Source organism: Megalops cyprinoides, chromosome 6, assembly GCF_013368585.1.
Source record: "Megalops cyprinoides isolate fMegCyp1 chromosome 6, fMegCyp1.pri, whole genome shotgun sequence".
NCBI classification, from domain to species: domain Eukaryota; kingdom Metazoa; phylum Chordata; class Actinopteri; order Elopiformes; family Megalopidae; genus Megalops; species Megalops cyprinoides.
The window spans coordinates 9,553,537-9,614,484 of record NC_050588.1 but is presented as its reverse complement, the minus strand read 5'-3'; the positions used below and the strand labels follow the sequence as shown (position 1 = coordinate 9,614,484).

General features: G+C 42.8%; 3 protein-coding genes across 5 annotated transcripts; 1 reads left to right on the top strand and 2 right to left on the bottom strand.

Moving 5' to 3' along the window:
• Positions 1-1,008: 1,008 nt before the first annotated feature.
• c6h6orf89 (chromosome 6 C6orf89 homolog) lies at positions 1,009-9,805 on the bottom strand. 2 transcript variants are annotated; one of them, XM_036531428.1, is made up of 8 exons: positions 9,721-9,805; positions 8,718-9,371; positions 7,374-7,539; positions 5,125-5,273; positions 4,389-4,540; positions 3,504-3,636; positions 2,924-3,047; positions 1,009-2,347 (listed from the first exon to the last, which is right to left on the bottom strand). In XM_036531428.1, exons 2-8 carry the CDS (start codon positions 8,904-8,906, stop codon positions 2,265-2,267), a joined length of 996 nt encoding a protein of 331 aa, XP_036387321.1. In that variant the 5' UTR covers positions 8,907-9,371; positions 9,721-9,805; the 3' UTR covers positions 1,009-2,264. The 2 variants fall into 2 exon arrangements, with proteins under 2 accessions (XP_036387321.1, XP_036387322.1); XM_036531429.1 differs by having other exon boundaries at positions 8,718-9,368.
• A 3,206-nt stretch (positions 9,806-13,011) lies between these two features.
• arl8a (ADP-ribosylation factor-like 8A) lies at positions 13,012-31,657 on the top strand. Of its 2 annotated transcripts, XM_036531085.1 has the most exons (7): positions 13,012-13,447; positions 24,451-24,531; positions 26,341-26,414; positions 27,093-27,186; positions 29,143-29,210; positions 30,510-30,580; positions 31,494-31,657. In XM_036531085.1, exons 1-7 carry the CDS (start codon positions 13,325-13,327, stop codon positions 31,541-31,543), a joined length of 561 nt encoding a protein of 186 aa, XP_036386978.1. In that variant the 5' UTR covers positions 13,012-13,324; the 3' UTR covers positions 31,544-31,657. The 2 variants fall into 2 exon arrangements, with proteins under 2 accessions (XP_036386978.1, XP_036386979.1); XM_036531086.1 differs by lacking the exons at positions 29,143-29,210; positions 31,494-31,657 and having other exon boundaries at positions 30,510-30,575.
• Positions 31,658-41,511: 9,854 nt separating this feature from the next.
• gpr37l1a (G protein-coupled receptor 37 like 1a) lies at positions 41,512-46,702 on the bottom strand. Its single transcript, XM_036530309.1, has 2 exons — positions 45,777-46,702; positions 41,512-44,112 (listed from the first exon to the last, which is right to left on the bottom strand). Exons 1-2 carry the CDS (start codon positions 46,536-46,538, stop codon positions 43,213-43,215), a joined length of 1,662 nt encoding a protein of 553 aa, XP_036386202.1. The 5' UTR covers positions 46,539-46,702; the 3' UTR covers positions 41,512-43,212.
• Between the last annotated feature and the right edge of the window lie 14,246 nt (positions 46,703-60,948).

Genomic DNA, 60,948 nt, shown 5'->3' with positions numbered 1-60,948 from the left:
GGGAATTGATCTGATTAAATCTGTGAACATGCAGCTGCACCTATTTACAACAGCAATTCTGCGACAAAAACAATAGCCACCGCCAGAGGGCCCAGGTCGCCCCCATGGGTCTATATTTTAGCGCTGCCAGATTGTGGTGATATTAACACAGTAAATATTTCTTCACAATATTCCAAATTTCCTAGGCTTGTGGGCTTAGGAGTGTCAGTTCAATGGATCGCCAAAAGACAAAGCAATAAAAGACCAATTCTCTTTGTTGTATATCTCATATATGGTGCTTTTGTGTTTCAAAATTCAAAATCAGTCTATCAGAGTCCTGCTGCCCAGCAAATGTGATATCCCAGTTACACACCTGCACCTTTAAAGCTAGGAACCCATTTACACAATAACGTTAAACTACAGATCAGGCTGTAGAAGTCTGCAGGTAAGTAACAGGGGAAATAGACACAGAGCTGCCTCCATCAATAAGACTGGGATTTCAGAGACAGGCATGGGAAAGATCACAGTTTGGCAGCTTGATTACAACCTCAGATCATCTTTTGTAAATAGTTATCTTGTGGCATTTACAGTGCATGTAATTTTTATTTCCATTACATCTTTTAACAAACTGGTCACAAAGGTACTGAATTAATCAGCGACCAAGTGAAAACTAAAATAAACACTGACTTAAGGAAAAGCCTCATGTACAGCAACTTACTTTACAAGCTCATTATTTGTACTCTGTATTCATACTTTTTCTCCTATAAGCTGTTTTTAACCAAAGTGATTTCTTAATACACCTAAAGCAAGCAATTTAACATATCCCACCTGAAAACACGTTTATAGCCAGACAGTAGTTCTAATCACGAGTGACTGATTAAAATCTGTTTGGTGACAAAAACAAACAAAAAATTTGACTTAATTCCTGCATTAAAAAACTACAGTGACTCAATATCAGCCAAAAAAAACAAAAACAAAACAATTACATAAAACATTTTTTATGCAACCTCAACTTAAATATCACGCTGAGAACAGAGATCTTACAGAAAACCCAAAAATAAAGGCAGCCCCACACCACAGACTCCATATGTATGACTTAAGACGCTGGAAAAATGTGTGATAATGGGATTGAACTAAAAACACCTGTATCTCCCGGACACCTGGGTAGCTCGAGACTGGCCCAGGCCAGCTGCGTCCGGATCACGCTAGCTAAAACAAACATGACAGACAAAAGGATTCAAAAGACGTCTCATGCATGCCTTTGGCATCCTGTTTTTCCTTGGGAAAACCAATGAACTAAAATGACAAAGAACGAGTTAAAAAAAAAAAATTGCTCACTGTTGGGCAAGTTTCAATGTCTTTACATTTTGCCCTAAAAAGCAGTTAAAGGAACCAAAAATGCTCTGTAAGAGTTTTGTTTTAAGACAAAGATTCATTGAACACTGCGACGTTGTCGATACGAGCCGTTGGTTAAAGTGCGTTCACAGGCAGCTTGCAAAGAGGCGATAGGAACTGCAACCGAATGTGAACTGCAGTGGTGAACGAAAGTATGGAGTGAAAGCATGTTCAGCAGTGTCAACAGCATGGCAACGGCACCAAGACATCAAAATATCTATACCCTCATATAGTATGAACTAAGACGAGAAGTTAAAGTACTGTCCTCTTCCTGACCTGAGGTCTCTTACCTCCGTAAAATTATATACAGCAGTTACAAATTACTTTTCAAATACACCCCATGTTACTTATTACGACACAATTTGATGGAAACACATTCTCATAGAAAATTAGGCTAAATGGAACAGCTGCTGCAAAATTCTGGCTTCTAATGCTGCTGTAATATTATGACGATTCAATTTGAGCATTACTGTAATTTGAATGAAATCACTGCTGCCATCATGATTGGTCATTTAAAAGTGGACCCAGGATCTTTTAACCCTGCCTTGACAGTATATAGTCCAGTTTTGTTAAGTTTTTTTGCTGCCTTTGCCCTCACTGACTGAATAACATGTGTGATTACTGACAATCCATGACAGACTGGTGATGAAACAAAGCCAGTGGCCACGGTGGTTTGCGAAAACACTAAGGCATGGCAAACTGGTGTAGAGAATGACCCCCTGGCGCCTCCCTGACTCCCATGACCCACACACACACACACACACACACACACACCGCCCCTGTGTTTGAGATCAGCCTGGGTTAGTGTATCCCACTCTTGCATTAGCGGTGGGGCTCTCCTTCTGCCGCGGGAGGGAGTATGGGCTGGGAGGCCGGGCTCCAGCCTGACTTCAGAGAGCCGAGCCGTCACACACAATGTTCTTCCCTCTGCCTGGGAACAGTTCCATCTGCCAGTACCGGGGGTCGGCGTACACTGCGAAGGGACAGGAGGCAGCGGCTTAATGGCTGAAGGGTTCACTAACTGACACTGTTTTTTCAAACCACTTGTACGGCCCCGCTGTGTTTTGGCAGCCAAATATTGCCTACTCCGGCAACACAGACTCATGACAGTGAACAACCTTCCTCATAACAGAGCTGTTTTCATTCTGCTGGTTTGAGTGTTTGAGCTTTAGAAACCTACCACTGTAAAAACCGAATACCTGGCCTTCTGCCTCCCACACACTCTGACTGGCTGGTTTCTGACAAAAGCTGGTATAAAATGCATTTTTGTATATATTCAAATGTGCGTGTGTGTGTGTGCGTGTGTGCGTGTGCGTGAGCGTGCACGTATGTGTCTACGATGTGCATGTGTGGGGGTGTGTGTGTGTGTGTGTGTGTGTGCGTGCGTGTGCGTGCGTGTGCGTGTGCACGTATGTGTCTATGATGTGCATGTGTGGGGGTGTGTGTGTGTGTGTGTGTGTGTGTGCGTGTGTGTGTGCGTTTGCGTGAGCGTGCACGTATGTGTCTATGATGTGCATGTGTGGGCGTGTGCACAGATGTGATTTCTCACCCATATCTCCAGGACTCAGCCACAGGTTGAAGGAGCTGCACTGCTTCTGACAGCGGGGCACAGGCAGAACTCGAACGGAGGGCAGGCCCTCCCCCACCAGCAGCCAGCCCAGGACACGGAGGCCCTGGAAGACACAACACGCACTGCGCATTAACAAACCGAACACACCCCTGCACACACACGCGCACAAAAACACACACGTACACCCACACACATGCGTACAACAGCACCTCTCAGCCAATGAGCCACGTCTGTACAGACCCTTAAAATTACATGCTGCACACTGATACACTGGTAATGCACATTAATACACTGAGTTTCAACACACGGCGTATATGCTACCACTACCTCCCACATAGCACTAAACTGTACGCCAATGCCATACTAACTTACAGCACACAGAATTTAACACTAAAAACACACAAACATTACACTGACCACACCATGCCATATTTTACACTACTGTCTGGCCATTTAAAAGTAAGAGTTTAAGCCTATTCATTTGCATGTAAGCATTAAGGTGTTAGTATATTATTGTATACCTGTAATACAGGCCACCTGTGTAAGTAGGTACACATACCCTGCTCTGGGATCCTGTGCTATGAGAAACCAAGCATCGCTGCAGTGTCATTCCAGCACTGTCCAGCAGGGGGCAGAGTTCAGCTTCAGGGAACAGCCACCGTAATGTTTCTTCCCTGCCAGCGGCGGTCCGCCTGGCAGAGGAGAGAGGCAGATTCACACATGGGAGAAGGAGACACACAAGATCCAAACCCAAACCCCACCCCACCTTCTGATGACTCGTAATAATGTCAAGTGGTTGAGAAAATGACCTCAGTGCTAAGCTCTTGTTCATCTGGGAAAGTGTCATTAAGTATAACAGTATATCTAACACCGCTTCCAGTACGTACTCCACCGGCTTATCTACGGGAAACACTGCATTGTTTAGGGCAGTGTTTCTCAATCCTGCTCCTGGAGGCCCCCTGTCCTGCATACCTTCTATCTATCCTTGCTCCAAACACACCTGATTGAAATTAGTGTGCATGCTCTTGATTAAATCAGGTGTGTTCAGCTAATCAAAAGTGCCACTGATGAGTTCAGTCAGGTAGGTAGAGCAGGGAAAGATGGAAAACGTACGGAGCAGGGGGCCCCCAGGAGCAGGATTGAGAATCAGTGGTATAGGGCTTACTAGTAACCAATCACTACCCCCCAGCGCCTCCCAAATATAAGCCTGAGACACACTGGAGGTATACACACATCACTGTACACTTCAAAACACTTCAATGAGCTCAAGTTCATGAGCTTGCAGTAAGCTGTGGACACACACAACTGATACATAAAACATGAATTCAAACACGACAGAGTCAGCTTCTCCCTGCCTTTGCAGGGTAACGTACAACAGACATGATGTGGCACGGGAGAGAGAGGCAGGACATCCAGCTCGAGACGACCGGGGCAATGGGCTCACCAGAGCAGGGTGAAGTTGGCGGGCTCCTGCGGGAAGCCCTCGCCGCGGGACAGCAGGTGCTCCCGCTCCTCCAGCAGGACGCTCACGCAGTCCGTGTGCGCCGAGTAGAAGCGCTCCAGCCGCTGGTACTGCAGGGACAGGGTCCCGCCCCCCTGGAGCCGCACAGGACAGGAAGTGAGCCTCCCTACATGCTCCAGGCTCCACCCACCGCCAAGCGCAGCCAGATGGCGTCGCCAGCTTCATTCAGAGATTGTGGCTTTATCGGGGAATGGCGTTACGGTTGTTTTACATAGTGCTGGCCTTGTGTTGCTGTGCATGCATAAATTCCCTTCGTTACAATTGTAAACTCAAGATGAAATGTTTATGAACAGCTTTTGTTCATGTTTTCTATGTACTTAATGCAGTACAGCAGTACTTAATACACTATGAAAACTAGCCCAGGGGAGAGGTACGTGCTAAGTACTGCATGGGGGGTATGGTAACTTACATCATATGGACATGACTGTCAGCATGAGTGTACATTACATGTTTATTTAACAGATGACCCTATCCAGAGCAACTTACACAACACAAATTTTCAAGTTATACATTAATGGAGCTGGATCCAATTGGAGCTACTCCAATTTGGATCAAGCGCCTTGCTGAAGTGTACAACAGCACTGCCCCAATTGGGAATCAATCCTGCAGCCTCTGAACAAGACGTTGTTTACAGACGGGACGGTGTGAGGGGCTTCACCTTGAGGAGGACAGGCTGGGGTCCCCGTCTCAGCGCCCCCGAGACACACAGAGGCTCCAGCACCTCCAGGACGGAGGAGACGGAGGCGCAGGCGGAGCAGTTGACCAGTCCCTGCCGCAGGGCCCCTGCGCTCCACCACTCGTGGAACCCTGCGGGAGGAACACGCTGTTACAGACTGCCACCTAGTGGAGCAGACCATTAATGCAGCTGTCGCTAGGCATGCTTCCCTTAATGTGTCTATAAAGGAACTTTATATCGGTGTAGTGATAGAAAAAATACTCAGACAGATTTTCAGGTCAGTTTTCTCAATTGAGATGTGAATGTAGGAAACAACCATGACGACCATGCAAAGTGTAAACTGGTTGTTGGCATCGTAATTCTGAGGAAACAGGAATGAATGTACCCCGACCTCCGAACGCATTGATCTGGGTGCAACAGCTTTTCAACCGAGGTCGAAGTTCTGTTTGAATTTGACCATTGCTGGCTGATCCTGGGGGGGGGTTGCATATGCACATCAAACTCTTTCACAGACCAGAGTTCAGGAAAAATAAGTTCATAAAAGATTTATTTCTACCTTAGGCCTAGATTCAGTCTAACTACAGCGCTCTTTGTCCTTGACTTTGAATGCTGCAGCTAGACAAGAATTACAATTTTTCCTGTACTTACACAGCTATTTTTTTAATCCCAGTGACCGCTGAAAACATGCTGTTGTGCAAGCACCAAAAATGAACACTTGGGTAATTTTGTTATTCAAAATTGAGGACAAAGGGCTTTGCAGCCAGACCTTGCTTGCCTGTATGTGCACCAACCACAGAAAAACCACACCGCACACAGCTGAAGCCAGGTAATTTTCAACCATCAGAGGGATGTCAGTGTAGGAGCTGACTTGGCTTTTACATTTTCATAAAAATCTCACACTACTCATGCGAGTGATAAGACATGGTGAGGTGTGCCTTCCCTTTGGAGAGTGGCACACCAAGGGGCATAACTTCTGAGGTACAAAGCCAGGGCTTTGCCCATGGAATTGGAGCTACCTGTTAACGCTACCTAACGCTACCTGATAACGCATGTCCCTGAGTGTCTTATCAAGCTTAGAATAAAAGGCCAGTTTCAAGAAAATGGTCATTTATGCTGTCCTATTCAGTGAGAATATCAAAACCATTTATTTCCAAAGCTATCAGCGCAGTAGACATAAAATCTGTTGCTGGAGTGGTTTGGTGTTGAAGCTAGCCATCTGAATAGCATACCGTTCACCATCTACAAACACAGATTACTTCCACCACATTTTGACAATCAGTCTAGCCCAAGACAGAACAATATCCAACACAGAGTGACAAACACAGAAGCATTATGACTCTAATAGATCAATTACAACGACTTTTCCTATCGAAGAATTTAACAACCCTGATAACTGAATACTTAGAAGGCCTTTGAGCCAATCAGGACACAGAAAATACACTCTGTTGGCTCATATTACACTACGCCATGCCAATATTACATACAGTGATTACTTATCAGTTTGTGAGGCACATACTGAGCTACTGGAGTTAAAAATATCACACCCATAAGTGGTTCTCCGGAGTTTTGTCAACTTGCTGCCACAACGTCTATAGGCCTACAGAACGCTTCAGACTGTGAAAGAATTTCCAACAGCAAGAGAATTTTCTTATCCAACAGATGTCCCTATGACAACTAAAAGGACATGGAATACAATGTAATACACAGGAAGGAAGATGCTCTTCTAGTATCCCACAGAACAGAACTCACTTTTATTTAGATGATCTTGAGCAACTGCTCTCACGCAAGGCCACAGCTGCTCTGAAGCAAGGGTTGATTAAAACACACAACCCGTTCTGGACGTCTGGAGTGTTCCCTCGGCAATCTCAAGCCGTAATCACGGTAAGTTCACTGATGGAACTGTTCTGTCCTTGAACTGTCTTTTTTGTTACACAGGCTGGGCTTTCATATGAAGTCTGTATTACGTGCCACCTTATGGTCATTATCTAGCATGCAAAGTAGTTCTGTCTTAGCACGCCTACTACTGGCAGGTCAGCAACACTTCCTGGTCACCCACACAAGTTAATACTCACTAGTGTACTGAACAGCAACGACAGTGGTTTTTGCTACCTGCCTCTTATGAAACTGACTACGGCAGCCATCGCTTAGTGTACTGTATGTTACAAGCAGAGAGGGGAGTGTGCACAGTGTGTGAAGGTGCCCTTTGAGTGCTGTCCCTCGCACGCAGTTACCTTGCAGGTTGTACTTCTTGGCGATGGGCAGGGAGAGTAGCCGCACATGACTGAGTGGGGAGGACCAGTTGTGGCCCCCGGTGATGGCCAAGCCCAGCTGGGGAGGACTTTGAGGGTAGGTGAGGGCCAGCAGCACCACCAACAGGAAGCCCACTGCAACTACAAACTGGAGAAAATGCAACATGTGAAAGTGGGGACCATCAGTGCCCTTTTATAGACACCCCCCCATATCCCCATTTCTTTTACTTCCTGTACTGTATGCATGTTTGCTTGTCATACTCCCACCACTGTACTGTACGTGTGAACTTTGCACTTACTATTCCATACAGCACTGGGCACAATGTACAAACTCCAACCTTTTGCATGTTGAAAAGAACAAGTAACCATATGACTGACAGCTATGCCCATATTTTGCAGGGGCAATTTTCATCTTTGTTTTGAGTGCATGTCCAAGGAAAGCTGGAGATCAAAGCGGATTAATGTGCTGTCAAAATAATTTCCAAGAGGGTCACAGCACAATGTTTCCAGCTGACCTAAATATTTTAAGCAGTGAAGCCTACTGCAAGAATGGCACCCTACCGAAACTGACTAGGCTTATTAATTCCCAAAGAGTAACTGGCCTCAACAGTGCCATTACTGAACCTGGAAGTGCCACAATTTATATTCCCTACATAACCAATAATCGGACCTTAGTTATTATGACGGACAACAGAGCAAAGCGACCAGCTTTGATGCAAGACCTACACAGTCAAAATTAACACAGCATACTTTATTCCCAGTCAGGCATCAATGACATCACCTTCCCAGCAACCCCACCCTTCTTCTGAATTTAATCCAAAGACTGACCAAAGCTATTGTCACAAACCACAGTGCACAACAATTTTGCAAGCAGATTGAAATTTTAGCCAAAACGAAATCTTGTTCAAACTACTGGTTTTAACGTTTACATAAAGCCTAGTCACCGAATCCACTCTCCGCTTCAGACTGTGCCAAAGAGCGCTCAACCTGGATCTGCCCTAAGTCTGTTGGTTGGGATGTATTTGTACACGAAGCACTTCAGCCAGCTGATGTAAGTATGACATAAGAGGTAGTCCAGTGATTATGTTTTCAGTTACACAGTGTTGCACTACTTGTTGCACTAAACTTGCTTTTTTAGCTACTGCGTTCTGCCCTTGAACATCCTAATTCTTGGTGAATCCTCCTATAGAAGGACGTGTTCCAACTGAATTAGTAACAATAGTGAAACTACCAATTATTCCCGAAACTGCGCTGTTCTACGGACGTAAGTGCACACCGGAAAATGTGCACGCTGCAGGCAGGAGTCGGGCTCCATAAGTCTCTCACCTTGACGGTTTCTCGAAGAATGTTGAACTGCGGCGGGTCCCTCCGAGGCTCGTTGGTCTCCAGCACCTGCTTGATGAACTTCTCAATCTCCTTCTCCGACATGCCATATCGATATCCCGACTGGCGCAGAATATCGATACTTTCCGAAAGCTTGTCATAGATGCAAGGTTCACTGAGTGTCGTCCCCATCGCGGCCGCGCTTGTTTAAATACAACTGTCTCTTGCTACTGATTTCTTTTTAAAAAATGGAGTTCTGTTGCGTTGTGTTCAAACGAGGGCAAGACACGCATGCCGCGCTTCCCACACTGAATGGCTACATGGACGGGGTTGAGTCATAATGCGAGGTGCCTCTTACCAAAACGTGCAGTAGACAGTCTTTGACATATTAATAAGAGGGCGTCCACACAAGATCTAGCTGGCGACCGAGCTAGCTACTGTGACAAGAAAAGATACGTCATCTAGTCCATTGTGAAAATTCAGACCTCGGGACCGTACGTTAGGTTATGACACTGAACAGATGACCGGTACAAAAATCATTATAGACAAATTGAGATGACTACTGCTAAGACTAAACGGAAAACATGAACTTAATTAGCTACTGAGCTATCCCAGATCACGTGAAAATGTTTTTCTTGTCATTGTCGTTTGATTCTGCTGCAAAAAAAAGAAAAAACAATAACCAAAAATTCCATTACAGTTAGCAAGCTAGTGGTGACATTCGAAAATAGCATGCTTAGCTAGGGAGATAGTAGTTAGCTAGCTAACTATACCAGTCGTAACTATCAAAGCTAGGCAGGTATCGCGCTTACTGCTCCAACTTTGCTAACAAGCTACTTCTGCAAGCGAATGAGCTAAGCAGCGGGCTAACTACTAGCTAGCTATCTGACTAGCGTACCTAGCTAGCCAAATATTTTGGGTTAAACCCTTTCCTAGTGTCTACAACATTATCTGTGAGATGTTGTAGCTACTAGAAAATTTAAAACTGCATTATATCAATACGTACCGTTATTTAAAAGTGGCATTACTAATTAAATATCCCTTGTTTATATTTCCATGGCTTGCCTCTTTCCACCTGCTGGCTTTCTATTTCCAAAGTTGTCACTTCACTTCCCCTTTGTTTTTTAATTTTTACCTTTGATTTTATAGACGCAGATTCAATAGTATTATATCCGGCTTGCTATTATGCGCATCATGCAACGTACATTGCTGAAATAGATGTCACTAATTTCTATACGTCGGTAATTGTTTCTACAAAGAATGCTTTATTGTTTTGTGCCGTAACCTTATTATTCAGAGGAATTGCATTTTGTCGAAAATAATTCGGCGATTAACAAGATATATGTGGCAGCACACTCCTCGGTCGTAATATGCGTTGCATATATGCTCCTTACCTACGTCAGAAGTGAAAAAGCAAAGTGACTCCTACAAAATTTCGTGTTTGTGTTCACAGCCTTAGATAAAACGAGTTGTGTGAGATCAGAAAAAAAAATTGGTTACGAATCATATTTCCAACAAGACCAGTTTACACGTAAGTAAGTGGGCCAGAAAATAAAACGTCATGTCATGTCATTTTAAAAGGCAAATAGCAAGTGTACATAACAATGTCATGTACATTGTTTTACTGACATTTTATGTTGATTCCTAAGTTTTTAACTTAATATGAATTTGTAGGTTTAAGTGATTTCAATAACGGTGATTCCCTTTAGTGCTTCATGGGCGTGGCACAGGACCAAGCCTTAATTTGAGTGTGCCAAGATTAAGCACTTGCTTAATTAGTAAATTAGAGAACAACAGTGCTACCAATGTACAGGTGTTTTTCATAATTCTAAAAAATAACTGTAAACATTCTAAAAATGAATTTGCCTCGATTGTCTGGCTGTACACATGGCTGTCTTCTATGACTGGACAAAGTCGGTCATTAATGGCAAAGGTCTTTGAATCCATTGATGGCCCAGGCTCCATATCCAGTGATACAGGGTGGTACTAGAAGCTGGGTGAATGTTAATCTTTGGTGGGCTGTTGTGCAGTGATACTGAACCACAGCTGATTCATTATGCTAATCTATATTAATGGATGATATTATACATGTAAGCAGTATGTATCACCTCAAATAGCTAAATACTGTAAAATACAGTGAAGTTTCCGAGTACAAGAGAAGAAAGCCATAGCCATCATTTACTCCTTCCTTGTATTTATGCCTAAAGGTACATGACTACTGAGAGGAAGCAGACAAAAAGGCTGGTACACAGCACTGTTTGTTACCTACATAAGCACTGTTGACAGTATGGTATGCAGGGTAGCTTGGTAAATTACAGGCTCTAGCAACATTCCCCAGCAAACAATAAGAAGGCCAACTAGACTGTCACCATTCAGAGGCATTTCCCTCTGCTCAACTCTCGAGTTAACATGTTGAAACACTACTGCAATATCAACATCTTACCACTGGAGGCTCTACAGGGCAAAATGTGAGAAATTGAAACACAGCAGCGGTTTTGGTGAACATAAGTATAACACAATTGTTATGCTAAAGCTTGCTGTACGGAAAACATTAATCTAATTGACATATTTATTTTGAGGTGAGATTATTCTGCGATTTGTAACAGATGAAAAATGCCCCACTGCCCCCACCTTTTCAGTCTTGCTTTTCTGATCCTTTTGTTGGACTACTGTGCCTTCAAAAAAGTTAACACCTGAATTTGCCAGGTTGGAGATGATGGGTCATGGTGTTATTTTTCGTTCATTTAAAGACTGGAATTGTAAGTTAAACATGTTGTCACTGGTCACTGCTTATCACCTAGTGAGAATGTGACAGTATTTCAAATATTCTCATTTACTGCCTTGTTTTGCTTGTTGGTCATCAACTACAACAATGCCAGTGCTTTGCCCAGGCGGTGGATTTACAGAACACTGGTCAAAAAATACTCCTGTCAGCTTCTTCTGCCAATGTAATCAGGTGTCACTAAAGACTGCAGCACCCAAATCACTCAGCAATTATGAATTATTTTTTGATGATCATCACAGAACCCTTTCCAGTTCACTATGTCTGCTCAGACTGAAAAACAGTAGTGCTCGATTGGAATTGGAATTGGATTGGGAACTTCTGTTGATTTATATCACGTGCCATTGTCTTTTGTAAACTTCTTAATGTATCATTTGTTTATGCTTACTCTCAACTCAAGCAAATGCGCATTTTTTTTCTAAAACAATGGTTTTATAAGACAAATTGTTTGCATAACAAGGGCAGGATTTTGAATGCAATGGTGGATCCACACCGCATAATATGACAGAAAGTTGTATGCTTTGTAGCTAGTAACTCTGTACTTTCAAGGGCAGTAATGAGCATCTGAAATCACCAAAGAAATCACTTAAGTTACAGCAGCTCATTTTGGTGCAGTGTTTATGTGAATGTGTTCAGGCATTATCTTGTAGGCTATTGCAGCAGATTACATATTGTCATTTAACAAACACTCTTATCCAGAGTGACTTTCATAGGTTGCTATTTTTACAGGCCGTCCATTTAGACTGCTGGACATTTGCTGAGGTAATTTTGGATTAAGTACCTTGCCACGTGGAACAGCAGCAGTGCCTCATCAGGGAATTGAACCAGCAGCCTTTTGGTTACAAGCACTGCTCCTTACCAGCATGGTAACTCTTGCTCTACTAACAATCAGAGCTAAGTGAATCATTCAGATCAGGCAGCAATATTATCATCACCGTGTCTACTGTTAGCATGAATATTCCAACAAACCTGAACACACTACATTACCACTTGAATCATGACACTACTTTGCTTAACCGACAACTTGTATTTCACAGATGAAGTGAGATAATAAACTAGTGGCGAATCAATATAAAAATATGAATTTAATTGAATTTTATTAAAATAACCATTAGTCATATTTACAGGCAGCTAGAAATTATTTGGATAACTTAGCTTTCGTCTACGACAATCCATGCCAAATATGTTTAAAGCTAGCTAACTGTGTGGTTTCCCATACCCTCCAGCTGAGTACATTAAGTTAGCATGCAACATGGACATAGAAAAAGAACTGACTTTTTAACACAGATAACAAACTGTTTAATACGTCTGTACCAGCTGTGCTCGGCAGTGCACCCTGTCCACCTATGTAACTTCGCTTCCAAAGCTTAATGGAGCGAAAGTGGAGCAGTGTTAAGAGCAATGAAATGGAGCGGATCCGAGACGTGGCTCGGCCGTGCGCCTATAAGTATGTCTCCAACAGAGGGCGCCATTTTGAGTCTCAAATGTAAGATCACCCCAGCGTGCCTTCTTTAACCAGGCGCACTTCTCCGTGCATTGTTTCGGATCAGCTGTGCATGGATCCGAAACCCCACCCAACGAGGAAGGGCAAGCCATAGGGAGACAGACGGATAGAGACTAAGGAGAGGGAGTCGTCAGGAGCTGGGTTGGAATTTTAACGCTATCAGAAAAATACTGCGTTTACGCACAAAACGGCGATTCGCGCACAAATAGATTCACCCAGTCAGTATTTCTCGTTCTCTCTGTGCGCGATCTCAGCACGGCGGCGGTGTAGACAGTCAGCTGATATTTTGTTACAACAATATCCTTCACCGAGCCGCTTTCCAAGATGATCGCCTTGATTAACAAGCTCCTGGACTGGTTTAAAGCACTGTTTTGGAAGGAGGAGATGGAATTGACACTGGTCGGTTTGCAGTATTCGGGGAAGACCACCTTTGTGAACGTGATTGCGGTAATTCAGTTTTTATTTTGGTCTGTCACCTAGCCTTTTAGCCAGCAATCATTGTAGACCATAGTTCTAGCGGTCCCGTGATTGACGCGGCGCCGTACAAATTGATACAGCTACGCATTATGCATGATCATGGCCGTATGAAGTTAGCTATCTAGCTAGCGAGGCAGCAGAAGCAGAAATTAGTCCACGCGATTTGTACATGCAGGCAGTGTTCCATTCTTCACTCAATACTGTTATGTGCCATGCCATGTCTAAACAGCTACGGATGCTTTCAGTTATGTGATTCACTGTGAATGGAGGAGGGGGGTACATATCTTACGAACAGGTTAGCAAGCGATGATGACGACAGCGTGAGACGTTCAGTGTACATTACTTCCATTCACGTTAAATTGTGTAGGATGAACTAGCGGTTAATAAAGCATGTAGCCTAGGCTACACGATGTAAGTAGGCTTATTGGTTCGGTTTAACGCGATCATGTCATTCTGAGTATTCGGTGGATTGGTGTGATGCCGTGTGCTATTGTCTCACTAGCTATCTTCAATATGATGCCCCAAACTCATAAACGGAGGTCGCTTGTCTTAAAAAATAAATCAATAATGCAGGCCTCATAGCAGAATATCACAATACGCCGTGCGAGATAGAAATGTAATTATACCCACAGCCATGTGTCCGCTGAGTGATCTATGATCCTTTGCTGTATGTCTATGTGTCTTTGCTGTAGCTACCTTCCATAGGCCCATGAAGCTACATATCCAGTAGTTTTCGGCAGGGATAGTTGTATGTACAGTATCGTAACGGTGTCAGTTCACACGTAGGGTAGTGTGCTCTTGTTACATTTGTCACAGGTATGTGAAAGTGTTGTTTCACTATGACGAAAAGCTCTGTTGTGACAATAGCTTAACACAGTGGTGGTATTTCACAGTTTCCGACCAACTGTCATCGAGGGGTAACTCACAGTGAACATATCTTCCAAGCGATGTGTGATGTAGTCCATGATTGCAAATTCCTATCAAGATCTGTGAAACAATTAGCCTAAAGCGGGATTTCTGAAGAAAAATACATTTGTATGTATGTTGGATTTACTTTGTACTGTGTTGTAATATATATATGTCTTTAATTAGTTAGCAGCAGATGCCGATTCACAGCAGCAGATGACAAATCACTGTGTGACAATATAGATTTTTATACATGTACACTCTTGGTCTAGGCTTTCTGTGTCAGGGAATGAACTGTGGTTGATAAATTAATTATATATGTAAGTCGTTAAGGTTCCCAGACAGAGCTGTTTTTTATTTTTCATTTTCAACGTAAGACAGAATGGTTGGAACATTTACATTTACATTTATTCATTTAGCAGAACCACCTAAAATCTCACCCTATTGAAAACGAACTACATAAGCACCTGGGCAAACAAAGGGCTAAATGTCGTCAAGCTAATGAAGGAAATGAGGACTGGGCCCCTCATATTTGGATGGAATGTTGTGTGAGAATGAACTACAAACTGAAATTCTTGTCATATTTTTGTCCATTGGACCAGAATGGAATCACGGTTTCATTCACGTGCTTCAAAGCCGTCACAAGCTGATGGGCCAGAATCCCAAGTTCAGCCATAACTCAACAAAGGCAGTTTTTTTTCTTTGTTGCATTTACACTATCTTCAGGTGTACTGTGTCCTGGTTCAGGACTGGTCTGTCTGTCTTTCCAATATGGCCCTCAACGTGGCCAAAAGCAAGCTGAGCAGAAGCAGTTGTGCTAATTTGTGTCACACAAATTATAGTTCTAACAATCCTCCTACACGTAAGCAGTGCAATAAAGAAAGCTCTTTGCTTTTGCTGTGTTGCATTTCTTTGAGGTGGATTTCAAAACGTTTGTTGTAATGAATGATGTTTCCCCAGCCACACATGCATGCAAGGTACTGCGTTATCTTGGCGAAGGTGTTGATTTAACCTGTCATTTTTTGCATGTGTTTTTAAGATTGTCTCGACATGGACACGTGCAAGTAGCGTGCACACACACAAAAACGCCCTCTGAAATTTGCAAGCACCACTCTGTCACAATGTCTGCAGGGGTGGGGTGAGGGGCAGCAGGCCTCCAATGTCCTGCAGTGGAGAAGTCAGGGGCACCTGCAGAACTCTGATGAAAATGCAGATGAACTGGCAAAAAGTGCAGTCTATGCCTTTGTCAGTATAGAACATGGCATAAACTTCGACACCAGTGTCGTTCAGCGAGGTTATGCCTGCCCGAGTGATCTTTAGCCTACGCAGAACAGCTGCAAAGTAGATGTCAACCTGGTTATTTACTTTGTGCACATCCCTTTAGTGGAGATTTTGGGATAAAGCCTGTCATTTTAAGGTCAGAGGTCAGTGGAGATGGGTGGTCATTCTGCAAAGTCAGTTCTGTCGAAAATATACCTTTTTATGCTCCACAGTAATTTCTTAGGAGGGTTAAAGACTTTGCAACTGCGATGTCATCATTTTCTCAGGGGGTGTGAACCTTGTGTAAGTTTTGCACCAATAAAGAGCTTATACCGGAGAAGGTTAAGAAGGCCTACACATAGCCCATTAATACTGGAAAGGCTAAAGATTTAAATCTCTGGTCTGACAAAGAAAATGGTAGCCTGTTTGTGCCCAACTACTGCATTTTTTGTTGTCTGAATTGAGATGTTCTACACTGCCATTCCATAAAGTGTTGACAGTGACAGTATTGAACTGAGGTTTTGATTCTGAGTCGGGATCGCTTAGCATTTCAAAATTGTGTGCTCTTGCCTTTGCTCTCTGTAATTTAGGGATTTGAACTTTTTTTTTGTGTGAACATGAATATTTTTCCAGGGGATTATCACACAAATTATGTTGAACATGTTGCATCAAGTATTTCCAAATAGAAATACCTCTTATGAAAAATGTGTGACATGCAAACATGTCCTTGAATTAAACAACTTAATGTTTATTTTGGCAGTATCGTTCAAGCAGTATGATAGATTTTTTTATTTTTGCAAACTTACCAAATATTTTAACATTTTTATACCAAAGAATATGTAGGCTGTGGCATGGTATCGCTGTCAAAGTACTAAACAGATAATGTGTTTGAGTGTGTGCATATGTGTGTAATTTTTGGTATTTTGACCACTGTCTCATTTCTTCAATTAAAAAAACTGTGGGTTAAATCCTGAAATAATATAGTATAATATATGATCTTTAGTATAATATGCACCTTGGTCAGGTACACAGCAGCAAAGCCCCCCTCCTTCACCGGTCCTCTCATTACGAATCTGTCAAAGGTCGGCTGAAGCTGAGCGCGCGCTGGCCGTCACCCAGCCCCATCTGCGTAACACTGAAGACGAGTTCGATTCCGCCTGGCAGCGAGCCACTTCTGCTCAGCACATAAATAACCTGATCAGCATCCTGGAGAAGGCCTCGCGGCCGGACTGGGGTGACTCGCCCTGCTCGCTGTCCCAACACGTGGTCCCGTGGAGCTTTACGACGGTCAAGAGTGTTGAGCAGGGGAGGGGGACAAGTACAGTGTGAAGGGGTTTTTTTTGGGGGGGGCGTGGTGGTGAGGGGCTACGAAGTTTGCTGTCTGTTTCCGGTGACGACGCCCCGCTGAGTAATTCAGGGGACGTTTCGGCCATCTGCTGTTGGCCCTTGATGAGTATTCCTCTTGCGGCCGAGCCGTGCAAAACCTGGGGCCCGCCCGAAGGTCACTCGCGCATAAATTCTCGCCTTGGAAAGTGCATAAATTCAGCCCGAGCCTTCCGAGATGACATGGCAGCGGGCACCGCTCAGCGTCAATGCCACCGCTTTTCGTCCCCGAATCCGGTCTCAGCAGTTGAGATGAACAAATCCCTTTATTGGGATTCCTCGGTGACCCCTAACTCCCCCACCCACCCACCCCACCCTAAAAAGACAAGGATAAAACAGGCTGTGCCTCAAGCCAAATACAAACCGCCACTTGATCTGACTGAATAAAACATAGATAGAAATGACTGTTTAATGGCACCATAGTTGACTCATTCCACATTGTGATGTATGCAGATGGCTGGCTGATCTCACACATGCAGCTCTTAGGCTGGAGCGGATGCTGCTGTTGATTGTAGACGGCGATCCTTGCCTCAGTCACGTACTGTACGATCATGGAACTAACACTGTTAATCAGGACCAGTCTGATGCATGCTGAGATTTACCACCCCAGGGTCTCTATATCATGGAAGACATCAATCACAGTGCTGATGTCCTTGGGTTGCGTAACACTGTGTCTGTAGGTGTGGATAGGCTTGATTCTAAACAGATCTCGGTCAACTTATGTTACATGTTTCATATCAAATTTACCGAACACTCAGGTTTTTTCACCCTCTGTGAAATCCATTTTTGTAACAGCTTGTCAGTTTCTAAAGTCTGTTTGAGGAACAAACTCAGGAAAGCACCTTAGATTTCTTCTGGTCGTATTATAATCCCCTCTTTGTCATCTGAAACCAGATGACCAGTGTGTAGGCTTTAAAACAATCAAGTTGTCAGCATCCACCCGGATCTTGTCCTGGGTTGTCACGTTTCCAGGACCATAAAGTTCCATGCAAAAAATCCTATTGAACCTGAATTTAGCTGACATTTCACTATATAAAAAATACAATGAACAGTTTTGTTTTTTTTTTTCTGAAATGCTTTGTCAAGAGTTCAAGGTTTTGAAACGTTTTACTTTTTTTCTTTATTGTGTTACAGTCTACAGTAGTGTTCCAGTCTTTTTAAGTCTGTATTGTTAGAATGTGCTTGCAATTTTCAAGGTTGTATAGCCTACATACCTCTAACTAGATATCCATCAAACGGATGGTTGTGTGTAGGATGTAGTAAGTTAGCTATTTGTGGTAGCTTCATCGATCACTGAAAAGGTTTGTGCTTGTCGCATGTAACAGTCACCAACACAGCCAGCATTTTGTTTTAAATGGCGTAGTCATGTCTGAGTCAGACTCAAACTGCTGCATTCTGAAATTATGAAAAACAGAATTGCAAAGCAGCACACGGCATTAAAGGAACAAATTGAAGGGGGTTATTCAGATAACGCCCACCTGCGTACTGCGGTAGTCTGATTAGAAGTGCCATATTATTCCCAGACCTTTTCATTTTCGGTATCTGGTGAACAATAGTGGCTCCTGATGAGCCAAGCACAGCTTCCAAAGCCAGTCATTGCTGCTCCTCTGAAAGCAGTCAGCTGGTGGGTTACCACTGTTGAATTAAGTTTTGTGTGGCATATCCACGGCATGTGAAATCCATTATTGGAGACCCTTCAAAGCAAAAATGTCCAGCCCTTTACCTTAATTAGATAGCGATATGTGCTCACAGGCAGGAGTCCTTATAAGAACAGATAAAGGAATGCATATCACCCCTGTTTTTACCTGATCACACTTGTTATCAGCCTCTTGCACTGTTTTAAATTTTAAGAAGCCACTACTCCATTTGAAATGGATTAGACCCTGATTACCCAAGCTGCTTTGTCCCCTTATTTTAGCCTGAGGTTAACAAATGAAGGCATTCACTGTGCCTCAGCAACCAGGTTAAATAGAAGGGTTCCATTTGCAGTTCAGCCTACTAAACTGGAAGTACCTGTCTGTATACATCACATCCTCCCCCGCAATGTCCATATTTAATTCAGAACTATTTACCTGTGTTAAGTAGTCGACTAATATTGCTTTACATTGTTAAATTCTGCTGTCTCGTCTGACTCGTGAACTATTAGTAAACATTGTTAAAGTACTGTTTCTACTTTTGATTTTTAATTCATAAGAATCACAGAGCATTGCAAACACTTACAGAGTATTAAGTTTTATATCATTCATATTGTCTTAAATATATACAGTGTATTTTTTCTCTTTTGGTATTTCACATTGAAGTTTTGAAAAAACCTCAGACAAAAGCCTTTTCATTTCAGCGGCCATGTTGATACATTGATGGTCCTCCCAGCCACAGGTCAGTGTAAAGTGTTCCCTTAGGAGCACGTAGCTTCTACCTATAGTGTGACTACAAAAAATACCCAGTCATTTCACCTGGCAGGCTGTTTTGATATCCTCCTGTTTTGTCTTGTCTGTAACATTTGCGTTCACTTGTAGACACCTCTCCTACACTTGTAAGTGGAAACGGCCTGTATAATGTGGCCATGTTGAAATGCACCTGGATACATGCTAGTGAAACTCTAGTACTCCAATGTTCTCTCTTTCCCCGTCACTGACCATTACTGTGTGTGACATCTGCAGCCTCTCAGTGTCTCAGAGCAAGGTGTGAATGAGTCAGGGTATGTGCTGTACAGGGAAAAGTCTTTTAAATTTCCGGAAAGTTTTGAAAGGTGGCAATTATGCATACCACCTGCACAGCTACTTCCCATTTCCAAATGTCCCGGTTTAACCAGAGGAATTCAAGTGCATCAGTGATTGATGGAGAACTAGAAAACCTGTAATGTAGGTTTGAGACTTTTCTTGACCTGAATGGGGAGTCTCAGAAATATAAAAGGTGAATTCCCCTTCGAAAACACTGCTGCCGCACAAAGAGGCATCACGATGGAGTTGTACTTACTCCCAGAACAATGGCCTCCAAACAAAGGTGCCTTTGTGCCCTGGCTGAGTTTTAGCTCTCCAGGTTAAGAAGGCTCGGGATTCTGGAGTGGTGTGTTGGGGGTGGGGGGTGGGGTGGTGAGAGGGGACATGGGCAATCGGGACAGATGACGTGTGTGGAATTGGTGGCTTGTCATTGGTGGAGACTGGACCAAAGACATTCAACTTCAGCTCCGCTCCTGTAGGGTCCATAGTCCAGCAGGTCTTTCAGTCTCTGCTGCAAGCAACTCTTATAATTGGGATGAAAAGCCTATTTGATGAAATCAGGCAGATTCTGGTAGTTGAGGACTTAGAATCAAAAGCTGCTGGTTGTTAAGCAGTGAGGCTTGTAACCCAGTGGTTGCTGGTTTGGTTCCTGGGGTGGGGGGGCTCAGCTATTGTACACTTGTTCAAGGTAGATAACCTGAATTTCTTCAGTGAATATGTGTAACCCATTCAAGTCTCTCTGATAAAAAGATAAAATATAATATATTATACTATCATAGAAGAGCAGGGGTGAAGCAGAGGGGTTTTCATTCCTTGTCTTGTTTTGCCATGTCGTCTGTAGATTTTCTTATCACCCATGTGCTTAGCCACCACTCTAATCTGGTCATTGCTCGGATGAAACAGATGTAGCTGTTTTTTCCTGTTCTACAAATTTTCACCCTTCCATCTGAAAGGGATGGTGCTTTAGGGAGAGTTCTGGAAAATCTTCTGCACAGTTGCATTTCGGGACCAATATTTTCAGCAGTCAGAGGTGCCCTTAATTCAATGTTTATCCTGGTGCCCTGGAAAACCCAAATTTTTAAACCACAAGGATAGGTTTTTTTGGTCTTTCATCTGAGGATTGGACCATGTCCGACTGGACCACTTAACCCTCTGGTTTGTGTTGTGTTGATTGAATTATTTGTGTAATTTTCATTCCACCTCTGATGTAAATGACGAGTCTCTCCAGGAATAGGGTAAGGACAGAGGCTGTGTTGCTGCAATGTCACAGGCATTAAAGGCCTAAATAGATTGGGTCTCTGAGTGGCTCAGCCAGCAAGCTGTTCATCTCAACTGCAGACTGAGCCCTAAGGACTGGATTTGATCTCAGCCGTGTCCACTGCTGACAGTGACCGGAAGCCTAAATCAGCGGAACAACTTGGTTTTGTTTCGTCCGGATAGGGGGGTGGGGGTGAGTATGTCAACGGGGTATCCTCAGCTCACTGCTTTTGGGTGCCCTGAAAGTTGTCAGATGCCTGTGAGTTGTGAATGACATCTGTGTATTTTTGCTGCTATCCTCCAGTTTCTGCCCACTTCACTGTGGTGCACTGTGGGACTTGTAGTTTGAAAAGTAGCCATTGGGTGCCTGTGAGTGTCTGCAGAGGATTGCATTTGTCTGGTGTCACCGCTCCTGCACGACTGCAGAGGTTGTGGTGGTGAGAGAAGCCTCATGAGCAATTCCCCATTTCAAAGTAACGTTGCATAAAGGGGAAAATAATGTAAAGAAAACATTCTAAACATATTCACAAGTGTCAAATAAATCATGACCTGATTGCCTGATACATGCTGCCAGAAGCTAATTGGAATTAATGTTGAAGCCAGAGAGACTTTGCTGGGCCTGATTTAACACAATTGGGATCACATTGGAGTATAAGATCCCTTTTGATACCGCTGGAATTCTGTGTCATAATCTCAGTTTAACAACACAAAGCAAAAGATGTTAATTAGCTTTAACAGTGTACAGAGATAAGAAGGGCAGCAGTGTCTCCCTTTCCACCTACAGCTCTGCTGATACTAAGCAGTGATAAACGAGTTCAGACCAGAGGAAAACAGCTGTGTTGGCAGATGCCATGCGCTTTGACATGGTTCTCCGGCACATCAGACACCGATAACAATTCAGACATTCCCTAGTAAGCAGTCTGCAGGTTTGACAGAGGTATTATTTTAAGCCCCTCTTTCCATGTGGGCGAGGAGCAAATTGGAAGCCGGGGGGGGGGGGGGGTGGCGAGGGGATTCAAGGCCAGTTGTGCACTTTGTAGCTTTTGAAGCAAATAATCCCACTCAGTAAAATGAAATGTGTGCGGCCAAAGTAGCCGTGTGGCATATCTCATGTTTCAGCCACTCAAAGTGAAGGAGGGCTCTCACGTCACAGTGGCGGGGGTCGGATGCGTGTTGGCAGGGGACGCCGTCGAAATTCGGCATGCAAGAACACAGTGTCTCTCATGGGACCGTTTTGAAACTGGCACTGTGCGAGGGAAACGCAGTCCTCTCTTCCGTTACATACCTGATTTAGGCCTTTTATTTAGTGCTGATCTTGTCACCTTAGCACTTAGTGACCGCCGAAGTTCGACTTAACAGCTGTGGTATTTCAGGCTCTTCTCCAGTGGTGGCCCATAATTGCAAGGAGTCCTGCCTGGGGCTCTGAGTCGGAGGACTTGTCCCGTTAGGTGTGAAAGGTTTTGCTAAATAGATGCACTCTGCATAAGGTAGCAATCTCATCTTGTGAGACAGTGTATCAGTACAGCTTGCACACTGTGCGTACTTTGGGTTCTGAAGCCAGCGGCCATCTTGAGATATGAATCTTTTTTGGCAGGCTAGCCACAAGGAAAAATGTTAATCCATGAATAGACTCCACATTAATTCAAAATCTGATGCGTGATGCCATTAGTCACCACTCAGATCTGTTTGTCAACTATTTTTGTGTTTCTGTAATGTCATTTCACACTTTGTGTGGTTGCTTGGGACAAGAATTGAATGCTTCACGATCTGACCACGCAATCACTAATCGATTACGTGGTTCAGTGTTCCAAGTGTTTGTTAATGAACAACAGGAAAAGAAAGATATGGTTTTATTATTTTGCATCAGTATTCATGAAGGAGAGTGTAGGAATATTGCATAGAATAAAAGATAATTTAGCCATATGAATTTCCCTACTTGAAAGTCTAAATTGATGGACCTCTCTGCAATCAGTCATTGTTTACATAGAAAGAACCGGTCCTTCTTAGTTTCTTTTATATTCACACACACACGCACAAAACGACTTAGAATTTTCCATACGCCCCTGACTTGCACATACACATATACACAGCACATAGAAAAAGTAATGGAAACACCAAACTATACATGAATATTTATTAATGAATAAGGAATTAGGCCAACTTTTGCCTTCAAACCAGCTTCAGTCCTCCTGTTATACAAGTTTTTAACTGTTTCTACTGGGATCTTGGACCATTCTTCAAGATGAAAGCCTCCATCTTTGAGAAATAGGGTGGGAAATCTACTTCACACACTATGTTCCAGCACTTCCCATAAAGGTTCAATGATGTTTAGATCAAGTGATTGGGGAAGCCATGGAAGGTGTTTTTCATGACGGTCCTCTTAAATCAGTATGTATGGTGTCATTATCATCTTACATCATGGGAACATCTTGAGGAAACAATGTTGGCACCACAGAGGACACCTGGTCACCTAAATGTCTTTGTATACCCTGGCCTTAATTCTGACATAGAGGGTAATAATAGGATCCATTGACTCCCACAAGGTGGATTGCCATGCCTATAACAGATCCACCACGCGTAACAATTGAGAATAAGCAACGTAGGTTGAATGCTTCCTTTGGCTCACTCCAAACGTAAAGCTGTCCAGATGTAAAAAAAAAAAAAAAGTAAAAGACGTCTCATCAGACCATATCACTTTTTTTCCACTGCTCAGAAGTCAAGGTTTTGTGTTTATTACAATAGATTATGTGTTGGGCAGCAGCTTTAGTTACAAGCAGTTTCCAAATGGTAGCCCTGCCATTAATATCAGCTTTTCTAAAGCTCGTGAGGTGCAGTGTTGTGAGGTCAGTTTTGACAGAGATATGTCACAGAGGTGTAGATTCAGTTCTGTGGTCCTTGTGAGGATGTTGTTTTGTGGTTTGTAGCAACTGCCTTGTTAAGAGTCCTGTTCCTGTCAGTGTGTTTCAACTTGCGACCACTGTTCCTCTTTCCTGATGCCATTGTAGTTTTAAACACTTGGAGATGGATAGATCCATTATCTTATATATGTAAAATTCTTCATTTCTAGTAACGTGCCATCATTCAAAATTTAATCACATTAGAGCAGACGACCAGAGCCGTAGCTGTATTTCTCTTCTGAAGACTGTGAAATGCAGAATCCTTGGCACCTTTTGTAGAAATTTGGGAAAATTTTCTGAATGTTGAAACATTCTTCTTGTACTGTTATTGTAACAAACTGACCACACCGCTAAATTCCCCACTGAAATTTTTGAGTGGGAATATTCTAAAGCAACCTCTCTTCCTTTCTCCCTCTTTCTCCCTCTCTCCTTGTGCTCTTCTCCCTCACTCTCTTTCCGCCCCTCTGTCTCCTTCATCCCACTCTCCTCCATTCTGCATTTCTCCACCTTCCCTCTCTCTCTCTCTTGCTGCCCCTTTCTCTCTCTGCAGTCTGGCCAGTTCAGTGAAGACATGATTCCCACTGTTGGCTTCAACATGAGGAAGATCACCAAGGGAAACGTCACCATCAAGGTCAGATTCTCACACAGACCCAGGGCTGTCCTTGGAGGGAGGACGAGGGAGGACGAGGGGCGTCTGCCTGTACCACAGCAGAAACACTCTCTTATAGGACCCAACTGAGCCAGAGGACCTGCGCAGAAACGTTAACAATGATTTGGTCCATTAGAACTTATCATGCAAGAAGAGTTTTCAGTTGCATCAGTACATTGTCAGGAGGCGTGCTAACAAAATCACAAGGCTATAAATCATTTCATTTAATTATAATTGGTTGGAAGTGTGCATACTTTAATTTTAATACAACACCTCTCAGCTGTAATAAACTAAATATAGTAATTGGTAGACTAATGGGGATGCAAGCTACCCCTGTACCAAATGTTCATTAGGCATTATAGATTGTAAACTCCACAGCCAAAGTAGAGTATTGGTTACATTGGTAACATTTGTGTTGCTTACCACAGTTACCAGTATCCAGTATTTTTGAGTACAGCCAGTTTTGATGTGCCGAGGAAGGGGCCATTAAGAATTATTCAGTGTTTTAATATCAGCCTTGCCCCTTAATGCAGTAGCAATGATTGAGCACTGTAGCGGTGCTGCATGCTCTAAGGGGATCTTTCAGAGGTTGAGATCCGTCGACTCTTCTCTGGAGGCGTGCACACATCACAGGCTGAACAGAATCCCCAGCTTTAAATCATGTGTCTCCATACAAACACTTTCTGACACGGCAGTAAGAAAATGGTCCTTTAAACGTCTGTTAAAATTAAGTTAATTGCTTTGTTTTACTGAAGTCTGAGGAGAGTCAGAGTGTCTGTGGTGTTCAGTATCTATTGTAAGCAGAGTATTACAGCAGGCTGTCACTAATCGAAGAAAACATTAAAGACAGCAATATTCTGAATACTCAAGGTTTTTAGTTACTGTGCTCATAAGTGTATCACTGGACTTATTCTTTGTCAAATGATCTATGGTGAAGAGGTTTTGACGTCAGGTCTCTCAGAACTTGCTGCCATTGTATGAGATGTTATAAAGTAATGAAAGTTCCCCAACTGTTTTTTGTGAAAAATTTTTAATGGTAGCATAGATTAAAGTAAATGGTTAAAAATATTCACCACAAATTTAGGCTTTTTTAGGCTTTAAAAGTTCATTTGAGGAGTACATCTCCATACTACTTATCAGACATAGAGAAATTACATTGAAGTTCAGTTGCATGCTGTTCTTTTAAATGTTAATCATATATAATTATAGGGTTTGGAGGCTGTTGATTTCGGTTCCTTGGGCCCTGAAATATTACTAGAACTAAGACAAGTCAATTCGAGTCATAGTTCTGGAATAAGTGATTTTTGCTGGATATATCACAAAAGAAATATCCGACTTGGTAAAAATTAGTTTTTGATCTTTGCAACTAATAAAAATATTGATACAAAATGGTTGGTGGACTCCCCTTTGATGAGTTTGCACTCTCTGATAGAGTGGTGGCAAATTCTGAGACGGTGGGTGTCAGGCTCAAATTTTTTGAGATGAAATGACCCACTTTTTTAAAAAGATCGGATAGTGATGGCTGATTCAGGGCCAAAAGTGTCTTTATCTTATCACTGCAGTTTATATTTTGGGCATGCATTGTTTTCTAGTGGTTAGCTAGGAGTATTAATCTGTGTGTGTGTAAGCCATACAGTATGCTGTGAGGAATCAGGGAAACTCTGCAAATGCTAGCTTGTCACCCCCCAGTGGGCCTGTACTGTATTTTGCATGATGTAGCTGGCCATCAGTGGTGTGTGTGTGTTTGCTTGTCTAACCGACGGTGATGTGTGTCTGCCCTGGTCTCCGCAGCTGTGGGACATTGGAGGACAGCCGCGGTTCCGGAGCATGTGGGAGCGGTACTGCCGAGGAGTCAGCGCCATCGTGTGAGTGATTGACGGACATTTGTGCACCGTCACCATTGCCCCCGGCACCCTCGTTAACACCCAACACACAGACGCTCGCTCAATAGCTGTAACTGAGGTTCGGGCATGGCGATAACCTGTATTTCAGAGTTTGTCAACCGTGGTGTGCAACTACACTTGGGTGTACACCCCAAGGCATGTACACTAATCCATTTAGAATGTATTGGTGAACATTTGTTTATTATCATTTATCTGATACTCATTGTTTGTCTTTATTATGGCTAATTTGAAACACTGCCACGAGTTTACATGGAAAGATTTATTCTGGGATGTGTGCATAAAGCCACTCCCAATGATCAGACGATTATCTTTTTTCCCTGCTGTTTTGAGGTCAGAAAATATTTTTGGTGGTGAAATGGGGTCACACTATATGAAATGTGGGGAAGGCCTGCTGTGTGTGTTGGCACTGAGGTGAATCTGACTCACCGAAAACTAATGTTCCTGACCTATTTGGACCACGGGTGTGCTTGGACTGGACTCAGGATTTCCCTGACCTTTTGTAGCATGTTGCGTGCTGTCTCAACCATATGGAACCTGTTTGAAAATAGATAATGAATGTGTGTTTTTTTTCCCCCAGTAAAGGGCATACTTCCTATTAATGTCCTTAAATAGTCACTTGGTGTTTCCCTTCCTTTTAAGGTACATGGTTGATGCTGCTGACCCAGAGAAGATTGAGGCCTCCAAGAATGAACTGCACAACCTGTTGGACAAACCCCAGCTCCAGGGTATCCCTGTGAGTGTTCCCTACATCTACAACTACATCTCCCATGAGCCAGCGCTGGTTTGCAGCAGGAACTAGTTCCACATTCAGTTTTAGAGCTGTGTACTGTGAGCTTGTTACTGAAAGGGGGTGGGGAGGGCAGCAAGTCAAAAGTGGTATGTTATTTTAATACTAATAAGAAAAAAGAAGGCTCTTTCTGTTTAGAAGGCACCAGCAAAACTTAGGCCTATGTTCAGTCTAACCACAGTGTGCTGTTTGCTTAAATCTAAGTAATGTGTCTAAGCATATGTATTTTTCTTTCTTGAATACTGACACAGTGTTGTGACTTTGGTGGTCTTTGCGATGCTGTAAGTTTTAAAAGGTTGTGGACAGAGTTTGTCATGGTTAAATTGAATAGAATCGTGTCTGTCTAGTCGGGCAACCCTGGTCCTAGAGGTCTGCTCTGTAAATAGTAATTTTGGACAAGCATTTGAATCCCCTCATTCACATAATCATCAGCAAGTAGCTTATCATCCATCAAGGTTTTCAACACCTGTCATTACCAGTCCTGCAGCCATCCATGTACTCAAGATGCCAAAGTGTCAATGGTCACCTCAAGCATGATGTTATCAAGGGTGACCAGGCTCCACTATAAACCAAAGTGGCAGACCCTTACTTGGGTGTTAGAATCCATTGACGTAAAGAACGACTCCTGGAAAAAATGCTATGAATTTTATGTGCTGATCGAACCAATTATTCTATAACCAAGGCACGTTCTCAATACATCCACAGTATGTCCACGGAGACAAAGCTTGTAGATTCACTGATCGGTAAATTATCTGGATGCCTCATCTTGGGCTCTGTTCCTGCACTTAGCCCATTCAGATAACATAACCATCAGGGAGTCTGTACAGTGACAGACAGCTGGAGAAAGCGCTCGTAAACATTGATAGCCGCTTCTCAAAATCAAATCCTCCTGTATTTATCTATGTGTGCATTATTTATCGCATTTAATTTTATAAGTGGAACTCCCCACTTGGTGCTGCCCTAACGAATCTGAAAGAGGTGTCCACATTTGGGCAGTGGGGCAGCTGTGACGTCCTAAATTGGGTCGACAATGATTAATAGATGTGCGTTTGTTGAGGAATGACCAGAACGCTTCTGCCTGCCTTAATTTATTGAGAGAGGGGAGCCGGGGGGGTGGGGAGGCCAGACCTTGCAGATGCTATGTCTTTTACTGGAATCATCAAACCCTGCAGACGAGGGGGTGGAGGGGGGAGGTCCGAGGAAGCTTGTCTGTCTAGATGTGTATTGACGGGGTGTGGGGGGGGGGGGGGGGGGGGGGAAGGGAAGGGACAGGCTGCACATAGCAGTGATCTGTAATGGACTGGAGTGGCAGGAGTGCTATTGATTCCAGATAAGGGCCTCAGGTGGGGGTCCCTTTCTCCTGCCTTTAAGGCAGTGCCCTCTTATTTATTGTATTGTTCAATTAAACAACGGGGTGAAATAATACAGTAACTGACACCCCCCTCCAGACTAACACATTTTAAGCCAGGCCTCTGTCCCTGGTAGACTCGCATCAATAACACTCCCAGGCCAATATTGTCAGTATTGTATTGATTTCAGGTGCTTTTTCAGTCTGGTTGAGATACTGTAATAATAGTTTAGCTGGAAAGGATTATTTTTTTAAAACCATATCTCTGATGACCATGACAGATTCCAGGAGTGGTGGGAATGACGCACTGTAGGTATTTTTAGCGGCAGCATCATTTTTCATTTCTAGTAAAAGTGTAAATGTGTGAGTATGCTAATGGGTTTTTAATAATTCCACACTTTGTGGTGTTGCACTGGAGGGACATGGATGGAGATAAAGGCCTTAGAGTTTCGCAGTTTAACCAGAAGAATTTGTACTCTCAGGTGTAGCTGTTATGAGTGAAATGCTTAGCGTGCACAGGCGTGATAATGACACATGTGCATCTCCCCTTTCAGGTCCTCGTTCTGGGAAATAAAAGGGATCTTCCAGGTGCCTTGGATGAGAAGGAGCTGATAGAGAGAATGTGAGTATGCGGTTATCTCTGACACGCAAGCTCCGGTTGCCGTGTCGTTTCAGCACCGCTGCTGTTGAGGACAGAGCTGGAGGTCCGCGTGGCTGAGTGCAGTTCTGAGAGAAACGGCGCTAGCTCTTGTCTGTTTACTCACTCCTTACTTCGTCACCGGCTCCTCCTTAACTTTCTCTCCTCTATCACCGTTCCTGTCCCCCTGTTACTTTCTCTCTGTATCTCTTCCTTTATGTCTCTACCTCCCTCCACAGTGGGTTTGCCCTTCTGACCCCCTAAATTCCCCTCTGTCCTCTCTCCATCCACAGCACTTTCAGTATCTCTCACTTTGTCTGGCTTTCTTTCCCGGTGTAACCCATCCACCTCTCTTTCTTTTTTCCCCTCCCTGTCCCTCTTTCCTCTTCACTCTCTCTCTCTCCCTGTCTCTCTCACACTGTGAGCCTTACCCAGAGGGAGAGGATAATGAAAGCTGTAAATTTGGCAGCTCTGCGGAGAGCTTTGTAGCAGGCGCTAAAGGGGGGAGTGAGCTGCGCCCACCTAATGCCCCCCCCCCCCCACCACCCGTTACCGCTGTCACTCACACCCCTCGATCCAAGGTCCCTTACTTTCGCAGGAGCTCACCCGTTTGAAACGCCGTCTCTTTAAAACGGCAGCAGTGGGGGAAAATGCCAGGAATGCATTGGAGTCTGTGTTTTTTGAAAATGACGAGGACAGTGAGAACGAGGAAAGTTCAGTGCGTTTGTTTTGCTTTCATCTTGCCGTTTTCTCTTTCTGATTGCAAAACCAGGAATGACCTTCTAACCGTGCATGTCATTTGGAGCTCTTGTCTATATTATGATGGGTGACTTGAATGTCCAGTCTCCTGCACTCAATAATATATTGATTATTGTGTTAAAGGTATATATGTTTGAGATAGAGATGTTGGCATCCCTGAAATTATTCTCTTAAATAGCTTCTTAGGCATTATTATCTTTTGAAGGATTTGTGGCTATTTGATACAGTAAAAACTTGCACAAGGGATTCATTAAGTAGGCGGAATCTGTATTAATTTTAATTTACAGCATTGCTTTACATATTGCTATATTCAGTTATACTGAGATTACTTGGCTGCATAGGGGCTTTGAATCTTGTGTCTTGTGGAGGGTTGTTTTTGTCCAATATAAAATAACCCACTGCTACTAAACCACTTGCATATCTGGGTCTCGTACAGAGTGTTAGAACTGCATTTGTTTTCGCTGATTTTTCTCCCCACTCCTCTTAACTGTGTCCTGTGACCTGGCTAATCTGTTATCCCCTCAGGAATCTGTCTGCCATACAGGACAGAGAGATCTGCTGTTACTCCATCTCCTGCAAGGAAAAGGATAACATTGGTGAGAATCTCTCTCAATCAGCCAATCAGATACCTGTGACCAAAGTTCCGATCCCTTCCAGATATTAAAGCTCCTCATTACAGTAGCAAATGAAAGTCTTTGAACAGGCTGTTGTTGGCTGCAGCATTTAATGGGGTGTCCTCTTACATTGTCCTCACATACAAATGATTAACAGCCAACACTGTTCTATCCTGTTTTGTAAGAGAAGCTAACAAGTAGTGATACTATTTTTTTCTATATGAGAATGATTATCATTTCAAAGTTTGGGAAAAGGGAGCTGTTTTTGTTCCTGGTAGAACAAAAACGTAGAAAACGTGATACTCCGGGAAAGCAATTGTGGGCATATCATCAAGAAATAAAATCCAAAGGTGTACTGTAAGATGCAGCGTGCCACACGTTTATAAATCACCTGCCTATGTGCTTGGTATGGCCAACCAAAAACCTTTCCTGTGGTTAATTTGTGAAGTGTTAGTGTTATCTATTGTGGGTTGTGTCACAGAACAGCCCCACAGCTCCTTTCAGTGATGCATTGTCTGTTTTCGTCAGAGCAATAATGAAATGATAACTCTGAGGTGTAGTTATTTATTTATTTAATGGTTTATGGTCCTATGGTATCAGGTCTGGTGTAAAAACCTGGAAGAGTGGAAATGTTCTTTATGTCCTTTTTAAGGTCATCCCTCAAATATGTCAGAAAAGCTCTACAATTTCGTTTTTTTTATATGTCATATGGGGTCGGGGTGTGGTATGTGTAGGGGGCGGGTGTCCATAGGAGGCAGGGTTCATTGACCTTTCAGAGATGCCTCATCAGGGAGATCATCATCAGGGAGATAAAAATATAATCAAATGCGTGGTAAATTGTGATGGGTGTGCTGGTTTTGGCCCTTGTCTCCTTGTTCGCTTGCTGTTTTCACAGATATCACACTACAGTGGTTGATCCAGCACTCCAGAACCAGGCGAAGCTGAGACCTGAGACAAGAACCCAGATGGCGCCATCGTGATACCACCTGTACCGCTCCCCTCCCCCTGTAACTTCTCCCTCTTCTTCACCCAAAATCTTTCTCCCTTTCTGTAAAAAACGAAATACAAAACCCCCCTCCCCACAACCTTTTGCCAAGGTCCCCCTCCCCCCGATACTGTTGTTGTAAAGAGGGTTTGAAGACTATTATTTGCACTTTTACAATATTTTTCATTTTATACTGTATACTTTTGCTTTGACGTATGATTTCAGCCAGATGAAACTGACACTCGACAGTCACCGATCAATGAAGTTTTCATTTTTACATTGTCCTTTCTTTCTCTTGGTGTACATAGACCTGACCGATGAAACCAAGTATTACTCGGGAGGTTAACCTGTTTCGCTCCAGCTAGGCAGAAGCGATAGAGGAGTTTGAGTAGAACTCTGTGAGACGGCCGTCTGTGCTCATAAGGCCATGGCTGTGGAGGATTATGGTGTCGACCGGAGAAGTTGAGATCTAAACTGAGAATTCTTCAGCATTTATCTTTGCCCCTCTGCTATAGGTTGGAGGAGATTGCGTGGCTAACCCGACATGTTAAACACTTTCCAAAGGTTGGGGTAGTGGCAGCCAATCACATGATCGGAAATCTGGCCAATCAGACAGGTTGTTTCTCCAACTCTTCAGTCGCAGAATGAGGATCGAGTTCCGCATTCGAAGCTGAGAAATGACATGGTACGCCTCCAAGTCATGCAGTTACACTGGACGGTATCTCGTTGAAGCTGCCTGGCGTGAACCAAGCTTTCATTTCCACAAAAGCAGGAGTTTTTCAATAGGGAGCGATTTGGTGAGGGAGCCTGAAGCTTTCTTTGTTGAGACACTAAAATGCATTTGCATAGTCCAGTGCAATAGTGTTTTAGAACTCTCAGTTGCCATTATAGAGATGTTGGACAGGTTGTGAGTGTATGGTAAAGTCTCTTTGCTCTTGGTTGCAGGTGTTTGTTATGGTCCTATCATGAATTCAAGAATACCTGAACATAATGCATGACAGAAGAAGGCCAAGTCAGTGTCGCCTTTTTTAAACAATGAGTATGAAGGGTTTTTTTTGTAATTTTTCCCCCTGCACAGACTGACTGTGCTTTTTACTTTTACCCCATGGAGTTTGTTTATATTAATTATAATATCCTTATCAATAACAGACCATGCTTGGTTTACATGAATATAATGTGTTAACTTATAGTCAAAGTGGGAATACATTTTATTTTGTTGTAAGCTAACATTTTTTTTCGCACTCGGTTGCTGTTCCCTTTTGCAGTCTCTCTTTGTTGTCTTGCACAAAGTGTCTTCATTTTTTTTTCTTTTTTTTTTTTAAAAACTGTGTCATATAAAAATCACTGATCGTAACTGGACCCAGATACATACTTAAAGATTGAATAAAGTAATATATGGACTTGGTTAACCCCGCCAAAACTGCTGTGGTCACACTTTCTCTTTCTTTCAAGGGAGATTCACTATTAAAATTAGGGGTGGTGATGTCCCTTATGAATGAGCTGCCCTTTCTTCATCTCATTATGCCATTGTTGGTCTTGACCCATTTGCACAAATCTTGCTACAGTACATGTAAACAGTGTTTAGAGAAACAGTGGAAGTGGATGAATAATGCAAAAAAAAGACAAAGTGGGCCATACTGGTTAGGTCAGAGAATCATAAGCCTGTGTCTTTGTATTCCAAATGGCTAATATAGCAAATACGTGTTGGCCCCTTGAAGTGTTTTAGCACAGCAGAAATTTCTCTTTTGTTTTCCAGAGCATTGGCATACATATTTGCGCTTTCAACAGATGTGTTGAAATGTTGAAGTGTTGAAATACTTCACAAGGATGGATGTATTGGTGGATGATGTTTGTCATGTGATCTCCATTTCCTCCTTGTTCTGCTGCTATTGGCCAGGTTTCTTCTTGGTTTTACAGGTGCAGTACCTGTGCACATTCCCACAATGCACCTGTCAAGGTCTCTCAAGTATGATTTCTTTTTTTTTTTTTTTAATTCATCTGACAGGAGAACCATGGTTTTTACACAGACGGTAGGCTCAAGATAAGTCTGTTCCTCTATAGTGGGTTGGGGTAATGTTGAATCTTTCTGGTCCTTTTTTGTTTGTTGGGAACACTTTTGATGGACAGGATTTAAAAACATGCTCTCCTTTCCATTTAATTCACCATTGCCTTTACTTCTTTCTTTTTTATTTTACATATAACAACTTTTTGTGAAAGCACCAGTTGAATCTTATCACCAAAAAAGAAGTGATCAAAATTTTATTTTAACAGGTATGGTATGTTACTAGAATAAATGTATGTACATTTAACCTTTTTTCGGTTTGTTTTTCAGTACCTTCATAGGTTTTTTTTTTTTCGTTTTTTTTGATGGGATCTTGTACATAGCAACTTTAAACCAAAAGGACTTTGTAAGTGTTCTGCAAATTTATTGTGATTACTGTGTCCAAACAGCATCTTTTTACATTTGCAGGTTGTGGATGGGTCTGCTTGTTGTGTGAAAGCGAGCGTGACTCTTGAGTGCGTGCATGATATAACAGAAAAAATGGATATAAAAACAAAATGACAAAATCCAGTCCTCTCGCTCTCTGACACATGGTGGTTGAAGTGCTGCGTTCCCACCAGGCCCCTGCTACTCATTCCTGACCCTGAAGGGCCACAGGCAGACAGAAAACGTCTTTCAAATTCAAGGGCTTTCTGCTTTGTTGCATTTTACATTAATGAATTATGATCAAAACATATTTTACAAAAAGAAAAATATAATGATTAAGCTTTTCCAACATTCATTTTTATTCCCAATGTATTTTATCATTGGAATCTCTTGTTTTGTCTACGTCTGCTGTTTAGTTGACGTTTTAGTTTAACATTGTAAGGAAAAAAACAAGGATGGAGAAGACGAATGCGTGTTGAAATTAAAGTCTTTAATCCAGTAGGAAACAGTATTGAAGCATGCAAAAAACGCATTTTGAGTTCAGCAGTGTCGGAGTGAACCCCGAACATTCAGACTAATTCTCATATATACAGTTTAGGTTGTTCTTAATGTTAATGAGCCAAACCCATTGCCTGTATGATAATGAAGTCACAGCGTCGGTTTTGAGTGAACCAGGATACCATTGTTTGAATTAACCCGGATACCCCTTCGTCTGAGATAGTTCTTGATTGCCCATTCCCGGTCCCATTCTGTACTTATTTGCCACCTCGCTTGACCAAATTGTTAAGGTGTCAGCAGAGGTGTGGGCCATCCTGTCGGTGGTCTCTATGATCTCAAGCCCTTTGGGATGCCGCGGCTATTCAAATTAGATGATGTCTGCTGGAATACACATTCTGGGGCAGAATGCTGTAATTCCTTACAATACGGATGACAAATTTTTTTTACTGGGGATTGACATGCAGCTTTCATTTAGCAGATTTCACCATCTCCACCTCTGAGTCCTTTGTCTTCTGCTCCAGCAATTGCAGAAGAGCAAGTTCCTGAAAAGGTTATCTACACAAATATAAAATGGACAACTCTTGTATATCTGAACTATTGATTCCCTGTGTATTGCTGTTAATGTTGCTACATGGCAGAAAAAAACTGGGTGCCCTCAGGGTGAAAGACTGAGTAGCTCTGGTTGAGGATTTTCCCACAATGCATTACAGTGTCTCCCTCCTGTGAGGCTTGTGGAGTTACCATGATAAGTGTTTCAAAAACCCTTCTGGTGCACTTGGGAACCCTGAGCATCTCAGAGGACTAGCCGTGTATTATCTTCATCTGTAATTCAAAAAAACAGCACAGTAAGGAAGAATAGCAGTTACTTCTATCATGAACCATGGACCAAGGGAGCCTTCTGATGGGGGCAATGGGTACCATCTGTTGTTTGATGTGACCTTGTTGTGGTACAAAACTTGTGCTGAATGAGCACCAATGCTTGTCTGTAGGATTATTGGAGGGAAATATATCTAATGTTTATTGCTAGCTGACTTATTTCTCTTCAGCTGGGAGTGTCATCTGTAAAGTGTGACTTCACAGTGCAAAAAAAAAAAAACCACCATTCTATAGGACTTAACTTGTATGCCCATGTCAACATTTTTTTGCTCCTCCAACTCATCCCATCATCACTGTCCAGAAGTGTCAAAAAATTGTTTTATGTTGTTTTCTAGGGAGCATGTTATCCTTTCTGTTGAACCGAGGGTCAAGAGTTATCAGGCCCCAGAACAACAGGTGGATTCCCCCAGCATGCACCACTCACGGGTTCAGAAACAGTGCAGAGTCACAGTCACTTCCGGCAGATTTGCTGATATCCGTGTCATCAGTGGCTCAGACCAATATTGCCATTCTCTATCACATGCTAATATCACAGAGCTCTTTCAGACCATGAACTGAAGCATGGAATATCAGTGACAAGCATATTAAACTGTAGTGTCCCTCAAGAAAAAAATGTAATTATTATTTTTCTTAAATATGTATAAGAAATGGCTGTTCCTTGCAGTTTTTTATTTGAATTATTTTGTTTTAAAAAATAACTTTGTAAAAATTGTCAACATGGGTATGATAATAACAAGAGAACTTAGTGTTTCTGTAATACAACTTTGAGGAAAAAAAGAATAAACTATACAGGCCAATTTATTTTAACTCCTGTTTATATTATATTGTCCTGGCAGTGATAACTGTACTGTTGCTGTTGTTATCTTGAGATAATTTAAAATGACGAATAAACGATTTCCCACACAATGAACACAGCCTGTTTCAATTTCAGTCACTCTTCTTCTGTAAGTGTTGCTTTCATTATGAGAATTGAGTCCAGGTCATTACAGCCCACAAGGTTAGGACCTGTTGCACATTTGGAGAACCTTTTAATTGCTGTTACAGCTACAATGAAATTACATCTTTGCATAATGCTCTCTTGGATAGGAATTACATTTGGGGGTCCACAAGCAGAACTGATATGTCCCTAGATATTTCATTATTACATGCATTTCATTGCATATAATATTATGGTTGGTATTTATGGGGGATCTGAAAAATGAAATAAAATTAATGTCTGTATCAACATGGTTTTCCATGGCACCGTGTAGGATTAACCTCATCTAATGAACTCGATCACAGAAATCCAGCACTTCGCTGAATTGTGCAATACAGAATTTCTAATGGGTTGTTACTCTGTGTTTCTCCCAAGAATGTATTTGAGTGATTGTCTCAAATACATCACATATATCCATGTGTAAGATGGGACTGCATAATGGTACTCTGGGGGAAGACAAAAGTCAACGAGTTTCGATGCTCTCTTGTATACAAAATGAAATACAGACATCCAGGCACCCAAGGTCGTGCATTAATGTGGGAGCTCCTATCAATAGTTTATAATTTGTGTGTAAACTGCAACAAGGTGCCCTGCGTAAAATAAAATAACAATCTTCAGCTGTAGCATGTGCTTGCTGAATTGAATATTAGCTCCACTGCTGTTCTATCATTGTAATTCTGTGGAGGAAATTGAAGCATATTATTTTATATAATGAATAATCTCCTATGTCCACACACATGGGCATTTCCAAAATCTGCACACCCTTTTCCCACCTTTGGCTTGTAGTATGAACTACTGTTAATTTATCTGTATGTTTATAACAGGTTTATAAAGAGCATCCTCCAGTGAACATGTTATATGGATGACCTTCTCTCCCACTGCACAAGTAGATAACTTTTCTACAACAAATGCTCCTTTGTCTATGGCCTTTCTGGATACTCACAGCTGTTTAATCAAGGTCTTAAATAGCCGCAGACTGTTCAGGTTTTCTTTAGAATTGAATTTAGAATCATTAAAATTAATTCAGTATAAAAAGCATTGGTGGAGAAGTATTTGGGAGCTGCTGGTCAGATTCACCAAGTGATGATATATCTATTGGTGAATAAATGAGCTTTACTTTAGCTAGCACTTGAGCTCAAAGTTTTATAAACAACCATATTTCAAGGGCTGGCCCACTTTGTGTGGGTTGTTACAGAGCTGCAACTCCCAAGCGGCAACTTCCCTATCCAGATGTGCCTTCACCTTTACGCCAGCAGGGGGCAGTAGCTGCTTTGAGAAGGGGAGCTGAACATATAATTTGTCTGAGATTAAGGTTGGGTTTGTTCAAAAACAAAATGGAAAATAAGATGTTTTTCCTCAGCTTCACTCCATCTCTCCTCCCCCATCCTCATCTGACAACTGCTGCAATGTGTTCAAGTGAAAAAAATGTTTATTAAAGACTGCTGAACCACTGTGACAAGCTATTCCAATGCTGACAGTTTGGCATTATGGAAACAGCACAGCAGGAGGGGCCACATTCAAATAAACTGCAATTCAAGAATTTTGCCAATGTCTTATTATTTGTCTGTATGCTTTTTATGTTGTGGAAAACAATAATCTTAATTCCTCCCATGTTATTATCATTTAAAGATGGGCAAGTGATTTACAAATGACACAAATGCAAATTAAAGTGCTGAAGCAATGACAAGCAGTGTATACTGGTGTAGTAAATTAATTTAATCATGACATGTAGTATACACATGGAGGAAGGCGTAACAGCCAAAACAAATTTTCTTGTGTTTGCATTTTTGTGATATTTAAACAATTTATTAAAAAGCGACACAGAAAACTCCAAAGAAATCTAGTTTAGTTTCGTTTGGTTTGTATTTAAATAAACCTATCTGATCACTGCTGAACTGTAGTATTACGAATGCTGGTTGAACAATGAAGTCAGGACTGCAGTCCAGGCCATATCATGCCACAGAGTGGAAGTGCAGGTTGAGTTGGTGTGGGTCCATTCCTCAGCCCACAGCCCACAAATGGATCATCAAACGGACAATCACAACCTGAAGGAGGCAGCCCATCCAAGTCAGGCTACCCAAGTTCAGTCTGAAGAAGCAAAAATGAAAAGAAGAGGCAAGCATTGTGTTAACTCTTCTACTGGTTGCTCTTTTGGGGGTATGGATATGGTGAGCTATTTATATTCCTTGCAGATGTCAGCTTTGTAGACATCAGTACTAGGCTCACTGTCTGTCACCTTCATAGTAAACACGTTGTAGATGAAGACAATGGAAACACATGACCCTGCAAACTCATGTTTTTCTGCCCAGATGTACTGGATTTAGTTTAATGGAGTTATGCCACAGTAAGAGGCCTGTATGTGGGTCAGATAAAAATCCATCCCTTATCTAAGAGTTGTGTCTCACCCTGACTGAAAAGAGCATTTCATTGAAAAATTCTGTCTTCTCAAGCGTCAAGAACTCTGGTGCTGGGGCAGAGGGAAGGGGGGAATGGGAGAGGTCACTGGGAGTTGGAGGATGACCAGTTGGTGAATGTCCCCTGTGGCAGGGTGTGGGCAGTGAATCACCATGCGGTCAGGACTGGGCTGAAGGGACAGGCTCACCAACGCGCATTTCTCTCCCCAGCACACTGCCTGGGCATGCACTCTTGCCCCCTCACTGGCGGGAGAGAGCTGCCACAGACTGTTGCGCCGCTGTTGTGCACGCTGTTGACGGGGAAAGGGGACAGCGCAGAGGAATGAGGCGAAGGCGGGTCGTCTTGGAACACTTAGGTTCAGGATGGGAGCTGGGTCGTCCCTTTCAGCCCTGGCCCGCACGCTTCAGGGAGCCGGAGCCATCGCGGGTTGCCATGGCAACCATGAAAATTCACTCTGATCCTCGACTTCACCCCAACCCCCCCCCATCATCCCCCTCTCTCCCATATTCCCACCAAACAAGACAAACTTTGTCCTGGTCCCAGGGCCGGAGCCCACACAGAGAGGAAGTAAGCGCTCTATTCATCTAACAGAACAACAGAGCTGAACGGGACATTCAAACAGTCAGGTCAAATTAGCCTGCGCTGACTGAGCCGGCCAATGGGGGCCTGCTTCATGCCACAAACTTTTGCATAACATAAAACACACACACACACATGCGTGCACAAACACTGGAAGGGTGTCAGCCTCTGTCCAGAGAGAAGATAACTGGAAGACGCCGTATCCAATTCCTAGCTCAGACGGACACCCAGCTGAGCTGTGACCATGGACACGCTGGGCTGACACAGAACGGTGTTCTTCTTTTATCAATGTGGTGTCAGTCTGCTGGAGTTAGAGCACAGCCTGTTTCAGCTGGCAGACCCTCTCTGCACCGCAGGCCGAGGCTTACGGAGACCAACAACCACTTTAAAGAGGGAGGAGTGCGTCATTCTCTGAGCGGGGGACAATGCTGCTCAAAGAGGATCCGAGGAAGTTGTCCTGAAACTCCAAACTCTCCCACGTTTTTTCTCATCTACCTCATACCATGCCCAGCGCCGAGTCTGCAGGCTCATGGCCCTTTCCCCTCTATCCTTCACCCAAATACTCAAGAGACACTGCAAAAGGCCAGATGCTGACAGTTGAGTACACCTATCTGTCTGAGAGACCGTGGAACTCATGTGTGGGACCATATATTTTTCAGCACACAAAACACTGTCTTATTTCTGAGCAAGAGTGCTTGTATGCAGAAGCCGGCAATCATCCTCCCATCATGCCAGCAGTGGTTTCATTGTATAGAATGTCACCTTTTGAGGAGGTGCTGAAACAAAAAAAGGAAAAAGATGAGCCATTTACAACATATAGGGGAAGCAAAGAAAAGGCATTGAACCATAACAACTTCTATCCATTACCATATCCTTTGGGTGATGCCATGTTGAAGCCAGACTACTTTTTCTTTTTTCCTGTGAACTCTAAGACAGATCACTATGAAGTATACCGCACCATAATCTTAAGACAATGTCAAAGACAGTGACTCCTGAGAGCCTCAAAAGAAGAGGACAAACCTCTCTTCTTACTCCCCCTCCCTCCATCAACAGAAGCCAGTTTGTTAGAGAGGGATGAGGAATTCCCTTCAGATTCCCCATTCACACTCATGTGAGAGTCTTTGCGCTGCTGCTGCACTCAGCTGCACTCAACACTGTTAAATGGAGCACAAAAGGACTAATTACACTCACTCACTCTCTCTCTCTTTCTCTCTCCATCTCCTATCTATCCATCTTTTATTTGACTGAGTATACAAAAACATTCTGAATACCTTAATTAATTTCCCCAGCTGCAGACAGTAGGCAGCACACCCCCTCCCCAAATGTTGAAGTTCTGCCCATGCAGTCACTCAGCTGAAGTGAAGATCTTCTGCGTTTATTCTGATGACAGCGTATCGTTATGGGTTTATAATCGTCCACTGAGGTACACAGAGCTGTTTCATCGCGAGCGCCGTGGTGTCGAAGTATTGCGCAATGCTTGTTTCAGAAATATTTCTTTTGAATGGTTCATTACGCCCAGCGGGTGGTTTATAAAGACTGCGATTATAAAGAGAAAACGCCGCGCTAGGACTTTACGAGGGGCTACCGCTTTCAGATTAATTGACCTTGTAATTATTTTCAATCTCATTATTAGCCGTTGGTCGCACTTTGAATGCGACGGGTGCACGCAGCAGCTAAGCATTGCGGACAAAGCGCCGGTCGCCGTGGAAACCGGGCCGGGCAGAAAGCGACGCTTGTTTTGCTCGATGAAGTAAACTTGAACGTGACGGTAGCCTGGCAACTCCAGTTCCAGGACATTGATATTCAGAGAGGGGGCTCATGTTGGGGATGGGGGAACAATGGCATCCTTATGAAAATAAGCCCCTTGCTGTCCGCGGCCCTACCGAGTGGGTAGACAAAAATGTCCCTGCCTGGAAATGAGACGCTAAGCACTTACCAGCCACAGAACTTCACAGTCTAAGGAATTCTGCGTTTTGCAATGGGAATACAGACTTCCCAATATAATCTGTGTTTGTAAATGGGAGTTAAACTAGTAACTTTCTCCATGATAACCTCATGTTTAGTAAGAGTCTGTATGCAATCACACGACCATTACTTTACAAACACTTTATTTGGAAGAAATTGGCATAAAAATTACAAAAACATAAGTGCTTGTACATCCACCTTGTTGTTCAGTATTTTCTGGTAAAAAGCACTTTTCATACATGGGAATACCTAACGTGTTAAACACTACAGTATATTCACAACATGTTCGCAAAGGTTCACACAAAGTCTTATGTTCCATTCTCCTCATGCCATCATAAGACCAGCAAAGATCAAAACTACAGTGTGTTATTCTCATTCCTAAAGACTGTTACACAAACATAGCATTGACACGCGAGCTGGTAGGTGCAAAACTGGGTACTTTGAGCACATTTCTGAACAATTTTCTGAAAATGTTTGCCATTTTTTCCCCAGAAGCACAGCCCAGCATCTCAGCACTGTTTCCAGCTAACACAGATTTTCATTTCATCTTCGGTATCACTTCAAATGAACTCCTTAAAGATCTGCTGCTCTTTGGTAGAGACAGTGTCTCTCAGTCCCAATAGAGTATTTCTTAATCAGTGTTTTACTCTTTCAGTATGAAATTCAACAAGTAGAGGGGGAACAGAACGATTTGTATTAACAATGTAGGCAACTTCAATTACATATCATTTCAAAACAAGAACATTACAAAGCACAAAGCTCTTTTTTTTACACCTTGTCTCAATACATAGACCTCTATTCAATCAAACTGCAATGCAGTACATCCTTATGTCTGTGTACCTCTGAAGATTTTTAACAAGACTTTTTATTGATGTAATTTCAGGCTCATTCTGTTGTGTGAAAAATAAAACAGTGATGCATTTAGGTTAATCATTAAAAGTATTGCGCTCATAAATAGGCCTTGTTTATCATTCACAAGAAGTGCTATAGCTGAAGTCTCAAATAACAATGGACTGAACCACACATGTTAATTGCAGGTCACAGTCCAATGACGTTTATTGGCAGGAAAACCCAGAAACTCACTAATACTGAAACTCACCATTTGCATTCAGCAACAAGGCACAGATCAAAAATTAGAAAAAAAAACGCCAGTACATTGATGTTAGCTGTGAAGCTGAATCGTGGTGAAAGCCTGTGATTTTACATGGACTTCCAGAATATTGTTAATGTTGTTACTCGTGGGTGCAATAGTTATATTTATACTAAGGGTCAAACCTACAAACAGCTATACTAAACCAAACTAGTTGTATTCTGTAGCAAATAAAATAATTAACAATACTGTAAGATGGAGAGAGGTGTACTGTGGCAGTGTAGTGTAAAGAGTCAGTGACTCAAAGAGTCTATGTGGTTCACAATGTTGTTCCCTTTCAATTGGCAAATGAAAATGTTAGTGGGAACACTGATACCTCACAACTAAGACAATTGCTAACTTTATTTTCCAGTGAAATAAAATTAAAAAACAGACAAAAAAACAATAAGTAGACAGTTACAATCAAGTAATCATTTTGAGCTCTCTCAGCTCTTTGCCAGACTTTCTTGATTGACTTCTTAATCCCTTCCCAGATAAATCACACTTTCATTAGTCCAAAGACATGGAAGTTGGGTGGAAAGGTGATGTTGTGGAGCCATCACTGATGGTGTTTTGGGTGGTGCTGGTGGTGGGGAGGGCCTGAACCAGTCCAGAGTTTAGAACCAGCCTGAGACCTTGTGCCCCTCCCCATGGTGTTCCACAGTTTAGCCCCTGCTCATGGGAATGGCCGGTTGGGAGACAGGGTGCAGGACCAGAACGCAGAGGGCTCCTGCCTGCTGCGCGGCAACATGCCGGGCGAGCTTCAGCAGGGCGTGCCGATGGCCAAGATGGGGGAGCTGTTCTTGGCCTTGTCGAAGGCGATGGCGGGGGGCACCTCAGTTGGGGGGACAGCGGCTTTGGGTTTGCCCACCGTGGTGCGACTGGCGGAGGACGAGGGGGAGGAGGAGGTGGAGGCGGAGGGGGTGCCGTCCGACAGGCAGCCTTCGCAGCAGCAGCAGCAGCAGTCCATGAAGGACTGGCCCAGCGACTTGCACAGGCAGAGCAGCAGCACGGGCGTCACAGACGACTTGAAGAACAGGAAGAACTGGTTAACGAGCGCCAGCAGGGCCTGGGTGGGCCCGCCGACGGGGGCAGAGGCGTAGGCCAGGATGATGTTGCAGACATTCTCGGGCAGCCCGCAGCCCGCGTACACGGCAGCGAGCGCCACCACGGTGCAGTCGAGCTGCCGGTCCCGCTTCTGCTCCAGCCTCTCCTGCTGAAGCTTCTTAGGCGACGGCGGCGACTTTCGGACCTGCGGCCTGCGGGTGGCGCTCTCCCCTCCGGCGATGCGGCGGGTCACCAGCTGGCAGGAGAGGGTGAAAAGCACTGGCAAGCAGAAGTAGCAGCCGAAGTACCACCACATACGGGCGTCGTGGTACGTCAGCACCAGGGAGTAGATGGACTCTGGGAGGCTGGGGGAGGCCCTCATGGTGCAAGAGTCCACCAGGGCCCCCATGGGGCCCGATGCGTCCTGACTCAGCTGCCACAGCAGCAGCTCTGGCATGGCCAGGATCATGGAACCGATCCAGATGACGGCAAGCTTGGCCAGGATGGACTGGCACTGCTCCACCTGCCAGGCCTTGGGCTGGAGGCTGGTGGCGGCGTGGAAGCGGTCAATACCCAGGGCGCAGAGGCTGAAGGTCGTCACCCCCAGGGAAGTCACCTTTTTGGGGCAGGAGGGGAGAGGGTAAATGACCCTAGATGTTATGAAACATTCCCCTTTAGGTTACGGCGCTATAGCTCTATTGAGATGTCAAATAGTTGGGGTTTAGGTTGTGATGAGGAAGACAGTACTGGCCAATACCGTTCAGCAAAAAGCAATGCAACAGCTTTCGTACTGACAAATCCATTTTTACAGTCACATGATATTGCCAGGTTTTCATGTTTATTCATTTTTTTTATTATCACCATCAGTCTCATGTTGTGAATGTAATATTACTCTTCCTGCTTTAGTTTAAGAATAAAAGTTCTTTTATGTTCAAATTAATCTGAACGGAGCAAATAAATCAGAAATCAAACCAAAGTCAGGAAGACTCCTGAAATGTAGTTGGAATATGGTCAAAGGTCTGTTTGACCGCTGACTGCTAAACAATGAGTCTGCGTCAAACAGCTGAGTGAAATTAGCCACAAAGACGTTTTTGTCACAGCAAAATCACAGCCATAATATCATCTACAAAGGGTCAAACACATCAGAAGCTATTCATACTCTAGCTTTGGAGTGGAGTCCTTTAATCAAGGTTACATAAAAGGAAACCAAAGCTTATATATATATCTATATAATATAATATTATATAAAATATAATATAATCTATATCTGGTGGAATGTTGTATTAACTTATATGCAATGGAACAGGGTTTACACAGCATGTGTAAACGGCACAGTTTTGATTGAAAACCTGCTTTTTATATCATCTGAAGCGACTTGTGTTTGTTCGTTTTTATTATCCGCTTCTTTCCAGCAGCTGATTGTTTATTATAGTCTCCACACAGCAACACAAGTTGATTTGAGACATTTTTTTTAAGAATCCAGAACTCAATCTATTTTCAAACCAGCTACCGATGCGCACAATATGGTCAATATTCAAAATAAGTCGTGCTGTGAAGGAGAAACACTGTTTCAATTAATGTAATTAACTGGAGAAAAGAGTGAAGGGTACACACTAATGGAAAGTAGGGAGGTGGGACCTGAAATAAATATGTCCCTTTTTTACAATGGCAGTAAGAAAGGACATAAAATTAAACCGGTCTCTTACACAGACACTGACTGACCTACATTCCCTTTTGATTTAGTTTTCTTCAGTTGGCGCTACCTTCCAAACAATTAACATGCGCCGCTTATTTGCATAATAATGACTCGACCACAACAACATGTTGAAAGCAAGAAAACCTTGTGTGTGTGAACGGTCAGAGACAAGATCGAGGTCTGTCTACACCAAAAAACTTCAAACACACCAAATGCACATGCCCGTATAGTGAATTATGTAGCACAACCAGCGGATACCATGTACATGTGTGTAATATATAGCTTGTCTGCTTTTGTTTTCTGCCTTTACGCACCATGCAGAACCATGCACCCAGACACGGGTTCATGCCACAAAACGATTTATAATGCATTCCCTGTTTCATTAGTGCCATTCTCCATTTAATACTATTCATTCTCCGCAAATAAATCGTCGTGACCATGACAGAATCCCATAAAATCTAAATTACTGCATATTGGAAAACAAAACCCTTATGTATACTAAGTCGCGCTAAATTATTCAAATGATGCGTTAGTCACGCGCCACCGCCTCGCGCTCTTGGAACACGCACAGAGTTATAGCTCACCTCTAGATAGGGCACGACCCTGCAGGAGATGTCCCCCAACAACCTTATCTTGGTTATCTCGTTGAAGACGACGACGGGTAGGCAGAAGAAGAGCACCAAGAAATCCCAGAACGCCAAGCTGGCAAGGATGCAGTTCCACGCGCTCTTCATGTAGTAATTGTGCCACACGATGCACATCACCGCCAGGTTGCCGGTAATGCCCACGGCGAACACTATCAGCGCCAGGAGCATCACAGCATAGGCGCTGTACGAGCTATCGGTGACTGGGTACAGCGGGTTGTGGATGCCAGGTGCAGTCTTCTCCGTTGAGTTGCTGTTCCCCGCGCCGTCCTCTGCCGGCAAACCCTTCGTGCTCTGACCGTCGGTTCTGTCCAGGGAACGGCTGGAGTTGGAGCGCTGCATAAATCTGGGTGTTGTAAAGGAATCATTTGGGTCGTAAGGCCTGGGGTACCTGTGACTAGAAGGGTGATGATGACCCTGTTGTTTGGTGCTCCCGTCCCCTGCGCCACGCGGGACCCTCCTGTGGTTTGTGTCCGATCTCGATGGTGATGGGTTATCGATTTCCAAGCCTTTGGCATCACGTTGGATCAAATCGATCTCCGTATTGAACCCATTAACCTCCTTGAATGAAACACCTGCACGACCCTTTGGCATCGTTTCCAGAGTTGTTTGTTGTACATCCCGTGGCGCATTTATCGGAATGACATTCCTGGACTCCGAAGCCCCTATTAAAAGCAGCACCAGTGTAAACGGGGGTATCATTTTAAAATTTCTTTAGTTTGATAGGCCTAATTGCTTTAAACCACAAGTCGCCCCGGCGATGAAGAAGGACTGCTAATACAATTTGAAATGCAATTGCCGTTTAGTTCAAAGGAAAGTAAAGAATTAAACTCTCCAGCCAGTGACTGATGCTGAAGTTCTGCGCGTCTCTGAAAGATCTCCTCTGTCCCCTATTGGCTGAGCACTACTGTATCAGAGCGCACAATACCGTTATATCAGTCACGTGCGAGTGGTCCTTGTCTCAAAAGAAAAAAGAGGGAAAACTGAAGCATTTTGCCATCTGCTGGTCAGAATGAAATGTTCACAATTCATAATTTACAATGGAAATATTGTAATTTTATAAGATTTTCTTGGATGATTGGAGACCCAGCTTGAGACGAATATTATCCTACAGCAATTGCTTAACATTTATCCATGATAGCCATTTATAACAGATATTAACTTCCATAAGCAAGAAAACACAATCCAAATATTCCAAATGTTTTATTGCATCTGAACATTGTATCCAGAGTTACTAAGATCTTTTGAGTGTAACCTACATAATAAAAAGACACCAAAAATTATTTAGAGGCTGTACATTTTAAGGACATTTTAAAGTGGTGTAATCATCAGGAATATGTTGACAACTGTAATGTAATGCTGTCCAGCTGAATTATTATCTTTGATGTCCTCTGAGATAGTGGAAGTGACTTGTACAGTGTCGTAACCAGCAAGCCTCTACAGACACGCAACTGAGTATTTGTTCCAGTTAGGTCTTTTATAGGACCAGGACCATAGTCATCAGTAGCACAATTTGTTATAAAATTGCAATAATCTCTCTCTAGAGTACCCTACACCTTAAGTAAGGATTATCTTTATTCATGGTGTTCTCTCACACACATTGAGGGCAAATAATTACCTGCATTATAGTTAATGAAATTTTATGAAAAGTATAATTGGTTAGTATTCTAAAAATACCACCTTAAATATAGGTTCTTGGACTGATTGTAAATTATTGCCTCCATGCTTTCTTGACTTAAAGCATAAGAGGAATGAAGCTCGATTTGAATGGCTCAAAACTGCTACATTAAGTCTGGCTCATAATATGAACAGACATCAATTTTAAAGAGTGCCTAGGGCTGTTTTCAGTAAAAAAAATTACCTAATAGGTATCAATTAATATGGAAGTAAAATTGTTATTTGTGCATTAAATTATTTTAAGTGTTCTCTTAATGAGTTAATAAGTATCTGAAAATGAACCCCTAGGGGAGTGTTTGGTTGAAAGTACTGAGGACACAGGAGCACACTGAATCAACAGCCCCTCTAAAGTTGATTTACAAATGCAAGGAACATCAGATCAGATATTCGGGCTAATATTCCACATCTTCTTGTCCTCCGCTGAATTATTTTAATGTTGGTTTTTTGTCAGAGTGAATGTCTGCCTTTTACTGGCTGCGAGAGTCAACACTGCCCTAAGAGCCTCAGCTGAAAAGTCAACACAGATAAGGCTGATTGGCAGGCTGTAAATATTTGACAGCGTCAGCAGCCAGGGCAATGCCAACATGACAACCAACCCCCAAAGGCCTTTTCAACAGTCAGCGGGTGATAGAGCTCTGTGTCTAACTGCAAACAAACATGCAGCTGATTAAACTCCATGACGTATCCAGACCACAAAGTTTTGCTGTGGCATAAAATCTACATCTGAAAGACTCCTAGATCAACCATTGCTCTCCACTGACTTTTTTCATTTGTTTACTTGTATGCGGATTTCAGAGCATACTATTGCGTGAGCAAGCTTCTTTACTTATCCGTTTCAGAGCTTCCTTTAGTTTCACAGGTTGGCTGCCTCTTTCCAGTCCTCACTTGCTGTGAAATGCCACAGTGTGGTTATGGTGTTTATTGTATTTGCTTTCAGCACACAGTTGGCACCCTGGTCACTCGTACTCCTTGAAAGGATGGCGGTGACTCCTTCACAGGTGCAAGGATGCCACGGTACGCATGAGCACAATGGGAGCAGTTGCACAACACAAAGCAGATTGAGTCACATCCTGTTTCTACGGTGAGCAAGTCCGTGTTCCATATATAGCCTGGGTGTAGGTGTAGGGGGCGGGAAAGCGTCAGTCATGGTGGATTTTCCAAACGCTGCTGAGTCTAGAAACGTGACCTGTGATGTCACAATGGGTGCTATTTTTGGAGGGCTTGCCATTTTTAGATTTCTTTTTTTAGTGATTTTTTTTTCAGCTGCTGTTTTGTTGATAGCACGTAATACATTTGGGGGTTTTTTGTACATTACTTTTGTGCCTTTGGGCCATGGAACTTGTGATAGCCATCCTAAACCATAAAACTGTGACTCAGTGATGTTTTATCTTGTTACTTTATGATATGAGCAAAGGCAAAATTTGATATCATGAATCCAAACAACACAAAACCTAAAATGAAGGGGGTTGGTCTGTTAAACCAAAGCACATCATTCAGAGTGCTAGAAATGTACAATCTGGCTATTAGTAACACTGGAAATAAAGACAGAAATGGTTGCAAATGGAGTCCAGACCCAATGATACGTTCTGGCGAGAAAAAATGTATTTCTCACACTTCTTCCTTTGTTTATGTATAAAATCAAACTTTAACAAGCTCTTTATCTCTACTTTACTTTCTCTTTGAAATAAAAGTATTTAAACTCATAGAGATTTGAACAGTGTCAGAGTGAAATGTTGGTTGAAGTAATGTTCATACTACATGCAGACGCCCTCATGCATAGCACATTCTTCTCTGCTTGAAGGTTCTCACTTTCAAAATTATTACAGCAGGCCAGATACGAAGGAGTTGTGCTGATATCTTTGATTACTGAAAGTGAATAAAGTGATCACAATTTCCATTTTTCGAGTACAGAGACACTCAAACAGATTCAGCCTGGCCGAGTCTTCACAATCAGACACTGCACAGCTATTGCACACTAATGCCATAAGAGGGCAGCATACACCAATCATGCCACCTGCATTTTTTATAGGTTCACTCAAGGACAAATGACCTCTAAGCGCTCTGGCGAAACACAAACATCACTGTGTATTGTACATAAAAACACCCTCTATCATGGTTTACATTGGGCCAGGGCAGTTATCAAAAGGTATCATTACTGCAGCCATATACCACCACAATTACATTGGGAACAGGTGTGTGTGCTCTCATTGTTTTTCCATCACATTGGCAATAATGGCACAGTTATATGTATTCCCAACCATGTCCCCTTTGAGGATAAATATAAAAGCAGAGAAAGGTAGACCCATCACACCTGAGTACCCCTAAGAAGCAGTGAAGGAGAGATCTTGTGAATGGCTGGTAAAAAATAAAAAGGTTAACTTCTCAGAAGTCATTTGCCTACGCGTTTAGTTTTCCTTGTATTGCATGTAGCAATGTTGTTAAGATGTACATCTGGAATATGGTATATGGAAGCTCAAACACCTTGGATTCTGCTTGAATCTTGCACAGCTTTTTTTAATGATTTGCCTGTTGGCCAGACCTTTGCCTGGTCACAACACAAAGTGACAGAATATGCGTGCATCGTTTAAAAAAACGTAAATATTAGTGTGTAATTTTTATATCACTGGGATACAATGCGAATGAGCTGGGGTAGGGTTTGGTGTAGAACAGCGCTGCACTGTGTGCAGGTGTTTTCATAGGTCTATTTCTGTTTCAGATGCGCTGCGTGTGACCGCTGCTTGCCGCCGCGTTCCAAGGAAAAGGGAATTCCAGTGCAGCCGCTTCTTGTTCAGAGGAAGGAGGCTGGACGCAGTCTGTGGGGCTGGTTGTGAAATGGCCCGGCAGGGACTTTTCATTGTTTCTGGAGTGGCATCTCACACACAGAGAATGTTGACGGTCCACTCTGGCTTTGTTTGGAGCCCTGAAGGTTGGCAATATGGGAATGGGGCACCTTTTGTGTTCTGCTCAGGTTCCCGCAGCAGTCCCCCCCCCCCCCCCTCCATCCCGTCATCTCCAGAACTGGCTGGACCAGATCCTCTCCATCATGTGGCCTCCTTATATAACCTTCTTGTGTAGTGTGCATGCCTGTGCCCTGTGCCAATGTAGCAGCAACCAGACACAGCAAGCTGTGTGCAGTCAGTTGAGTAATAGGGGCCTAAGCACCAGGGGCCAAGTTCAACATTCACATGCATAATAAAATAAAATAAAATAATAATAAAGTTAAAAAAAAGAATATATAGAATACATAAAATCAAGTAAAATACAGCATTTTAAAAGAAGTGCAGCAGTGCATAAGTACAAAACAAAGTGCAAAAAAGAATTCCATGCCTGTATCAGGAAAGTCATAGCTAGTTAAAGGCTAAAGTGAAGAGATAAGTTTTTAGCTTTCTTTTAAAAATATTTAGCAAGCTGGCTTCCCTGATATCCATAGGTAATGTGTTCCATAGCTTTGGGGCGTAAATGACAAAGGCTTCATCCCTGATTTTCTTTCAGCAGTTGCTGAAAACTTTCAAAAAACCAGCAGCAGATGATCACAGCATCCTTGAAGGCAAATAGTTAACGAGGGAGTTAGCAATGTAGCTTGGTCCTAGCCCATTAAGGGCTTTGTATATAAGGAGGAGGACCTTAAATCAATTCTAAATGTTACAGGAAGCCAGTACAGAGCAGCTATAACTGGACTAATGTGCTCCCTCCTCTTGGTTATGGGGGGGGTTAAGTAGTTGGTCAATAGTGGTGAGCAATATTCTAGAATTTCCAGCATTCTCTGTAATAGTCTTGGAGAAGTAATCCTTCCTTGCCAGACGTATTGCTTTGCTACAGGCAGTCATGGCTTCTTTGTATATATTACAGTGAACTCTGAGCCTAGTTTTCCTCCATTTTCTTTCAGCTGCCTGACATTCTCTTAATGTTGTTATTGTTTAACCATTGGGAGATTCTGTCAGTCGACCTCTTTTTAACCTTTAGTGGCGCAGCAGTATTCAAAGCAGATGACTAGGCATTGTTGAAATTTTCAACCATGTCATTTAAAGAGCAGTCATAACTGTATGGCTCAAATGATCTCATAATATTAGAGAACTTTGCTTCAGCCTTGCCATCTAAGAATCTCTTTTGAACCACAAATTCCCTTTTAGTCTTTGTTAAAATTAGGTTGGCATCAAAAAACACACAGTGATGGTCAGAAATAGGTAAATAGGGGTGGGTAAGGCACAGGGGTGGGTAAGTTGGCAGCGGTTTCCTCGTCTCACGGCTCTCAGCCGCCCTGCGATCCACCAAGAGCCTGTGAGTTGCTGAGATGATGACATCAGTGGAATAGCATCTGTCCTACAGTGATGTAGTGTCACCTGTAGTAAAAAGTAATATAAATAATAAAAAAGACATCTGATAACATGGGTTACAGGACCAATACCCCACAGCCTTAACATGCCCTGTCCTGTTGTAACCATGCTCACCCAGAAAGCAGCACGGGACACATGGTACCCACAGAGGCATTATCTAGCGCCACTCTAACACTCCTGTAATGTTTTAAGCGTACTTTAGGATCAGGTTTAAGACGCTGCACAGGGCATCCATCCAAGGTCGCAAATTTGGCTCAGTGTGTCTGAAACAGATTTCTTGTTAAACATTTTCTATGCCTTTGTGTCAAGTTGGCTCATGGCCTGATTCAACCTTTGGTCCCAGAGGTCTGCAATGCAGTGTTTTTTTTCATTCCTTAAGCATACACTATCAATCTCAGAACTAGGCAGGGGAGCTAAATATGCCCAATCAAATTTACCGTGCTGCTTTCAGAAGCTAGGGCTAACAGTTCTAGGCCTAGCTGCCCTCACTGTGAATACTACAGGATCGCCGGCCTGTCGGGAAGCCCTCTTGAGCATGAACTCACCCATAACCAATGGCTGATAAGAAGCATAATTTGTCACTTTTCCAAAAGCCCTAAGCCGCGATAATCATCTCCTGAGTCCGGCTAGACCAGATTTACTTCAGTTTGCCGTAAACCTCGGGCCCTCATTCCTCACATATCTTGGATCTGTCTGCTGCCGAGCATCAGTTACCAGAATTAAAAAAGGCATCCGTGGCATTTCTGAGTTTGTTTTTTGCAACTGCAGAGTGACAGGAAGACAATCCAAACTTTGAGCCTGTCAGCGTGGCCCGGGGCGAGACGCTTGGCCTATGAAGGTCCAGCCAGGTGAAGGCATGTGGAGCGCATGTATATCGCTGCACAGCGAGACAACAGAAGCGGCAAGGGTGTCTCCTAAGCATGTAATGCTTAATGCTGCTGTAATGCTTGGTCCAAGCGACACTACGGTACGTTGTTTGCTTGGCAGCTTACAAAGCTCACAGTTTACGTCCCTTAAAACAGTCGGATATTTAGAAATATTAGATAAGTAGATATTTAGAAAGGCAGTTTCGTTTCGCTCCTCGCTGCTACGCTGCACTGCTGAGATGGCTGCACTCTGCTGAGGCTCAAGTCAGTACACGGCAGGGTGACACCAGGGCTACGGCCGTGAGAAATTGCCCTGGCAGGGAGCATCCAGAGAGAGTTGTGAAGATGCAGGCCTTCCATTCACAAACTAGCATCTCATAGTTCACCTGTAAACCTGCTTCTGTGATGCAACAAGTGTTCAAGCAGACATGAGCATGTAAATGACTTCCGCAAGATATATATATTTACATTTACATTTACATTTACTTATTTAGCAGACGCTTTTATCCAAAGTGACGTACAAAAGTGCATACAGTAAGTATAGCGACAGTACGGGGACAGGATGTGTACAGTTCCACAATGAGACAGTAGTTTTCAGATGAGAGCAAGGTCTGTTTGAGTAGTACTATCTGATTTGTCCAACTACAGCATATAGGGCAACTAATACGATACACCTTCAAACTTCAAACAGCGCAATGAGTGTCAGAGTAAAGGCGGCGACAAGAAACAATTCAAAAAGCACACAGCAATTTACAACAGCACTGATATATATATATATATATATATATATATATATATATTTTTTTTTTTATTGACTAAATCCATCCATACATTATAACACCTTGACAGCCCTTGACAGACGGTAATCATTTCTTTTCTACTGTATTTGTTCTTTAAAGCCTGTTTTTATGGCAAAGCAATCACGGCCGCCTGCTTCATGTGTACACCACTAGTATAGCGGCAACACAGAATTATGTTTTTCTAATATTATTACAGGAGATTTTCCCAGGTCTTGCAATAGGCAACTTTGTGCCAATGTAATGATAACAAAGCGAAACCACATGTCATTGTTTACAATAAACTGTTCAAGCAGGCACTGTTTGAATTCCTCATCGCTTTCGTAGATATTGGGCATTGCACTACTGGGGTGGAACGGCAGCTGCACCAGCTGATTCTGGTCACCACTGGATTAGTCTGACATCAGCACCTAAGGCCAGTTTCATGGGTCTGACACATAATTTGTCCTCAAATTTGAATGAATTTAAATTCAAAGAATTTCATTGGATTGGTTGACCAGGGGTGACTAACCTGTGGGTGTAGGCCCTTACGTGTGGCCCCTGAATTGAGTGAGAAAGGAAAGAAACACACCCACTTAATTCCGAGAAATGCTGTGATTACGTATGTTTCTATGGGGTCTTGTAGAACAAAAAGCTATGAACAAATGCACAAACATTACGCTCACTTGAACAAGGTGTGTGCAGGTTTCGTGGTTCCGTGATGTTTCACCAGAAGCATAACTTAAGAAGCACCAGAAGCATAACTAACAGCATACATTTAGCAAAATTCTGGGTGTGTGGGTGTGTGGGAGTGAGTCCGGGCCCTCCTCACAGGGAAAAAATAATTACAGAGTGGGTCAAGTCCCATCCGTTTCCCACTGTAGTTAAACATCACCATGTACCGTGTGGAACAGTGACTACAGAGAAGCAATGGGTGACACAGGCTGAAAAACAGATCAGCCCAGGGTCCTTGAAATGACCTGCAACACAGATTTAAACCCAGCAGAGTGTGTGAGTTAATGATTGTACTTGTGGCAGGAATGCGTGTTGGCTGGTAGTTTCATTTTCATTTTCGGCGCTGGACTTGCATAAGGACATGCAGATGGTGAAGAGAAAGCTTGACCTGAATTTTTTTGGTTTTCAAGATGTGTTGCGTGCATGAAATTTAAAATGATGTGGGCAAGCCAAAAACAAAAATCGCCTCAAGGCAGCAATGAAGAAAAATATTCTGGCGGCAAACCGACTTGAAGTGCGTGGGCACTGAACAGGCATGTGGAGATTCAAACAATTACTGTTGGCCAAGTACCATCATATGGAATTTGTAATATTGCTTTTTATTTACATTTACATTATATTCTCAATGCAAACAATCACAGCCACAAGAAATTGACTGCATACTGTGACAGTTTTCGTTAGCCGGGCAGCCTTCGCTACCACCCCGGTAATGGTAGCGAGGTGAGGAGGTTTGGAAGAACATGTAACCCCACCAGCATGTAAGTGGGAAGTAAGACAATAAAAGAAACGACGAGACCTGCATGGCGGTGGCGGTGCACCTCATATATTAATATAAATTGGTAGTATTACAAATAGTGGCCCACGTGGTGGTTTCTGTCACGATTCTTATTGTACATGCAGGGATAAAATAACAACAAGCAATGCCCCCCCCCCCCCCACAAAAAAGGGGACAAAGTACAACTTTCCAAAATTCAACACAGTTTTGCAATATACTTTTAAAAATGTACAGCACCTTTATAAAAACTCTTAAGGAGACGGGGCAAAGTAAAAGGCAGGCAATACACTCAGACTGTGGGAATACGGGCACTGTTGTATTTGTGGCTTTGTATAAAACAAACAGTAAATTATGATGAATCTTGGTGCATATCAAACTCCCACTGAAAGCACAGAAAGTAGGAGCGATTAGAACTTAATGGTCAACATAAAAAAACAGCAATAACATTGACAGTGATATGCACAGGTCATTACCATTAGTATTCTTCAGCAAATATGTAAAATTTAAATAACAATTTAAATATTTCTCTGGTCAACAAATACACCATTAATATCAAGATGCACTACATACAGATAAAAATACAGCTCACAGAAGTAGTACAAATGAAATATTCATAAAAATGAATTTCCTTATTCCTTATATTTTTCCATATTCCTTTCCAGTTGGGCCCTCAGGTATGTGATCAAAAAGCATTTGAATGTTTGAATGCAAATGATTAATTTAGGTATTTTTTACATTTATATAGGAAACACAGGTACAAGCCTTTCCACTGCTTAATCTGTTTATTCAACAGTGGAGAATTTTCAGATTTAAATATATAGTTATTTAAACATATGTACTCATAAGTGGTCATTCTTTTATGATCGTCAACTGCCCCTCCCTCACCCCATCCCTTCTTAAACAATGTGATGCTCCATGCCCAGTTAACCGCATATTTTCCCCAGAGCACTCATGCAAATACAATGCTGTCGAGCGTAAAATGGTCACCCATTTTTAATATGCCACCACTCACGCAATTGGGCTGATAGCTCTCATCGGTTTTGAGGAAGCTGACCATAGTCATGCAGTTCCTGGCAAGGAAAGTCACAGCCCTCCTGAGGAATGCACTTCCTACAGGGGCAAAGGGTTCTTCACCTGATTATTCAAAAGCAAACCCAGATTGACAGCTTGATGTGATAAAGATTAATGATTACATAGCTAGAAACATGCATCTGCGCCAATAGGCTAAGTGCGAAGCTCGGGCAGAGAGCAGCAGCTCGATGGCCTTTTTCAGCTAGCGCGCCGGTCGCTCTTTCGATGGATTTTCATATTCTCAAGTACGATCAGGTACCAGAGGAGCGTTAAGCTAATTTCTTGTGGCCCTCAGTTTGCCATGTGTTCTCGATATGGTAAAATGGCCCTCCGCATCTTCTATAACAGAGGACCCAGATTGGTATTGGAGGCAATGAACTCAAGATTCAATTCTACGTCATATAAATGTTTTACCGTTGCAGTTTATTACTTGGCAAATGCTTTGATCCAGAAACAACATGCAAAGGAAAGTCACAGGACATCTTATAAAGTCAAAAGCTCAATGATACATGCAGAGCGGGACAGACTGTATCTGAACGTGACTCCATCCCAGTGCTGTAATAACCTGCGCCATGAGGAACACAAAAGCGGTGACAATAAAAGAACAGATACAATAAAACCCTTTTATTCTATAGACAGTGCATATAATGGGTATAATATCTGATAGAATTACGTTACAATGCATTGTTTCTTTGGGCTCAGCCAGCACCCTTATCCATAGTGAGTGACACAGCTCACATTAGACATTGTTATCCATTTGCACAGCTGGGTATGTGCAGCGTAAGTGCAATGCCACACCTGAGATTTGAACCTGCAATCTTGCTGTAATCAGGTTACCACTCCCTGTTCACCAGTGATCGAAAGTCCTCTTATTCTTGAGGCATGTTTGTTTTGTTTTTTTTTTTTTTGTTCACAACCCCTGAAATAAACTTGAGCTTTTTACCTACAGCTTGGCACCCTCAACATCACCATGCGATCACCATTGTTTAGCACACCGTGATTGGTTGGCACATAGTGGCAGTTGGGTGGAATTTGGCAAGGCTTCTGTTGCTCGGATACAGTTTGATCACGCTGTTGACAGACACCCATTTCTCAGCAGAACAATAAAAACAGCAGAGGTGTGATGGGCAATGCATGGGCTTGGCTATTGTTCCTTTCCTATTCAAAGTGTTTCTTGGCAGTCTTTGAGGTTTTCTGTGATGTGGCACGTGCTCATGTGGCACACCTTGTGTTGAAAGGACCCTGCCACTGACACAATTATGAATCTTAGCGCACGGCTTTCGTTTTTGAGTCTGCTGGCCTCTGTGCATCGCTGTCCATCGCTATCCAGCATTGTGAGCATTACATTTTCCATTACATTTATTCATTTGGCAGACGATTTTATCCAAAGTGACTTACAAGTGAGGTACAATACAACACAAGCGAAAAACCATAAAGAGTCAACAATATTAGAGGCACTACATGACCAGCTTTCAATGGTTGGCCAGGCAAGGTACAAACTAGCAGGTAAAGCTAATGAGTATGTTAGACCATTAGATTACATCTTTTAAATATAATTTTATTTTATAGTTGAGTAGGAGACAGTTTCAGACATGAGAAGTTCCTTTAGGGGGTAGTGTTTCAGGTGCTCAGGTGAGAGTGGAAGAGCTGTGTCTTCAGATGTTTCTTGAAGACAGAGAGGAGCTCAGCAGAACGGAAGAAGTGTGGAAGTTCATTCCACCATCGGGGGACAACGGTAGAGAAAATAGTGGATAGTGATTTTACGCTGCGATGCAACAGGACTACCAGACGCTATTTAGTAGCAGAGCGTAGCGGTCGGGAGGGAACATAGGGTTGCAGCAGTGAGATTGGGTTCTTAAACCCAACACAGAAAATTCCCAGTCTCATCCAGAAAGTGTACATGACACCATTTGGTCAGCAGTTCTTAGTACAAGATTATAAATCTCTAGGAGCAAGTGAGAGAAAGAGAGTGTGTGTGTGACATAGAGTGGGTGTGTATGTGGGTGAGAGAGGGAGAACAAGAGTGTGTGCGTGAGTGAGTGTTTGTGTGTGATAGAGATATTGTGTGTGTGTGTGTTTGTGTGTATGTGTAAGGATGTGCATGGTAGAGAGACAGTGACAATGTGAGTGAGAGAGAGAGTGTACATGACAGTGAGTGTGTATGTAGCTGGGGATATACACACCCAAGGGTCTGTCACAAAAAGGCTGATCATAGTAGTAGTAGTAGTCACCTCAGTGTGTCCCACACGTAGCCTGTAGTCGCCCACTAGACAGTGGTCTATGCATGATGCATTATGTAGACTTAGCATCAGCCATTGTGAGAGTATTCAAAAATTGTTGGCAGGGCCTTATCGACTATAGTATGGAGAACCTCGACCGACCATCGGGCGTGTGTATCCCCAGCTTGTGAAAGAGAGAATAAGAGTTTTAGAGTGATTGTGTCTGATAGGGAGAGGGAAAAAAACAAAGTCTATTTATTGTTCCCAGAGTGATAAGCATTTGGGCATGACAGGTTTAGAAGTGACAGCTGCAAAGACAGCCTCACGCCTGTTGTCAATGTAGCGTAGCGGGTTTAGAAGATAAAATGTCAGCATAAAAGCTTTTCAGCACGTGAAACAGCATGTGCATTTCAGCACTCTTCTGCACTGGTGTCAGTTTATAGATAAGCATTAGTTCTACTGTATGTGATAATAGCAAGGTTGCTGGACATCAGTAGCTACCTGGCCTAATTTTTGCTGCTAAATCATTGCAGTCCTCCTCCTGCTCTTGGCCCCAGGCTCAGGGTCAGTGAGCAATGGGAAAGACAGTTAGTTTCAGGTCAGGATTGTCATGTTCGTGCCAGTTAGCCCTTTAGCCAGTTATGGATCTCCCACTCAATCACTGCCTTGCTAGTTTGTGTTGACTTCATGGCTTCCGACGTAATGGCCATAATACTTAGAATCTGGGCTAGACTCTGCTTTCATATTTTTTTCTTTTCTTTTCTTTCTTTCCACAGAACAGCTAGATTGATGTCCCTCAACAGTCAGGTGAGCTAGTGAACTTTTTTTTACAACTTTCAAACAGATCAAAATTGTGTAGCTATTCATAAGCCAACAAGAGTCTTTTCTATCACTGGGAGTATTCACATGAACAGGGGTAATCACAACAGTGTATAACATGTAAGCAATAAGGCAGGGTGTGCATAACACCATGTGTAACTCTGGAGTGTCTTTCTTCTTGCTTAAAAAATAGGTTACTATTTTTGATGAAAATATGGACACTAAACACTTAAATCCTTTAAAAAATCTAATCATAAAACGTAGTCCTCTCTCTCAGTAAAAGTATGACCAGGCTGTATGCTTGTGTATGCTCAGTATGCATTCACTGGCTGCAGCCTACACATGCTTACAATGTTTGTCAGAGAGGAGAATGCATCCCTGCTGTACGCTACAGTCATGCCCATGACCTATTTTGCAAAAGGCATCTCATAAACAGCTTCCAATTCTTGGACTTTTGAAGAAGTAGGTTAATCATCCATGACTCAAGGCTGATATTTGCAGCTGCGACTCCAGTACAAACAGAGCCTTGTCTTAAGGCAAAATTTCACCGTGTTTGTCAGCAGAAAAGGTCTTTCACCTGGTTTATTACACCTGCAGTGATGTCCTATATTCTATGGCGATTGAATTTCACATAATAACTGTCTGGCGAGCCAGTCAGGGACAACGCCATCATGTGAAGAAAGTATGTTCCTTCTCGACAGTGATAGGCGTTATGCCAGATAATGTAACACAAGGAATTTTTAAAGGTTAACTTCCCCAAAACCTCTAAAATGTAATATGTAGTTCCTCATCTTACAATTAGCAGGTATGCGTGTTGGAGAGAAAGAAACTGGTCTCACCATGGAGTAATCCATGGTGTAAAAATTACACCACTGAGTAATTTCCTTGAGCACATGGCATTCCTCCACTGTAATTCATGAGTGATGATTGGATCCCTGATTTCTTCCCTCAGCAAGTCATTTTACTCTCTGAAGGTACCTCCACCTGTGCTTTCAGAGCTTGAGCATTTAGCTGTGCTGAATCATTCACTAAAGTGTTAATACTCTTAAAATTTGAAATCCAAACAAAGCACATACACACACAGAGCCACTGCCCTGTACATACACACGTGCACACTACGACATAGTGACATGCACATTTTCATGTATGTGCATCCTCTCTCACATGTATGAACACATGCAAGTGTAATCACATGCACACACTCAAATATTGCCCTCACGCACACACTTGCATTCCAGATGGTTATAAAACATTCACAAATGGTTCGAGTTCAATTTTATGTACAACTGTAAGAAAAGCCATTTGTAAAGTGTGCACGGTGAATTCAAAGCTGCTGCATGGCTCCACACACTCTTTCAGCTCTCTGGGTATCTTATAATCGGAGCAAAAACCTAAAAGTCATGATGAAAGCATAATGTCATGTGATACAACATGCATTACTGTCGTGCAAGAATACGAGAATGAATAGTAGAATTTTCACACAGTGTTTGCGATTTCTCAGTCGTGTTCCAGAAATTAGTTCATTCTTTTTTTGATAACAGGTGTGCTGAAATGCACCCTGACCAATATAACACTCCTAGCACAGGGAAGTGTACGACAAAGGTTACATCACAGCAACAAATCAGTTATATCATACCCTGGTTAATTAAATCAAACTATCTGTGACACGCATACAAGAGCAATCATGCAAAATGTTAGATAAGAGCCTCTTCTGCTCTAGTGTCTTGTTTCTTTATAAAGTTCCCAAACCCTGTTCTGACCTTGGGAAAAAAGCTTCTAGTTACTCTGCAACCAACAGTTTACAAAAGACCTGAATTTCAACAGTCTTGTTTCATTTTCT

Excerpts from the sequence above, each read along its gene's own strand:
- c6h6orf89 (XM_036531428.1), bottom strand. The coding sequence starts at position 8,906 with ATGGGGACGACACTCAGTGAACCTTGCATCTATGACAAGCTTTCGGAA. Across the intron at positions 5,274-7,373 it reads CAAGAAGTACAACCTGCAAG|GGTTCCACGAGTGGTGGAGC; the intron begins GTAACTGCGTGC and ends TTCCTCCCGCAG. Across the intron at positions 3,048-3,503 it reads GCACAGGATCCCAGAGCAGG|GGCCTCCGTGTCCTGGGCTG; the intron begins GTATGTGTACCT and ends TGTGTCTTCCAG.
- arl8a (XM_036531085.1), top strand. The coding sequence starts at position 13,325 with ATGATCGCCTTGATTAACAAGCTCCTGGACTGGTTTAAAGCACTGTTT. Across the intron at positions 26,415-27,092 it reads CGAGGAGTCAGCGCCATCGT|GTACATGGTTGATGCTGCTG; the intron begins GTGAGTGATTGA and ends CTTCCTTTTAAG. Across the intron at positions 29,211-30,509 it reads AAGGAGCTGATAGAGAGAAT|GAATCTGTCTGCCATACAGG; the intron begins GTGAGTATGCGG and ends TTATCCCCTCAG.
- gpr37l1a (XM_036530309.1), bottom strand. The coding sequence starts at position 46,538 with ATGATACCCCCGTTTACACTGGTGCTGCTTTTAATAGGGGCTTCGGAG. Across the intron at positions 44,113-45,776 it reads GGGTCGTGCCCTATCTAGAG|GTGACTTCCCTGGGGGTGAC; the intron begins GTGAGCTATAAC and ends TGCCCCAAAAAG.